Below are 72,089 nucleotides of genomic sequence, written 5' to 3' on the forward strand. Positions count from 1 at the left end.
GATGGTTGCCTAGCCAACAAATACAGTTGCTCATCAATATTGTCATCGCCTTGACATTCTTTTCGCAACCAACCACTGAAACTTTCCATGTGCTGACGCCTAATTCAAGCTTCAGTCTTCCCTAGAAACTTGGATCAGTAAGAACTCCTTATGTATCTCGATGTACGGATGCACCAATGACGAGTTCTGAAGAACTGTGTAGTGTGCTTTATTGAAATAATCGTCTTCCATGCCAATATATGTTTTCTTTCCCTAAAGTTCCTTTACCACTAAGTCTCCCCTCGTGTCGTGATTCAGGAACACCAATCAGGGTAAGGTCAGGAATAAAGTCAACACAAAATTCAATGACCTCCTCTGTTCCATAGCCCTAGGCGATGCTTCCTTCAGGCTTAGAACGGACTTTCACATATTTCTTCAAGACTCCCATAAACCTCTCAAAGGGGAACATGTTATGTAAGAACACAGGTCCAAGAATACTAATCTCCTTCACCAAATGAACTAGGAGGTGTGTCATGATATTAAAGAAGGATGGAGGGAACACCAACTCAAAGCTGACAAGACATTGAACCACATCATTCTGTAGAGTAGCTAGTTCCACTGGATTGATTGCCTTCTGAGAAATTGCATTGAGGAATGCACATAGCTTCACGGTGGCTAGACGTACATGTGGAGGTAGAATTCCTCTTAAAGCAACTGGAAGCAATTGCGTCATAAGCACATGGCAGTCGTGGGACTTTAAGTTTAGGAATTTCTTCTCTAGCACATTTATTATACCCTTTATATTGGAGGAGAATCCCGATGGGACCTTGATGCTGCTTAGACATTCGAACATGATGTCCCTCTCTTCTTTGCTAAGCGTGTAGCTAGCAGGACTTAAGTAATGACGTCCATCATCTGTCTTCTCTGGATGAAGGTTGTCTCGTTCTTTCATGCCCTGCAAGTCCTGGCGTGCTTCAAGTGAATCCTTTGGCTTCCCGTACACACCCATGAATCCTAACAGGTTCACACAAAGATTCTTTGTCAGGTGCATCACGTCGATTGCTGTTGCGGACCTCTAGGACTTGCCAATAGGGTAGCTCCCAAAAGATGGACTTCTTCTTCCACATGGGTGCGTGTCCCTTAGCATCTTTGGGAACAGATTCACTGCCTTGTCCCTTTCCAAATACTACTTTCACATCCTTGACCATTGCGAGTACATCTTCCCCGGTTCGGTTATGAGGCTTCTTCCGGTGGTCTGGCTTACCTTTAAAATGCTTACCTTTCTTTCTTACTTGGTGATTCAAAGGAAGGAATCGACGATGGCCAAGGTACACGACCTTTCGACATCTTTTCAAATATATACTGTCAAGGTCATCAAAACAATGTGTGCATGCATTATATCCTTTGTTTGTCTGACCTGAAAGATTACTTAAAGCAGGCCAATCATTGATTGTTATGAACAACATTGCTCGTAGGTCAAAGTGTTCTTGTTTGTACTCATCCCAGACACGTACACCTGGTTTATTCCATAAAACTAGAAGTTCTTCAACTAATGGCTTCAGATAGACATCAATGTCGTTGTCAGGTTGCCTCGGACCTTGGATGAGGATCGGCATCATAATGAACTTCCGCTTCATGCATAACCATAGAGGAAGGTTGTAGATACATAGAGTAACTGGCCAAGTGCTATGACTAGTGCTCTGCTCCCCAAAAGGATTCATACCATCTATACTTAAGGCGAACCTTAAGTTTCTAGCCTCATTTGCAAACTCTAGAAATTCCCTGTCTATCGCTCTCCACTGGGACCCATCAGCTGTGTGTCTCAGCATATTGTCTACCTTACGGTCTTCTTTATGCCACCGCAACTAACTTTGCATGGTCTTTATTTCTGAACAAACTGTTTTAAGCGTGGTATTATAGGAGCATACCATATAACCTTGTAGAGATTTTCTTTCTAGGACATTGTTCACCCTCGACGTCACCAGGATCATCGCACCTGATCTTATACCGCGCTGCTTTACATACCGGGCATTCATCCAAATTCTCGTATTCATTGCCATGGTAGAGGATGCAGTCATTAGGACATGCATGTATCTTCTGGATTTTTAATCCCAAAGGGCAGACAACCTTTTTTGCTTCGTACGTAGTGGTGGGCAATTCATTTAGGCTTCGGAAGCATCTTCTTTATGAGGTTCAATAAATTCCCAAATACCTTGTCGGATACACCATTCTTTGCCTTCCACTGTAGCAATTCCAGTGTTGTACCCAACTTTTTTTGCCCCTCTTTGGCCGTCAGGGTATAAGCAACTTCCTATGATCCTCAAGCATGCGCTCGAACTTAACTTTCTCTTTTTCACTTTCGCATTCTTGTTGTGCATCACGAATGGCATCGCCAAGAGCATCACCGAGATCATCTTCTGCCGCTACCTCTTCTTCATCTCCCCCCATTGTAGTATCATCAAAGGCACCATACTGAGCAATAATGTCATCAATGTCTAAATCTTCTCCTTCACCTTCTTCCATCATGACCCCGCTTTCTCCATGCTTAGTCCAACATATATAGTTTGACATAAAACCTGACTTAAGCAAATGTGAATGAAGACTCATTGAGCTTGAATATTCCTTTAAATTCTTACATATGGCACATGGACAGCACATGAAACCATCCCGCTTATTTGCCTCGGCCACACCTAAGAAATAGTGCATGCCCTCAATAAAGTCTTGGGAGCGGCGATCGGCATTGTACATCCAATGGCGTGACATAATCTGCATTACACGACAAATTATGAAAACCTTGAACATAATTAAGTATTTTATTACACAACATAGATGACACACATAGTTGATTAATTAACTAAGCCTGACTACAACGTAAGCAATCCCAACTATCACTAAACAAACTAAAACTACAATGCACTTCAAGTAACATAATTATTTCGTGACTGTACACAACTAAAACAGACAAATCATTCTTCTGTTGAATATCAATAAGCTTCTCCTGCTGGCTCACTGCCTCATCATCAGCAGCCGCTACCTCAAGCGCACCCGAATTCTGTACGTATGTAGCATAATCTTCCTCCCAGTACCAACCATCGCATCCATTGCCCTTCCACTAAAATTAAAGCTAAAAAATATTCAAGAAAAGCAGGTCAATTAGCCATAATAATCAAATACGTAAGAAACTCACATCGTGATCTAGGCACTTGTAGAAAACACGACCCTTGTTGGGTCCCTGTCTCTTGACTCGGTACTTCATCACAATCTTCTGCTTACACTTGCCACAGATAATGAGAGGGAGTTCTGACCTCAGTCGTTTCGCAACCGAACGAGTGGCCGAGGATCCGGTATCAGTTGTCATCTACTTTCTATACTTATTTTTGCAAAGTAGTGTAAATTTCATATTTTCTAAAATAATATATTTAAACAAAACTAAAATTATTTATTTATCTAACTAAACCATGAAATATATACTATGTATAATAGTAAAATACCAAACTATCAAGTGATTTTACTATTGTAAATCATCATGTGATTTTGAGCTAAAAATGACATAGAAATCACATAGCTCAAAAACATGTTTCAATAAATAACCATCCGTACTAGTTGACCTTGCTTACGTGATCATCTCGGCGAGCATTTCTCCACCGGACAGCACCGTACTTGGCCAAGGAAGAGCTCCGATTCTACGAGGAAGGGAACACGGTCTTCCACGACCGTTGCCGCTCTCCCTCGTAGAATCAAAGCTCCTCTGTGACGTCCGTTACCGCTCGGCAGAGAACATGCTCGCCGAGATGAACACGGTCCGCAAGTTCAACTAGTACGGATTTTCTATAATTTTCTAACTATTTTCTAAGTTTTTCATTTCATGGAAAATTTGATTCTAAAAAATAAAAGGCATGATTTCTAAGTATTTCATTTTATGGAAAAAATAATTCTAAGTGACATGCTCGATATCGGCGAGCTCGCGGGCGTTTAGGTTGCCGAGGATAGTAACATTTGTAGATGACATTTGTAGGTCTGAAGTTATCAAATATCCATTAAATTATAGCTCAAAAACATGTTTCAATAAATAACCATCCGTACTAGTTGACCTTGCTTACGTGATCATCTCGGCGAGCATTTCTCCACCAGACGGCACCGTACTTGGCCAAGGAAGAGCTCCGATTCTACGAGGAAGGGAACACGGTCTTTCACGACCGTTGCCGCTCTCTCTCGTAAAATCAAAGCTCCTCCTTGACGTCCGTTACCGCTCGGCAGAGAACATGCTCGCCGAGCTGAACACGGTCCGCAAGTTCAACTAGTACGGATTTTCTACAATTTTCTAACTATTTTCTAAGTTTTTCATTTCATGGAAAAATTAATTCTAAGATCACGTAAGCCGTCGGGGACGAGGAATGGCGCGTGCTTCCAGCGAGGACGAGCGAGGCGTGATTTTGATGAACTAATTTAACTTTTGTTTATCCAAACATATATGCAAATCATCATGTGATTTTGAGCTAAAAATGACATATAAAATCATAATAAAGTCCAACATATAAAGTTACACATGCATCTACATCGCAAAATGAGATAAGCTACTGATAAAACATAAGAAGATTAAGTTTGTTACCTCCAAAATCGAAGAGCAACACCAATGGAGGGGGAGAGAGCAAGAACAACAGCAAGCTGAAGAACAGAGGCAGTGAGTTTGAATGGAATGGCTCGGGCTCGGGGAGAAAGAAATGAGCTGGTCTATAGGGGGCCAAACCGGGACTAAAGATTAATCTTTATTCCCGGGGCATCACCCAAACCGGGACTAAAAGCTTTAGTTCCGGCTTTTAGTCTCGGTTGTTATTACCAACCGGGACTAAAAGATCTTTTAGTCCCGGGGGCAAAAAAATGTCGAAGCTAATGTCAAATTGGGACATCGTTCTAAAATCTGTTATCTAGTAGTGATTCCAGGGAAACAACTAAACCCTGGGCTGTTTATGATGTGAGGTTGTGGGCATATTCCTATTCCACAAAATGGTACGGTTGTTGTATTCCGATTAGCGGTGCCCAGGAAAGAACGGGTACTTAACGGCTGCTATAAACCATGATTTCATTAAATGTTACCTTCATTCAATATCTTATATTAGGTATAGAATCGATCATAGTAACTCTTATTTTAAATTTCATGCCACATGAGCAGAATGTGTTACATGGCACTGAGGCTAGCCTAACCATGGAATCATTGAGGTCAGCCGGGGTTACTGTTGAAGTCAGTCAAGGCCGCGGGGCTAGGACGTTTGTGCGCTCTCTCGATTCAGCCGGATTGATTCCCCCTGTTCTGTTATGGTCAAACAACGCGGCGGCCCCGGATTATTTCCGCCTTTTCGTTGATGGCAACTGCATGCGAACGCACCGAATCCATTCATATGCAACTTGTTCCGGCAGGCGGCAGCGGATCCTTGTTCGTGACCGGATCCTGGACCTTATCTTGGCAGCTCCTCCGTCCTGCTCTGCAGCGATTCAACCGCAGGTGCTCGAAGATATTTGTTTTCTCTGTAGACCAAGGATGACCACACGAATAGCAGATATCAGTAGAGGAGTACAGGACACGCTCCAATCAGCCAAATCAGGCTCGGGGACTGCTGATTGCTGAACCCTGAAAACCTACCCTAACGAGCAGTGGGGACTGCTGAAACCTGAAGAAACCTACCCCAACGAGCAGGGATTTTCCGATCTTGTTCCCACCGAGGTAGCTGTTAGTTTCCTAAAATTTTTCAAGATTTTCCATCATATGCAATCTTTGGACGCATGCATAAAGCATTAAATATAAATAAAAAATAAAACTAATTACATAGTTTAGACAAAATTCACGAGATAAATCTTTTAAGCCTAATTAGACTTATGATTGAACAATAATTGTCAAATAACAACAAAGTGCTACAGTACTATTTCGTCAGAAAATTTCAGCCAACTAAGCCCCGAATGTGGCTAATCAACTGCACAGAACTAGTATGATGAAATCTCCATCCATCAGGCAACGGGGATGCAAACTAGAGTTATCCTCTGCCAAACTAAGCCGATCCGGGCAACAACGGTAAACAAATGGTATCTACATCCAACAAATCGGTGTGAAACAAAACGGCGGCGGCGGGAGTAGCCGCAGGATTGCAGGAACTCGCTACAAAATTGCTGGCCGTGTAGGCACAGCCGTACTAGACGGACTGAACAACATCAGCGCAAAATATTTACACAGCCACAGCACAGGAACACAGGGCCTCTCTCTACAGCAGCGTCTAGTGGTCAGACTCAAGCCATCTCCTCAGCTTGCAGAGTGCCTCCGGCGACAAGCTCTTGCAGCACCTGATCCTTCCAGCCTCTGAAGGCACAGCTGCGGTTGAGGCCCCCGCGAGGTCAGGGACAAAGCACACGATGATCACAGTGAGGTTGTCAAAGGTCTCGAGCCTCTTCGCCTCCATGGTGAGCTCCCGAGCACACCGCTCGGGGTCGTCGTGCCTCCGCAGCCCCTTGCGGACCAGTGCTCACCGCATGCTGGCTGCTCATCACGTCCCATATCCCGTCACAGCCGATGATGAGGAACTCATCGTCTTCCGTCAGGGTGGTCCAGTGGATCTCTGGCTCCGCGATGAGAGGCGACGGAGAGCCTTGGGGCAGTTTCATGTCCCAGTCCCCTAAAGCCCGGGTCACAGAGAGTACACCGTTGAGGTAGCCATCTTCAATGTATCCACCACACTCGATAACCCTTTGACGCTCCGCATCGTATGTCGGCCTGTGATCTTTTGACATTTCCACCGCTATTCCTTTCCTACACAGGACTGCGCGGCAATCCCCAACATTTGCTACTAACAATTGCCTGCAAGATAGGAACCAAATATTAGAATGGGTTACCACATCACAGCACGAAAACAACCATTAAGGTCTGTAGAGGCTTGGGTTCCATTTCTCAACTTACCTCCCAAGAACCAATGCTGTCAGCGCTGTGGTGCCAGAAGAACGGTTGATGACTGAATCATCAGCCAGAGCAAGGTCAGCCCGCAAGAAAGCTTTGCGGACTGACTCCTCAACCGATTCAGCAAATATTTCATCTTCTTGTGATGCTTGAGGGAAGTCAGCATCTTCAAAGAACAACCTCATTGCATGTGTTTTCATGTAGGCTGCTGCATCTGAACCCCCATGACCGTCAAACACCTAAATTAATGTTAAAAGAACAATCAATTCAATAGGGTTCAGAAATTCAGATTATAAATTTTATGATTATAATTAGCCTAACATCATTCACAGTACATACCCCATAGAAGGCGCTAGGCGCAGAGACCATCAACAGTGAGCCAAGATGACCAGAAAGATCATCAATTCTAATATGTTCGTCTTCCATGAACCGCCTAGGTCCAATATCAGCAAAGCTACCAGATCGAATGCTAGGGACAAATTGCAGTTGTTCTGCAGATACACTACTCCCAGCATTAGAAGCCCTCTTGAACTCCTGCATCAAGCACAAAACTGTTAGCTATGCTGGCGTCTTTGTAGTCACATATAATGTGATATAAACCTAGAATTTGCTTCTCTGATATGTTTAATTAACACAAAACACATCATGAAGTTTTGTTATGGTTCTAATTAAGAGCCATCAACTATGACGTATTGAATTGACCAAACAACTATTCTTTTTTGTTCTGCACGATAACAATCAATTGATTAAGTAGCACAACCAATTACAAAGACCAAGCCAGCAATGCGTCACAAGCTGGCAGAATCTCATATAACTTCAGCAACCAATTTAGGAGGCGGCTACACATTTCAAATATACAACTTATCAATATATATCCTACACAAATCGATATGAACAAACAGAAACAGCAACCAACAAATAAAAAAGGAAAGAAAGCCCTGCTCTAATTTAAGCAATTAATTCCTGCAATTCACCATATTATCAGTACTCAAGAAAACATAATCGAAATCAGAGCAATACTACACGAAATACAATTTCCTTCGGTGATCCAAGTAAAATTTGACCAAACCACAGCACTAATTAATAAACAGAAGAAAAAAAACCGAAACTTCTGCTTAGCTGAAATCGAAAACTCACCAGATCGGGCACCTCTACGGAAACCTCCACCACGGCCTTCGGCGACGTCGCTGGCTGCACCTGCCCAGGCGCCACGGCGACCACCTCCTCCATGACATCGACGCTCTTAACGACGCACCGGTGGAACGGCGGCTCCAGCAGCGGCACGACCTGATGCATGACCTCAGCCCCGGCTCCCATCTCCGCCTCTAATCCGCTCAACAAACCGATTTTCCCCCAAAAAAAAAAATCCTCCCAAAAATCCCTCGCTTTTTTTCCGCACCCTCGGACAACAAGAACTCCCGATCCGATTCCGACTCTCTTCTTGGCCTCAAAATTCCTCCACCCCAAACAGCTCGATCCGAACACCGGTCGACTAATCTCGACGAGAAGCGCGCAAATCTCCTAAAGGAGCGGCCTTTCGACAATCCGAGAGAAGGACGACCCGAACGAAACTCTCTCTCTCTCTCTCTGTTCTTGTTCTTACAGGAGACGCAACACACTGACCAGACCCGATCCGAACAGGAAAGAAATGGCGGAGAAGCAGAGAGGTGTTCGCTATTTATCCGCGCGTGAGGTAAGACGCGAGAGGACGGCGGCTGCCAGGTGGGCGACGCGGGTCTGTGACCGGCAGGTGGCCGTTGCGGGGCCGGAGCCTGGGTACCGTGCGCGGGCAGGAGTGCTGGGCTACCGCCACGCGTGCGCAGTGGGAGGCTGGTCGCTGACCTCGTTTTGGGTAGGGGCAGATTAAGCGATGATGCTTCAGGTTTCACACCTTTGGCGTGTGGGAAACGGAGACGGGAGCGCCTGTTTTGGTATCTGAATTTTACACGGATATATATTTGCGATTGCGATACAAGTGGACATTGTTTTTTTATAGTAGTTATAAAGTGTATCGCAATTCAGCTACCAATTATATATCGCTATGTGTCAATACCTAAATTTAGTCCTCTTGTCTCTAGTGATCCACGTTTTAGGTTTTAAAGCGAACCAATTTAACATACATTCAATTCAAATTGACGACAAGCAATACTTTTGCTACGTGAAATGGAACCAGCGTCCGGACGTCCATCCGCAGGAGGCCTCCGCTTCCCGTTCGAACGCATCGTGCCCACCGCGCTCACATAACACGGGCGTAACATACTGGAGCGTGCCCCGTCTCACCCGTATGTGGATGCGCGCCACGAAGACGTCTGCCTCCCTCAGGCGTCCGGACGGTGACCCACGGCAGCGTCTCCAGCAACAGTAGTAGGCGGCTGCGGCGCAGGCCGCTATCCCCTGGCCACTGGGGCTATTGCAACATGTGCTCCCCCAGATCTACTTAATTTTGAAACATTGAGTTGAAACACTTGCAACATATATATGATCGAAAACAGATGAAATACTTGAAACATGCGTGTATAGCCATAGCAACATACGCAACATCTAGATGAAAAACACTTGCAACATACGTATAAAACACCTGAAAACACTTAAAACATGCACTAACTTGAAACATGCAACATCTAGATATACTTCTGCAACATGCCGATGAAACACTTGAAATATACGTCCGAAAAACAACTGAAACACGTGAAACATAAGCTTGCAACAAGCGTATATTATCATTGCAACATATGCAACATCCCAGGATCTACTTTTGCAACATCCAGATGAAACGCTTGAAACATGAGTCTGAAACACCTAAAACACTTGAAACACAGCGTCGCCATCCTATCTGGTGGGAAACTGCGGTAGCCAGCAAGCTCGTTGTCCCTCCTCCCTTAACCTCCGCCGCCCCTAAAGCCCCTCCTCATTCTCCTCCTCCTCCTCCTTACTCTCGTACTGAAGGCGAGTACCACGCGATCACCACGAGCCTCACCAGCGGCGCCCGCGCTCATGGCCTAGCCAAAAACTGCACCCACGAGGAGGGGCACCGGGCGTACAGTGGAAGGTGGCGCCGGGTCGGAAAGACACGCGGGACATTGCAGGCGTGAGCGCGAAGCTTGCGGTGACTGCTGACCATGACCGGCGGTGGTCAGACATAGGCACGACAGCCGGCCTTATCTGCTTCGAAACGAACAAGTGGAGTGGAGAGATGACTCTAAGTGGGGGAACAAGTGGAGTGGAGAGATGACTCTAAGTGGGGAGTGGGAGAGATATTTTTGAGAGAGCAGGGGTTGTTGGACCGGTAGTGTGCAGGCCCAAAAAGTGCGACATCCGAATGGATGGACACATGAGGAGAGGATTGCCGTATAAAAAATATTATTTTTATGGAGACTATATAGGAGTCTAAAACTAATTAATGTGCTCAACTGAGCTTCTTGCGTGTGGCTTCGGGAGCGATAAGAAAGCACAGCCAAACGGGGCTATGTTTGTAACGAAAAATTTCAAGTGCAACCATAACTTTGAAGATTGACTAAGGTCCCATTTGGATAGCTACAACTTATAAAAACTGCTTAAAAAGTTCTAGCTGATCAAAATAGTTTAACTTAGATCCTGTTTAGCACATCTTCACCACCAGCTTCATGAGTTGTTCCAAGTTTTTTTTTTGCCAAACATGTCTTTTAAAAATAGCTTCACTCATGAAACTCCTTAAATTAATCATGCTCTCACATGAAAATGGGATAAGATAAAGTTGAAAATAGTAGTTTTTTCACATCCTCATCTCACGCTGGTGGGTCCCAGCATGCAACAAAAGTGGTAGGAGTGAAATCAGTAATACTGTTTTCATAATTCATCAAAACATGAAAGTCGTTATTTTATGATTTCATCACATTTTTATCTTTTTCATTAGTTATTTTGATTAAAACTCAAAGACCATGAATCGTCCATTTTTTGTTTTCCTATTTATAGTACTGTGTTTGACTGTTTTCACCCATACTACAAAGTAGAGAAGGATAGTAGGTTGGCATCTCAATATATATGGCCCGTTCGGTTTACCTCATATCCGTTTTGTTCGGCTTATTTTTTTAGCCGGAACAGTGTTTTTCTCCCACAACATTTTAGCTAGAACAGTGTTTTTCAGTCAAGTTTCAGCAACCGAACGAGGCCATAGACTCATGTAGCCTTGGGGTTCAAGATCAACGGTCCAAAGAAACTCTTGTGATTGTAAAATGAAATAAAGCTCAACTATGATGTAAAATGAAACTCTTGTAATTTCAGAAACTGAAATATATACAGGTGGCAACCAGAGTGAAACTCAAAGAGAGGAAACTGTGATCCGATGCAATGCAACAAGATTCACGCGCGACTTGCCATCGTGGAACTTCCGACTGGCCTGCTATTCCTACATGAGAGACGCAGGGAGAAAGAGAGAAACGCCGCTGACGCTGAGCTGACCCAACAGACAACGTGATCTGTGGCTGGCAATTGACGTTGGCGAAGCCGTCATTGGAGCTGGAGAGCCGGAAGCGGGAAAAAGGAGGTCAAAGTGGCAAGTGGCCCAGCTGCCTGTGGCGGGGGAACAGCGCGTGGCCACCACGCCACCGGCCCGCGACGCCGCCGCCTTTTGGTTTGGCCCGTGGGGAAAAAGTCAGCGCGGGGGCAGCACGAAGCAGGCAGCGTTCCCGTGGCTTCCCGCGGGTTCCCGAGCGAATCGAGCGGCGGGGCATCGGGCAAGGCAGGGCGAATTCCGCGTTGCCTTCCTTCCCGGGGTCCCGTTAGTTTAGCCCACCGCGACGCGACTGCCAAGCAGAGGGGGCGGGTCGTTTCTCGTTGGTCACCGCCGCGGGCGTGAACCGTGACGCCTACAGTACGTGCGGCACCCGCTGCTGCCCACCGAAAAAAGCATCAGGCATCCAGCCGGCCGCGCGGTCCATCGGCAGCGGCGCACCGTCCTGCGCGGCTGCGCTATACCTCTCGCTACAAGCCTGCAGCAACAACTACAACATCCTCGCCTGGCACCAAAAAAAAAACATCCTCGCCTGGTCCACCTCACGAAGGTGCGATCCAAAGTACTAGTTCGCGGGCAGTGTACGCAGACTTTGCAGGATGCCTAGCCTAGCCACGTGTCTAGAACCTGACGACCTCCTCGTTGCACCTTTCGTTTTGGGCTGCCAGATTTTATTCATTCATGCTTGCCAGGTCCAGGTGTCTTCTGGTTTCCGGGGACACGCGTACGGCGTACGTGCTCCTTGCACAACGCGCCCATTCGCTGGACAAGCACACTCAAGTTTCAAGAAATCAACCAATTTTATGTTTGTTTAAATCTAAAATAATCATGAAATATATTTTTTATAATAATTACCTTTGGAGACTAAATGTCGATAGTATTCTTTTATAGATTTGATCAAAATTGAAATCGGAAATTATCTGGTGAGGGCGTCCGTCAAGGCATATCCGTCCGGACAGCCCATTCTCGGGCCTACGTAGCCATCGGCATAGATGGCCATTCGGGCCGCCCGGGGCGGGCCCGGTGGTCACAGGCCGGCACGGCCTGTCAGGTGCATCGGGCCGTGCCGCACCAACGGCCCAAGCACAGCCCTAAAGGCCTCGTGCCATGCCGTGCCGGCCTAATGGGCCAACTGGCCCAGCGTGCCTGAGCCGGCCCAGGCTGTGAGCTACTATGCCGCGCGCCGCCAGGTGCTGGTCGTCGAACGCGGAAGAGGGCGAAGCCGCCGTGGAGGAGCTGTTGCACCGCCGTTAGGCACTTGCCGTCGAGCGCAGAGGAGGAGAAAAAAGCGAGGAAGAGAGAGGGAGGTTTGGGCGGAGTCGTATGAGAGCGAGGAGGTCAGGGTTGCGAGCCCCTCGTCGCTGCTGCCTGGTGGGAGTCAAAGATGGGAGTCGAAGGAGAAAGGAGCGGTATTTGTGAGATGCAGAGCGCGTGCATGGGAGTAGCGGCTGTCGACTGAGGATGGGAATTGGGAATTGAGTTAGGGTTTCTGATTCATATATATATGAGATGCAGATGTCGGGCTGGGGCCGGCACACTGTGCCGAGGGTGAGGCCCAAGCACGGCCCTAGGGGCGGGCCGGGCCAGCCCGAGCCCGTCAGCCACCGTGCCGTGCTGTGCCTGGGCGGGGCCAAAACACCGGGCTGTTGGCGGGCCATCAAGCCTCAGGCCATATGGCCAAGTATAGCTATCAGGCCCAATAGGCCTGCTCCGCTCCACCTTAAGTGTTTCACGGTTTCTCGAAAAGACAACGATATTTCCTTTTCCTACTGACGCATGCGACCGCCGCTGGCGCATCCACCGCGTCGCTCGTGCGCGCCACTCGCCTTGTCCAGCCACCGCAACCATCTCCAGCGTGGGTGCGCTGCACCCGGCCACCATCCTGCGCTCCTCTGCGCCCCCATCCACCTCACGCCACCGCAGCCATGGTGTGCATAGCGACCGGTCGAAGACACCGTGCCAGGAAGAGGAGGCTTGTGCCTACGCCTAGGTGTACGCTGGGCAGCTCTCGACGTCCCCCTAACCCGAGCTTGCTGGCTACCGCAGTTGCCTACTAGGTAGGCCGTGGTCACCGACGATGCTGTGTTTCAAGTGTTTCAGGCATTTTAGATATATATTTTAAGTGTTTTTATCTGGATGTTGCAAAAGTAGATATGAAATGTTGCATATGTTGCAATGATAATATATGCATGTTGCAAACCTATGTTTTAAGTATTTCATGTGTTTTCCGATGTATATTTCAAGTGTTCCATTTGAATATTGCATATGTTGCTATGGCTCTAGCCGCGTGTTTCAAGTGTTTCATATGCTTCATACTTATTGTTGGGGACGAATACTAGGGTACTCGAAGAGGAGGAGCTAATGGTCATTGTCGATGTTTGACCACCGATAGCCTACCACGGGGGTACCCGGGGCAATATGTTCGGGCTCTAGCGTATGCTGAACTCGATGGTTAACGTAAGAGACAGTCGATTTATCCTGGTTCAGGCCCTCGATCGTAGATTGAGTAATATCCCTACGTCTAGTCGGCGTTAGCCTTTGCGTTGGATTGATTATGAAGTGTTGTGTTGTACAATTGCTCTGTTGAACCCCCGATCTAAGGAGCCCTGCCCTCCTTTATATAGTCAGGAGGTCAGAGTCCTAGTCGGTTTACAATGAGAGTTCCTAGTAGGATTACAGAGTAATACTACTACTAAGATTACAGGAGGAGGGTCCTAATTGGACTAGGTCTTCTTCCTTTCTTGCGGGGTATCCTGTGGGTCCATACCGACAAGCCCCCGAGCACTTCATGGTTGAGTTCTGGAAGCCCATTTTGTTCCTTCAGGTCTTGTCGAGTAGGAACAAGCATCGTCCGAGTGCTTTCTTGAGTGAAACCATGTAGCGCTTCTTGAGATCTTCAAGTGGTGCATGCTTTTTGAAGGAAAAATACATCCATCTGGGTGTAGCCCCTGAGCCTCTTGCTGTTTGGAACAAGGAGCTGGAGGGTCTTGTCTTAAAAAAGTCTTCTTGGTGACATGCGCTTTTTTTGAAAAAAGTGCACTTACTGAGTGTAGCCCCTGAGCCTCTTGCTATTTAGAACAAGGAGCTGGAGGGTCTTGAATCTGAGTTGTTTGATAGAACCGTATACCTCTCCTTTTGCAGCCCCTGAGCATATATCCAGGTTATTTTGTTCAGGAAGAACTCAGAAGTAGTGTTTTGGCATTTTCTCTGGTAGTCTGCTGTTGTCAGATGTAGTTGTATGGTGGTGGTTGAGTTTGAATGCCTTTTGTTCACGAGTTGTACTGTATCGGTATATTCTTCCGAATATGCTTGTCCTCGAGTACTGTTCCCTCTCGCCTGAGTCTTCCATTATTGAGTCCTGTCTTTTTGTTGTGTCCTTTGTTAGTCTTATTTTGTTGGTACTCCTAGTCCATGTGCGTCGCTCCTTTGGTCTATAAATACCCTCCCGGAGTGCTTGCTTTCATTCATTGAACATTCTGTTGAAGCTTTTATGATCACTAATCATGGTAGTTTGTGAAGTAGAGCAGCCCCTAGGCCGGTTCCATAGTTCCTGTGTACCTTGTTGTAGTTGGAGGAGGTCTTGTGATAGGGATTAGAGGTAGGCTAATCCCGCGGCAACAATGTACTAGGATGTGCGTGGCGGTAGTTGGAGGAGGTCTTGTGATGTGGACTTTGTTCCTTCATCTGGCAATTCTAGGTTGATCTTCGTCGCCTGTCTTGAGACTGTCCGGTGCAGATCAACACCATATCCAGCATCACATCGGTCTTGGGTAGACAGATGCCTGCCGGCCTTCTCTGCTCCATGTTGTCCTGCCGTGCTGCTGATTTCCGCCTTGGATGCACTACGTCAGTCCTTTGAAGAAAATAGTGTATCCGATGGCGGTTTGTCCTTCCGAGTAGCAATTTGGGGCACGTAGTCGTTCCAGAGCCCAGCCGTGTCCGTGTTCTTCTTTGCTACTTTGCTTTTCGTGGTACTGAGTACGTTGGGTCTTGTAAGACTTGTAATCTTCTATTTTTGAAGTCACTTGTAATGGAAAGAATCTTTGTCTTCTGAGTTGTTATTTACTTTTCTGCTGTAGTTCCAGTTCCTCATGATATTCTCGAGTTTTTTTCGTAAGAACCGAGTTCTTATGTTCCTTGTGAAGTTGCCTTTCTTTTCTTTTTTGTTGACGGGTTGTTCTTGCAGTTATCTGATAACTCCGTAGCATCGCTGGATGGATAAGTCTAAAATCTGCCCGTTGAATCGTACCGTTGTGTGGATTTGTGCCCTCCGTCATTTTAGCTGTGTCGGTAAATAGACCGTTGCGTTCTCACATGGTGCTTTAACGGGCCTGGTGGGCCATTTTTAACGCTGTAAAATTTATTTAAAGACCCTTCGTCTTCTTTTTCTTTACTGCCTTCAAACCCTAGCTCTCAGTCATCCGCCGTCGCCATTGCCGCTGCCGTCTTTAGCGCCGCTGTCAAGTCTTTCTCTTCCCCAAGTCACTTTTTTCCTTTGTTAGTATATGGGTAAGAAGAAAGCCGCAAGCAAGTCCCAATCTTCCTTCATGGATGAGGAATCTTCACTCCTCGTGATTGAGAATCAAGAATTTGTTGCCATGAGGGCCGCCCAGAAGTCTTGGTCGACTCCGACGACCACCGAGGAGCAGCTCCGTGAGCTTGTCAGTGACGGTTTGATCCAGAGCAAGGCCATTGCTGAATGGAGAGTTCCAGGCGAGCATTGGGTCCCTGTCCTAGGTCCTGGTGAGATTGTCCTTTTTGTCTCTTTCATTTGTGCTGGACTCTGCCTTCCTGCCTCTGCTTTTCTTCATCAGTTTCTCAGCTACTTTGGGATTTGCTTGAACCATCTTGCTCCTAATGCAGTCCTTCACCTTTCTATCTTTGTTCATCTTTGTGAAGCTTTCCTCAGAATTCCCCCTTCTCTTTCTCTGTTCCGTTACTTCTTTCGCCTGAAACCCCAACCCCACCGTGAAGAAACCAGTGTTCTTGGTGGTTGTGGGATTCAATTTCGCCAGGGTCTTAAGAGCAAGTTCTTTGACTATGACCTGGTTGATTCTGTAAGGGATTGGCATGCCGACTGGTTTTATGTCGCCAATCTGATCCCTTCCCTGCTGTCCACTCTGGATCTGGTCCCATGGTTAATGACCGATGGGATAAGAACCCTGTGTCGCCCACTGAGGTCCAGGCAATCCAGCCACTCCTTAATAGGATTAGTATGCTAAAACAGCAGGGTTTAACCGGTTTCGGTATTGTTTCGAGTTTTCTTCGTCGCCGAGTTTAGCCTTTGAAGAAGCGAGAGCACCTTGGCTTCGAGTACTCGGGTGTTGAGGATCCTTCTCGCATGGTCCCAGCTCTTGAGCTGACTAATGAGGAGGTACTCGAGCGTCTCTAGAAGATGCTGAAGGGAGCAAGTGTTGTCCCGCCTACCATCTCTGAGTTCTCCGCCAACAACCCGCCTCCAGCTGTAAGTTATTTTCTCCTTGTTTGGGTACTTTATGTATTCTTGCTGTATCTTTCTTTGTTTAACTTTTCCTTGTCTTGTTGTCTTATTCTTTTTCGTATGAATTTGGGCGCAACTTTGTTGACCCGATCCCTTCTCTTGCTGTTCCTCCTGTCGTGGCGAAAACCGGGAAGGAACTCACCGTAGCTTCTACAACCAGTAAGTCCCCAATCTCCATAACGTTTCCTGAAGTTTCTTCTGGATTTGTTGATGTATATGAAGAATATGTTCCTCGTCTAGTCCCCCGCGGTCCTCGTAGTGTCTCAAAGAGGGGGCGAACGGATGGGTCTTCATCTGGCCTGCCTGCTTCCAAGAAATCTCGCAAGCCAAGTACTCCTCCAGGTACTCTAGTTGTAGCTAGCATGCTCTTAGGTGAGCATATTTATACTCTTTGTCCCTTTGTTTTCTTGTTATTGTCTTGAACCGAGTGCTTTTATTCTTTTTTCAGCGGGTGCCTTGGTGGCCTTGGTCGAGACCGAGGGGGAAGAGGATGATGAAGTACCCCTTATCATGCGGCGGTGAGTTGTTTTCATATTCCCCTTCTATTGAATTTGTCCTCTTTGTTTTGACTTTTAGTCTTGATCTTTTTTGAAGTAACCAGACGTCGGGTACAAGTTCTTCTGAGGCTCCCGCGCCGGCTTCTTCTGAAGTCTAGTGTTGAGTTCCTTGGTGTTGAGCTCTCCCGCACCTCCGATGCCGAGTTCTACTGTGGCTCTGGCCCCGGCTTCTTCTGTGGCTCTAGTACCGGCTATACCGCTCTTGTCGCCAAGTGGCGGGGACGTTTTTTCCACCGTGGTCCCCCCTGTGAGGTCTTCTTTTGGCTTTGCGAGGAAGAAGGTGGCCGGGTGAGTAGATTCTAGCTCCATCCTTTTGCTTCTGTTCTCCTTTTTCCTGGTTCTCATCGGTGATTTCTTTTATCAAATTTTAGTCCTCCACCTTCTCTCGCTTCTTCATCGACTTCTTCTCAGCCCTCCACCGTGCCACCAAGTACCGAGCTTCAGCATTCGTAGCGTACTGTTGGTGAAGTGGCTGGCAATGGCGCTGCTGTAGACTTGGTCGCCCCGGAGGTGACCATGGCCATTGCGTCGGGTCCTTCTGAGGGATTGACCTCGGCTTCCCGAGAGGTCGCTCTGGTTATCCCTTCTTCACCTCGGCCGGGCTCTCCTTCTCCTTCTCTTGCTTCTGGCGGTCCTCCTTTTGCCGATAATGTGGTGCAGTAGTTTGATGCCACTCATCGGCTATCGGAATTAACTGCTTCCTGGGGAGACTTGTCATCCCTTGCGACTTCTTTTAGAGAAAAGCTCTAGGTAAGCTTTTTCATCGTTCCTTCTTTGGATGTTTGCTTTTCTTTGGTCCTTATTCTTTGTTCTTCTTTGTATCTTTTTGCTCAGTCCTTCTCTCATGATCACATCGGCTTCTTTTTCTCATCTAAAAACGAGAAAAAATTATCTTCAGAAGTGAGCACCCTGAAAGCTAATCTTGATCTCCTCCGAGCTAAGCTGGAGGCTGAGCGTCAAACGCATCAGAATGAAGAAAAATCCCTTCGTGCCTGAGTTGTTGAGACTGAGAAGCAGAGGGATGCTGCTCTTTAGGAGGCCCAAAAGAACTCGGAGGTCGTGAAAGGCTTTGAGGCCGTGAAGAAAGAGTGCAATGGTATTGAGGGTTATTTTTGTTTCTTTTTGTATTCAAACTTGTGCGGTAGTTCAAGGGAGTCCCAAAGGTAATTGGTAGAGTGATTTATCCAAGTGGCATTGCTGCCTTGCTGGGTACTATGCCATAAAAAGGTGTGCTTGTTGGTGTGATCATCCCAGCGAGTTATAGTCCCATCTTCCTTAGAGTTTTTGAAAAGATGATGTTGAGTCCTGCTCCTCTGTCAATTAGTACTTTCATGATAGTCATGTCGGCAATGGTTGGATCTAGAACCAATGGATAATGGCCTGCGTTTCCTACGCTGGTCCACTGGTCTTCTCTTAAGAATTGGATTGGGTATTCTGACCAGTTGAGATATCTTGGAGTAGCGGGTTCTGCGGCCATAATTGTTCGTAGCGCTAGCTTTTCCTAATGTTTGCTTCTGGAGTTTGGAATCCCAGCAAAGATTACCGCTACTGTCCCTCTGGATTTTTGGAATCCCTTGTCATCATGGTTGTCTTCTTCTTTTTTCTGATTGTCTTCTTTATTGTTTCCCTTGCTATCTTTTCTAGTGTACCTTTCGTTGAAGGTGTAGCAATTTCCGATGGTGTGCCTCCTATTAGGGTGCAAAGGGCAATGCATGTTCTCGATGTCGTCATATCTTCTAGGCTTGGTAAATTTCTTTGATTTGTTAGCCATTGCTACTGTGTTGTCTGGACCTCGCTTTCTCTCCTGATGCCTGTTGTTTTGAGGATTTTGCCTATCCGGGTTGTCTCTGTTGTTCCTTTCTGGGAATCTTTCCTTTGTTTTTTCTTCCATAGTAATCATCTTTTCTACTGTTTTTCTGAATTCTTCGTTATTTCTTGGGTTTTCTTTGCAGAAGTCTTGGAATTGCCACCTAGCCACGATTCCGTGAGAGAAGGCTTCGATTACTTCTCGTTGTGTGATGTCATGTACTTGAGCTCATAGTTCGCCAAATCGTCGATAGTAATTTCTGAGACTTTCACCTCCTTTCTGCTTGAGTCCTTTTAATTATGCATGGGTGATTGGATGTGTAATAATTCCCGCAAAATTTTCACAGAAAGCTCTTTGTAAGTCTTCCCAATTTCTGATTGATCTGGGATTTAATTTGTCAAACCATTGAAGCGGCATGGTTTCTAGGGCCATGGGGAAGAACAAGGTTTTGATGTCATTGTCTCCTCCGGCTAGTTTAATCGATTGTGAGTAAATCCTGAGCCAATGCTTAGGTTCGGTCTTGCCATCGTACTTGGAGTGGTTGGACGACTTGAATTTGTGAGGTAGTCGAATCAACGCAAGTATGTTTGCAAAATAGGGAAATCTATCGTGTGTTCTGGCTTCTGTATATTCTGATTCTGCACCCCCTTCTTGCCAGCTGTCGTCTTGGTAAGAGTAGTTTTGTGTGGCCGTCCGAGTAGGTGCTCTGCTCCTGTCCTTTCTTGGTTGTTCGACTCGGTTATTTTGACTGTGATTTCTTCGGCTTCCTCCGTTGTGACTTCCACTTGGTCCTAGTCTTTCGAAAGCAGACTTTCTTTGATTTTAGTCTTCTTTTTCATAAGATGTTGCCTTTCCGTCATTCGTTTTAAAGATTGTTGATCAGAGGAAATCTCAAAGCTATTCTTGTTTCTCATTGGGGTGTGAGGTCGCCCTGAGTTCTTCTAGTGCTTCTCGGATCTTATCGTAGGGAGTACTCGCTGCTCGTCCTTCTTCGATTTCTCGTTCTGATTTTCTTCTATTGTACTCGGCTAGGTCTGATTCATATTTGTTCCAAGTGTCTTTCCACTGTTTTGCACGGCGTTGCCGTCCTTGTTTCAATTTGTTCTTTCTTTCTCTTGCTTGCTTCTGGCTCTTAGTCTCACCATCGTATCCCTGGATAAATGGTGATATATTGGACTCAGATTCATCTGAAGACCTTACGTCGAGTGCTTCTAGGGGGATCAATGGTGATCGAGGACAGCGAATCATGAGTACTTCTCTAGCGTGAGTTGTTTCGTCATCATTGTTGATTTCTATACTGGCAGAGCTGTTGATGACTTCAGTAGAGGTTTCAAAGTCATAGATGGAATCTCCTTCTTGGTAGGGTAGAATTACTGTTGCTGTGTTGTTGACTAGTTGGGCGTCGTCATCCTCAGGAACGGTATTTGGCTAGTGAATGATGTAGTCCTGAGATGTTATGGTTAAAACGAGACCTTCCTGGGCTCCCTTCAGTGGCATTCTAAGCATAGAATAAGTGGATCCTTCGTGCCATGTCTGATAGGATGTTGCCATGCTGTAGAGTCCAAACGGAAAAAGATCCGACTTCTTTGAAGTATTCTGGGTGTGCTCCGAGTAGTACTCCTGACAGGTTGGCATCATGTCTTGGGGCTTTGTTAGAAAAGAACTCGGTCTTCCGAAAGAACTCGGATAAGACTTCATTTTGGAAGCGGAACTTGAGTTTGAATCGGATATGTGATCTTGCGAGAACTTAGTCGAATTGAGCTGTGTGAATCTTCTGGCGAGCTGATCTGTCGTTATCGTCGAAATAGGATGATCCTGATGATGATCTGATTCTTCAAGGAGACGTCCTTGGAGCTTGCCATCGTTGCCTGCCTTGCAGATCCATGAACCAAAGACGAAGATTGATCCCTTCGAGAAGATCATTTTGTCGAGGTCCATCGAGCTCTCGGATGCAAAGTCGTCGAAAGCCCCTACCTAGCACGCTAGCTGTCGATGTTTAACCACCGATAGCCTACCACGGGGGTACCCGGGGCAGTATGTTCGGGCTTTGGCATATGCTGAACTTGATGGTTAACGCAAGAGATAGTCGATTTATCCTGGTTTAGGCCCTCGATCGTAGATCGAGTAATAGCCATACGTCCAGTCGGCGTTAACCTTTGCGTTGGATTAATTATGAAGTGTTGTCTTGTACAATTGCTCTGTTGAACCCCCGATCTAAGGAGCCCTGCCCTCCTTTATATAGTCAGGAGGTCAGAGTCCTAGTCGGTTTATAATGAGAGTTCCTAGTAGGATTACAGAGTAATACTACTACTAAGATTACAGGAGGAGAGTCCTAATTGGACTAGGTCTTCTTTCTTCCTTGCGGGGTATCCTGTGGGTCCGTACCGACAGTCATCAACATTGATTCAACCGAGCAGTCAAGAGCGCGCCTACAGCTCCAATCGACCCCTAGGTGTGTGGGCGCCACCTCGCCCAACCCCGAGGCCACGATCTCCGCCTCGCCCGACACCGAGGCCACAGGCTCCGCCTCGTCCGACCCCAAGACCGTGGGCTCCGCCTCGCTAGACCCCTTGGGTGTGGGCTCCGTCTCGCCCAACGGGGACCCATACTGCCGCCAACCACTACAGGTCCAAGCGTATGGCCCTGGATCAAAACTCTGACACCAAGGAAGAGACCGACATGTCCCGATGTAACCCGTGGCCACGACGGGCCATATCTAAGAATTCATATCAAGAACAGTGTTGGACGTACTGTGTTGTTCTGCCTAACCCTCGTACGAACACTGACAGGCGTGTCAGTTCACCACGATGTCCACCAGGACAGAGTGGAGCTCTATGACTGGCGGATGATGCCTATGCATGGCGCCAGTGACGGACGGGACCGCGACGTGGAGCCGTCCCTGTTGACATCTATAGGGTCGGCGGGACCCTCATGAAGGAGAAGAAGCACCCGACGATCCTAGAGGCCTTCCTCTCTCTCGTTCTTCTCCTTTTCCTCCGCTATAACCCGTACTTTCCCTTGGCCTATAAAAGAGAAAGCAGGGCACCTCATGAAGGGGGTCCCGAACCGACCGACCCATCAAGATCCGATATAGATCCGCACAAGAGCACGACACGAACGCACAGCCGAGCAGCGATCGAGCTCTCAGCACCCACTCACTCTTTTTCACTAGAGACTTGGGATCATTTCCCTCTCTCGCTCGTTTGTAACCCCTACTACAAACTTTCAGTGCTAGTAACACGAGCAGCAGCGACGAACTGAACGTAGGGGCTTTCTGTCTGAACCAGTATAAACCTCGTGTCCTCTAAGCACACTATCCGAGCCAGACGCGCAATACTAGAAATTTACTCGTCGGTGGTAACTCGAAACACCGACATTTATGTTGCAAGTGTTTTCATTTGGATGTTGCAAAAGTAGATATAGATGTTTGCATATGTTGCTATGCATGTACACGCATGTTTCAAGCGTAGGTTTCAAGTATTTCATCTGTTTCATATATATGTTGCAAATGTTTCACTTGGATGTTTCAAAAGTAAATCGAGGTGTTGCATGGTGCAGGTGGCTGGCGGACAGCGGTTGCGCAACTGCCTGTTGCTACTGCTGGGCGCAGTCGTGGGTCAACTCACGTGGGTTCCCCATGCGGGCAAGGTCCTATGACGGACACGGGCACTGGTGCTGGGCAGGATGCAGACACGGGGTGTGGGGCGGGATGCGGACGTGGGGCGTGGGACGGGATGCGGGCGGGGGAGCTGCGCCTTGACACGACATCCCGTCCGGACGTCCGGGCGCTAGCCCTTCCAAATTGAAATTGGTGAAGTTCTTAAAAAAACAAGAAGTGTGTTTTTTTTGAAGCAGAGCGAGTAAGTACTCGCTAAAAATCACGTTTCACTTATCATACTATTCCATGTAACCAATAATAATTTAGTTTGATTATTATTTCTTAAAAAATCTTAGTTTCTAAGAAGTAAAAGAATCTTAAATTTGATTAAATATATAGAAAACTAATATTAATGATGTGTAATAAATTATAAAAAATAATTGTGACATATATTTTTATAATAAAAATATATGAATACAAATTTAGTTGAGTTTTAAAATTGGTTGACTTTTTGAAAATCAAGATTTTTAATTCTTTTATTAGGTACGGAGGGAGTAGTAGTGTAGTACCTCCACCGCCGTGATCATACGTGGACATGACCGCACGAATCCTAGCACCTTGCAGTCTTTGCATACCAGATATCAATAACAGGCAGGTACTAACCTACTACTATGTCTACTGTACCAAACACCACCCATATACACGATTGTACGCATTCAAAGCATTTTCAGCAGCTCCCCTATCTCCAATATAATTATCTTATCGGGGGAGTTGAACCAAATTTCTTACTCCAGATCTCCTTTCTCATCCTTTTTATGGTGGTCACTGATGTTTCACCCTAACTCATCCCGTGCCTGTTTAGTTACCAAAATTATATAAAATTTTTCTCTCGTTACATCGAATCTTTGGACGCATGCATGAAGCATTAAATATAAATAAAAAATAAAATTAATTACACAGTTTAGACGAAATTCACGAGACGAATCTTTTAAGCCTAATTAGATTATGATTGAACACTAATTACCAAATAACAACGAACGTGCTACAGTACCATTTTCCAAAAAAAATTCACCAACTAAACAAGACCAGATATACCTCCCCTCCAATGCTCCACATCAATTGTCGAATTTCTCACTCCCGCGCAGGCTGGACATGCCCCTATAAGTCACCGTAGCTGGCAGTCCGCCGCTGCCTAAAGCACGCAACGCTCGCATTAGGCCCAACCATGGCAACTGGGATCCATTTGCACCACATTGAGCTTGCAGAGACGACGTTGTCCTTGGAGATTGCGGAGTGGGAGAAGGGATGAAGAGGTGCGTCACAAGCGAGGAAGGGAGCGGTGCTCCACAACGGAGAGGTGAACCGGCGTTGGTGTCGGGGAGGAGGAAGGCGAGCAATAGCGCTAGTGGTAGGAAAGCTGGCCGAAAGCAGATTGGGATGGGTTAGGGAACTGCAGCGGTGGAGGGGCCGGATAGGAGTCATAGTGGAGGACTGTGCAGATGTGGAGTGATCGGAGAGGGGCATCGCGACAGTGGAGAGGACAGGAAGGGGTGATAGAGAGCAGTGTGAGGGAGAGAACACCATGCTCGAGAGAAAAGAGATAAAGAAGAAAACGAGAATTGACTAGTGGGGGTCTATGTATTGGTGAATGGTGATTGGTATTGGTAATACGTAAAACTATCTCCCCCAACAAATTAAAAAAATAATATTGGTGCTAACCAATATTATTTTATTAGAGATAGATTTTCGGTGAGCCGCTGGTATGGAGATGCTCTGAAAACTATCTTTACATACTGTTATGCCAAGTACTAAGTATATATTTGTTTTAAAAAAAATATTAAGTATAGACCCTCTACTCGGTGAAATCATGAAAACTCTTTCAAAAAATATACTTACAAGTTTTTAACAATTTTGAAACTATGCACATCCATAGTGCATCTATAGATGTATACTGTAGCAAAATTTGATATTCAAATTCAATCTAGAAAATTTCATATGCATAAAAAATTTGTTATTTTCGTATGTTTTTTTACAGAGTAGGTATGAATATCAAATGTTGCCATAATTTACACCTATAGATACACTATGAATGTGCGTAGTTTTATTTTTTAAAACACTCTTAAGTATATTTTTCTAAAAGAATTTTCACGATTTCACCAAGCAGAGAGTTTTGCACCGAATATATATATATATATATATATATATATATATATATATATATATATATATATATATATATTTAATAACGAACAACTACCAGCTACATTGCCACAGAACAAACTTATCCACCTTACAAGAGTTCATTCATCCACTGCAAGTGGAATTGCTTTCTGGGGCGATAAGAACAAACCTGTGCTACCAGGACACTTTGCCGCGGCAGTTTGCTTGCTCTCTCTCTCTCTCGCTCGTGCCCTTTTCTCCCCATTTCTCTAGGGGACACCTGTTGGTCTTCTGCGACGGCAGGCTGCATACGTGACGAGTGACGAGTGACGACACGTAACTTGAAGGGCAGCGACACACGGCAACGCAGCGATATAGATAGAAAAAAGAAATACCAATTCATGGATGCAGCAACTTTCTCTGAACCCTTAGATTGAACTGTAACCTGTTTGGCTGCTTTAGGAAAAACAAATACTGATACTAACGTAACGTGGTTTCTTTGTTAGACCAGTATCAAAAGAAATGCATTATCAAGTATATGTCCTATACAAGGTATCGTGCAAGTTAGTCTTCCCGTTTTAAGAAAAAAAAAATCTTGAGAGGCCATGGTTACGTAGAAAGTTAGGTAAATCCAAATCTTGGTAATTGTTCCTGTGAAAATTTTATTGGTCTTTTTGGCCTTTGTCTGAACCAATTGGAACTTGGCAACAAGTCGCCCATTATAAAAAAGAACAAAAAAAAATTCGCCCCATAGTATAGTCATTAAAATCTGTCATACCATTTTACGTCATGACAATCTTAGCCAAGAAATCTGATTCTACGATCCTCTTCAGTAAAGTGTACAATTTCATGTTTAAAGAAAACAGGTAGAAGTAATCGACCTTTTGAAACTTAGGTTGCCGGTATGAACGCCAAAATCAACCTTTGGGGCATTGCAAAATCAACTTTGGTTGTTCGGATGAAAGGCCTCAACCCTCAAGGAACAAGGAATATACACCACATTCAAAATACGGGGGTCCTGATACAGCCAGCCTTCATGGTAAAAACAAATGGAGTATAAGCATCTTCTGATATAGATGAATTGGATCTGTATATTGCCTCATATGTACAATTAAACAACCAGTTCAGCCCATTTGTAGCTTTTGTTACTCCAATTCAGCGAATGCAAATAACGGTTAGCTAGATTGTGATGTGTGAACCGAAAACTAGAAGAAGATGGGGAACTCAGCTGCATAAAGCAGCTGACCAATAAAGCGTTCTCTCGGACGTCTTAATAGTAGCATTACCGATTGAAAATCTATAATTATGATAACCTTGCCCCATAAGACCATAGTGGAAGGAAAAAAACACTATTGCTGGAGCTGCTTTTCAGTTGGCCCTTGTGTGGCGTCCTCTTTTGCAGGTCCTGGTCTCCTGGAGAATCGAATTAGCACGGGGTAGGATGCGATTGCTCTTTCAGCACTCAGACTGGAACTGTTCTCAATTCGTGTCTAAAGGATACACAGGTAGAGGTAATCGACACTTCAAAACTTCGGTTGCCGGTATGAACGCCGCAATCAACCTTTGTGGCATTGGCATTGCAAAGGAATGATAAAGGATATGTTGGGATGAAATGCCTCAGGGAACAAGGAATATACACCACATTCAAAATACAGCCAGCCTTATATATTGCCTCATGGTACAGCCAGTCTTCATGGTAAAACAAATGCTGGAGTAAGCATCTTCTGATATATATGAACTGGATCTGTATATTGCCTCATATGTACAATTAAACAACCAGTTCAGCCCATTTGTAGCTTTTGTTACTCCAATTAAGCGATTAAGCGAATACAAATCGCGGTTAGCCAGATTGTGATTTGTGAACCGAAAACTAGAAGACGGGGAACTCAACTGCATAAAGCAGCTGAGACCAATAATTGGTTCCAACTTCCAACTCAACTACTTTTGAAGAGAGCCCTGTATCATAGACGTTAGTGATGGATGGACTCGAGCGGTCTTCAATGATCGTGCAACACTTCTTCCTTCTGAATATTCCTCACCAAGAGGCCATCTTGGGCGCAGCTCATACTGTACCACGCAAGAATTGATCAGGCGAAGAAAATAGGGAAGTAGTTCGTGAAAATTGTGAACGCAGTTTGAGATTCTCCAGTTAGTAGACACCTGGAATAGGCCTGATTCAAGAGTCAAAACAGTCCGGCATGGTGCCATTTTAATTAAAGAAATTAGATGTCATGGTTTTGATTGTTGACAGTGCTGATCTACATTACATTGGATTATCAAACTTCAACAGTAAAACAAATGCAATTATTTTAGGATTAGAAAAGTAAATCTGGAAGTGTAATTGGATTCAACCTTAAAAACCAACATCACGAACTACGTCCCACTTAAATGACAATTGGATTGCTGTTTATTTGTCACTTGCCTTTTTCCCCCTTTGCCACACCAAAGTTTTTGACTTTTTGTGGTATGAGCATTCTTTGGTTTCAACAAAGTTTTGGTTAGTAACTAAGTTGACAAAATGTTCCAGTTATTTATGAGTAATAATTCAGAGCAGCTAAAGGTAACACGACAAGAATCATGTCGTGTGGTTGCAATTCATTATTTCGGCAGTCACGCCAGACCTTCAAACAGTGAGAAATAAACATAAAAGAAGAAACATAAGAGCCTGCTCAAGCCAGCCACTATAAATGATTGAAGAGAACGAAGTGCATACTAGTTTAACTTAAGAAGTGACCACACAAACTTTTGCAAGAAATAAATGCAAGCCAAGCTGCAGACAGCAGACCTGCATGTCATCAGGCTCATCATCAGCAGGTGGATCCTCAAATCTCCCCACAACGAAGTGCTCAATCCCAGTCCAAGCAATCATGACGCCTATGCAAATGCAGCAACATAGTATAACTGATTGTTACTGATTACTCAGAATTATACAAAGAATGAAGACTATTGTAATGGCAGCTAGAATAATTAGGTCACATACTTCAATTTGACAAACAAATAAAAAAGGAAAAAATAATAGCATGGCCTAAGGTCTATAGTGAAAAACAAAGAACTGCAATGGGTTGTATGATAGTTGACTTTGAATACAAGAAAATTTGGTTGACAGCATAATTGTATTTTAGTATATAAGTTACTAAGACTCTTCAATTAACTTATTACCATTGTCAGTACAAAGGCTTGGAGGAGGAGATACAAGTTGCAAGCCATTATTCTCAGCAACTTGATTCAAGCGAGTCCTGACATACTTGTTTGATGCGACACCTCCTGAAACAACCTTTTTATAACTGGATAAGTCAACACTGGATGAGTTGAGTGATTTGAATTTAGCCAAACATCAAGATATCTGAGTTACAAAGTATTTGATGGAAGATTCCATCTTCAATGCCCATTCAACTGCTCGCTGGCATCTTTCTTCCAAATGTAACACAGCAACTCGCTGCATATGTCAAAATTATCAGAAAAAGTATCGAAAATCCTCAGTAAACATCGAGTACATTATCCATTGTGTACAACCTGAAAAGAGGCAGCAATGTTCGCCCTTGATTGTCTGTCTTCCTCCAATGCAGACGAAATGGGAACATCCTCTGTACATCTACCAGTGTAAATGATAGGCCAGTTAACGAAACTAATCATATTATCATGACTACAAAGCCCTCCCTGTGAACATGTTCTCTAAAAGAGGAAAAAAGAACTTTCATGTTTTAAGATAAAGTCACAAAACTTCGTATATGATCACTTGCACAGGTTTTGATAAGTCCTACTTAAAATAAATATTTTCTAAGCGTAAATGAGAACTTAAACATGTTCATTTAGGCATTTCAAATGAAGTAGTTATCTGTCAATTTAGAACTTTGAACTTGAGGTAAATAGAAAGTGCCAAATACTACTGTCTCAAAGGATACTAATCGATGATTCTACTAGAAACACCAGAAAACCTGTTCATATTTATGAAAAGGATTAAGTCCACTTTTAGCCCCTCAACTATTGGGTTCGTCTAATTTTGACCCTCAACTACAAAACCGTCTAACATTGGTACCTCAACTGTCAAAACCGTTCACTTTTAGCACCCGGGCACGAGCGAGGCTGTTTTGTCTAACGTGGAGCGGGTTTGACCACGCCACGCTGGCGTTGACCGCCACATAGGACGCCAACCTTCATCTCAGCGACATGTGGGGCCCACGCGTCACCCACTCATCCCCTCCCTCTCCATCCTCCAGCTCCGGCGCTGAGGGACCGCGGCTCGGGCCGGTGGCGCTGCGGAGACCGTGGTGTCCGTGCTACGGAGCGCGGACATGGAGGCGGTCGTGCGGGTGCTGGCGGCAATCACGGCGTCCGGCTGCATCGAGGAGTATAGCAAGAGGCGCGTGGCCGCGGCGCTCGCCACCGACGCGCCGTCCGCGGCCGCGTTCGTGGCATGCGTGCGGCGGAGCGGGACCTCGCTGGAGGCGCGGGTGGATGTGACGAGGTTGGTGGAGTCGCTGCTTCGCAATGCGGCAGCGGTCCCAGGCGCGCGGGCGGCGATGGACGAGTCCGAGGAGCTGGTCGGTGAGGTGAGCTGACCCGCCTCGTGTGCCCTACGGACGACGAGAAGAGGGGTGGCAGGCCTGGACAGGAAGGCTGTGGTAGCAGAGCTGACGTGCCTGGCGACCATTACGACGACGTGGCACGCTCACGCCGAGATGGTCCAGTTGGGCGCCGTGCCCGCGGCTGTGCGCGTCCTAGAAGCCGATGCCGGGTCCTCGAGCCAGGCGCTCCACGTGCTGGAGGCCGCGGTGGGGTGCGCCGAGGGCGCCGCGGTGGGGAGCACTGAGGGTCGCGCTGGGGTGTGCAAGTCCGCCAGGATGGGTGGCGCCGAGGCGGCGGTGCCACCCACCCTGTCCGCGCTCGGCAGCACGGACGCCACGACCTCTACGCTCCAATTCCCCTCTGAAATTTGCGATGTATCCAATCTCTCTCTCCAATTCCTCACGGCCATAGTAGCCTTGGGTCCTGAGCTCACTGTTGGGCATGGTCCCGTCATGGATCATCCTCTATTAAGCTTACTCGAGTCATTCTCGTCGCCGGCGGCCGCCATTGGCACCGAGCTCAAGCTCCGCCGCAACCAACCCCATCTCGCCCACAGCTCCGTCTGCTTTCGAGACAACAAGAGCCTTCTACAGAACAGTGGTGAGCCCTAGTCCGTCCTCCCCCCTCGCTTAGCCCGGTGTAGCCGCCGCCTCGTCTGAACGCGATAGTGTCACCGCTGCTTCCACAGACCTGCGCACGGACGCCCCATGCCAGGCCGCCGGGGCTGCTACCGTCGGTGCCCTAGGGCCGCGCGATCCCCTCTACAGCCACCACGCATGCTCCGGCCACCTCGTCCGACGCTGGTGCGGACCTACCCCGTCCGCAGCGGGGCCGAGCTCGCCTGTCCGGATGCTGGTGGAGCTAGAGGAAGGAGAGGAAGGGGTTGGGTGGTTGACGCATGAGCCCCACATGTCACTGAGATGGAGGCAGACGTCCTACGTGGCTGTCAACGCCAGCGTGGCGTGGTCAAATCCGCTCCACGTTGGACAAAACAGCTCCGCTTGTGCCTAGGTGCTAAAAGTGAACGGTTTTGACAGTTGAGGTACCAACATTAGACGGTTTTGTAGTTGAGGGTCAAAATTAGACGAACCCAATAGTTGAGGGGCTAAAAGTGGACTTAATCCTTATGGAAAAGGAGAGGACACAGGGACTAAGACCAGAAGGGATAGTATGTCCATACAAGTTCTTAGATTCAATTGCCAATCGAACTTGAGTCTTCAGGCCAGCATAAGAAAAATTGCAATCTTTGTATTGCCGCATTGGAACCTGAAAGTATATAAAAAATTATAAACAATAACATCATGCAGCATAATCATAAGAAAAATAAATGGATAACAACATATAGATACATCTTAATTTTGAAAAAAAAATATCAGCAGACTCACTTTGAACTTAACAGCATTTGGATCACCTTCTAGAGCAAGCTCTTCAAGAGCAGGGCCACCACCTTTCCGTATATCAAGGCCCAACCATCTTGCTGATTTGTCATATGCCTCACCAATCGCATCATCTATAGTAGTCCCCAGTTGAATGTATTGCCCAAGGCCACGAGCAAGAACAAGAAGATTGTGTCCTCCTGAACATATTAACTTGTTAAGACACCTTAAAGCCAAAAGAATATTTCTTCTGGCCGGATTATTACACAACTTTGCTGTCAAATTAGCAAATATGGTTAAGGAACTTAGGCTGAGGTAGTTCTCCATTGACTTACATGCATTTGTAAACTGGAACTACATTTATTTTGTAAACAACTGAAATCAGCTGCCACACATTTCATTTTAAATAATTTCAACAGGATATAGGGCAAAATGTGGTAATCACTTTAATAGCTTATGCATTGGAATAAGAAGGAAACATTTAAGCGGAGGACAACTAGACACAGTGCAAATAAAGCAGCTAAGTGTGGCAAGTTAAAAGGCAATAAAAATCAACATACTCTATGATCATGGAACAATGTCAGAATGATCATCCAAGTAGAAAGGCACAGAAGAGTTATAAAATGTGATAATTATTTTGCGTTGTAACAGATGTGGAAAATGCAATTATGTTTCTGGTGTGTTGAATACTGTGTGCCATGGGCTTCTATCATTGGAAACCACAGCTTACGACAATTCTCATAGGCAAGTTAGACTAAGTTTGGCACATCTTAGTTTAGTAAATATGTATTCTAGATGCTCTAAATGTTTGTTTTTTTCAGGTGGATCCAGGCACAATACCCTCGAGGGCTGATCCCAATTTCAAAGTTGATGAGAATCATATTAAGACATATTCATCCATAGAAAAGTTAAGCAAATAGTATTGTATCCTATAATACTGAGACATAATAATGTAGTTAGCACATACCTGAAATTAGAAGAGCCAGAAATGGGAAATCAAGGTCCTTATTCACTAGCCTGACAAGGATCAAACAACATCAACTGCGAGTACAGTGCATGCATAAAGTTAGAAATATAGTGAAGCACTTATGCAATCTTTTGTTTAAGTTCATATAACATTGTCCTTAGGTTTAACAAGTTTGGCATGCTCTAACTAATGTTTTTTCTCGAACATGCAGGAGAGCTACGTGCCATTATATTAAGAAGAAAAAAGGGGAAGAACCCTTACGAAACACATACTCACACCAAAGACTTAAACGATATACACGCCTTTTCTAGAACAATGCACAACCTTGACCCCAGTCTAACAAAACTATGACAAAAAGGCCGAGAGGTGCGAAACAACTCGAGCCCTGACCAAAACCCAGAGGTACACTCCTCACTCGTGAGTAAAAGAGCTCTAGCCAAGTTTGGAGTCACACCATCAAACACGCACTTGTTGCGATGGTTCCCTAGAGACCAGGCTCCAACGATAACAAGGGAATTAAGGCCCTTTCTAATTTGATCATTAGAGCTAGCAGTAATTCTCTCCCACCAGTCCTCAAAACATAGATTCGAGTTTCATTTCTTTTGTTCAATATAAGACAGCCATTAGTTATTAGGTGATTGATGTGGTATCGAGAATCAGATACTTATAGGACCAATTTCTCTCCTACATTAAACAAAAGTTAATGTTTTTACTTTTCACAATGGGCTGAAAATTGGTTGAAGACTGAAACTTAAAACTTAAAAGTTCGTTTGTTCGCAGCATATGTTACTACACCAGCTTAGTTTAATATCCACATAAACTTTTAGATACTATAGAAGGATGCCAAGAAGTAGTAATGTCTAAACTAAAGTCTAAACAGATGTGCAAATTCTGATGTAAAAATTGATAAAAAAAAGTAATAACAACAAAAACACAAAATTTGCAACAAGTGACTTTGAACAAACCAATCCTTTTTTCTTGAAAATAAAAACTACTAGATCTTATTCTATTTGATGATGAATTAACAAAAATAACTTGTGCAGCATATACCAAAAAAAGACTTCAAAGTCCATACAATTTAAGATCATGGTTGATTGAACAGCAAAGGGTCCTGAGTTAAATACCTGGAAACTAATGCGTGCGCTTCCATATGATGAACTCCAACAATAGGCAAGCCAAATGCTTTCGCTACCTGTCTAGCTTTGTGAACACCAACTGCAGTTCAGACAGGCAAATGCACAACATTAGGGGAAAAAGAGATATGGTAATAATGGAAATACAAAATAGTAACAAAAAAAAAAAGAATTATGATCCCTGATACATGATAGCACTTATCCCAAAGTTTGCCAAAGCACTAGTCATATAAAATGAGGATATAATTTATATAAAAAGCAAGTCAACAGCAATATTCTCCAGGACAGCAGAACCAAAGCAGTCTTGTTTCTTAATTTGGCAATGGGTTTCTAGTCTGATTGAATTCAACTCATCTGAGCCATATACATACTACTATACTAGTATCAAGTTGGTAAAAGGCTCATGTGCAAACTAACAAAGGCAAGTCATGAACAGAACAGACAATTCATCATCTCAATGAATGAAGGGGAGGTAAAAAAAAAACACCTCTAAGGCATAGACTAAGTCCTGGTCCAATGGTCACAGCGACTGCAGAAAGATCACTTTCTGACAATTTTGCATCGTAAAGGGCCTTTTGAACAACCTGGGCAGCAAATGAGAACATGCAATTAGCATAGACGTCAGCACCGCAAAAGGCTGCAGAACCTTTGTTGATCTAAGAAGCCACACCTGGTCAATCACAAGGGCATGTGCTTCCTCGGCCATCTTAGGAGCAACGCCACCATACCTCGCAAGCAAATCCACCTTGCAAATGTTGGCCAACGAAAAGCCACAGAAAAGCATAACCGGTCAGCAATGAACAAAGGTTTCCCAAATATATGCTACCAACTGCCATGTTGCATAACAAATGATAAGAAGCCAGCTCAAATTTACAGCCGGAATAAGAGGTCAGAATGAACTGCAGAAATAAAATTGTGCGGGAAATGGCTTACTTGGGAAGATACCACTTGGCTAAGGATCTCGCCGTCACCTCTCACCTGCAACCAATCAGAGCCAGACAGCAGAGAGAAGCAGCTCAGCACAAAAACTTGACGCCTCCGCCGCAGGTAAATTCGACAGGAGAATCGATGAAGAAAGCACTAGTACCACAGCAGCCGCAGTGTCGTCGCAGCTGGTCTCGATGCCTAGCATGAGGAGGTCGCGGCGGGCCGGAACGGCTCGAGCGGCGGTGGTGGACGGCATGGTGGAGAGGGGGCATAGGGCGATGGAAGGGGTTGCTGGATAGGAGGAGGAGGAGAGTAAGCGGCGGAGAGTGGGGGGTGGGTGCAGATAATGGGAGGGCTTCAGTGGGGCTCGTCGGAGGAGGAAAGCGGCGGCGGCGCGCGAGACGGGCGGCGATAAGGTCGGGAGAAGAGTGGCCGCCATTCTCTCCGGACTCCGGCTCCCCGCTCGCTCTGCCCGGTGGCCAACTCCACCAAAGGCCCAGGGGATTTGAATGAACCGGTCGCCAACGCGGCCACAAAGCCCATAAACTGACTGTGCCGCAAGCTAGAACGGCCTGTAAGATTACCCAGCAAGCAATACGTTCAAAACGGCATATGAACCTTCTTCATACTACAAGGCAATCATATGAAACAAATCACAAAGCTACACGCATTTATTCATCAATTTTCTCCTCTACACAGCATGTCACCTCACACTCACAGTACATCATACATACACCATTGTGCAGGAAAATAACCAAGCTGACCATGAAAGAGCCAAACTCCATCGCTGAATCTCAAACCCACAGCCACATAACCTTGCTCTTTCTTAAGTGCATCCATGCAAATGGGTTCGAGTATCCATGAGGTCAGCACGAAGGTAATCAACATCATCGGTTATCGGCGCTGCAGAGAGCTTCTTGATTGCAGACTGCATTGTCGGACGGTTCGCTGGGTTGGGATCCAAGCACTGGAGAGCCACCTTGAGGAGCCACAAAGATTTCGCTTGCAGCCTCAGCTTCAGGGAGCGGGAGCCGGGTGTCCAACAGATCCTCCAGCGATGTGCTTTTCTTGTCTGTGCAGAAGAGAGCGGAAAGAATATCACCAGGATGGGATCCCATGAACAGCTCAAGAACAACCACGCCAAAGCTGTAGACGTCACATTTAGTGGTCACCCTCGTCATGTATGCAAGTTCTGCACTATCAAAGAATTCAGTCAAGATGTAGTAAACGTCCATACAACTGTGTTTCTCACTGAATACTATCATTACTGATAAAATATGTTTCGACAGGTAACCATTGGATTCAATATATAGAAGCTAATCTACTTTGTAAAAGAACTTTTTATAAAAAAAACAAGACTAGCCCATCTTTCAGGATTGCAAATCTCTACTTAGTCAAACAACACTTTAGATAAATCACGAGCGAGATAATGAGGCAACATGATACAGAAAGAATAATAAGTTGAACACTGAACCAAATTTGTTTACCAGGTGCAAGATACCCAGTTGTCCCAGCAAGCCTGCTTGTACAGTTTGATGCATCATAGCTCAATATTTTAGCTAAGCCAAAGTCTGATACACAGGCCCTGAAATCCATAGCAATCAAAATGTTATTGCCTGTTATATCTCGGTGGACTATTGGAGTTGAACAATCATAGTGCAAGTAAGACAGAGCATGAGCCACATCCTTAGCGATATCTAGCCTCTTGCTCCAATCCAGCTCAACAGCACTTCCGTTGGACATGAGAATAGTTGACAAGCTTCCTCTCTCCATATATTCATATACAAGAAACTTATCTTGATCAGTGGAGCAATATCCATAAAGCTTCACACTGTTCCGGTGCCGTATCTGCACCAAGGCCTCTATTTCATGACTGAATATTTCATCTTTCAAACTTTCATCTTCTGTTATCCGTATCTTCTTTACTGCAAAAATTTCGCCTGTTGGTAGTGCAGCTTCATAGACAGACCCATGGCCCCCTCTTGTAATGCAATATTTTTCATCAAAGTTCTCCGTTGCTTCCACAATCTGCTTGTAGACATCTCCACCATCAAAGTTCCAGATAGAGAATAAATCCCCCTGTAATCTTAAAGCTTCATTTGAATTATTATGTGCCGTGGAATTCTTCCTTTGACATAGGCATATCAACAGTGTTGCGACACAAACTGCAGGGATGTGCAGCAAGTTAGGAAGTTGTAACCCAAGACCATTAGGAGCAACCTTTTACAGAAGAAAAAAGGATAACAAACATACCAAACAGCAAGACAGAAAACACTGCCATGATGCCACCAGCAAGGACCGCCTGCCTCTTGTGGGATTTGGACTGTTGGGTATCGACAACACTCTTCTTGCACAGTGGGAGTGGGAACCCACACAAACCAGAGTTGTTCTCAAACTGACTTGCAGGGAACGTGGCAAGCGACCCAAGTTGTGGAACCATCCCACTCAATCTGTTGTTCGATAAATTAATCTCTGACAATGATAGTGATTCTAATGAGCTGGGTATTTGCCCCTCCAGCATGCTGTGTGAAAGGTCAAGTACTGCGAGAGACTTGGCGCCAGCAAGTGCAGCGGGGATCACACCTGATAGACTATTGTATCCAAGATTCAAGATCATGAGGTAATACATGTTCCCAAGCTCCTTTGGGATATCTGAGTCAAGCTGATTAAATGACAAATCCAGAAATATCATTGAAAAGTTGTTGATCATGCCAAAACTGCCAAAGTACACTGTTGTGAAGTTGCAGGCCATCTTACTTGGCATTAGACTCAAATCGCTATGCCGAATGCCTGTGAGGTCAACCAAACTTCCTTTGTCATGGCATTGATAATTATGCAAGTTCATCATTGCGAAGGTACCCAAGCTGACGTGTAGAAGTGAGGGGTTCCATCATCCCAGATTGCTTTGCAAGTTCAGATGGTATATGCCCTTTTAGTTGGTTACCACTCAGGTCAAGCCATAACACACTCCTGCAGTCACCCAGCTCCGGTGGTATCGGACCAGTGAAGGAGTTATTTCCTAGGCCCAAGATTTGGAGCTTAACAAGTTGGCCGAGTGATGTAGGTAGTGGACCAGAAAGCCGGTTGCTGGCAAGTGACATCTACCTCAACTCTGTGCAGTTTGCCAAACCTGGAGGGATGCTGCCAGCAAGAGCATTGTAATCAAGAAGAAGATTCTTGAGTGCAAGCATTCTGAACAGAGAGGCAGGTATCTCACCCTCTAGGGCGTTCTGCCACAAGATCAGGTCAAAGAGGCCGGTGAGCATGCCATGGGTTGAGGGAATGTGCCCATTGATATAGTTAAGGCTGAGGTCAAGCGAAACGAGACCATTGCAGTTGGAGATGGCCTCCGGGATGCCCCCAGTGAGATGGTTGTTCTTCAGGTAAAGAAGTTGCAACTTCCTGGTGGTATTTGAGGAGCAGAGAGTGGCTGGAATGGTGCCGGAGAGCAAGTTGGAGCTGAGGTCGAGTATCTCAAGCTCCGGAAGGATGGTGACCGCTTCTGGAATGGAGCCATTGAAATAGTTTAAGGAGAGGAAAAGTGTACTGAGCTTAGCTAGATTGATGAAAGCTTGCCCTGGAATCTCGCCAGAGAAATTGTTACTTGATAGGTTGAGTCCAGTAAGGGACATGAGGTGTGCGATATCTGTTGGGAACGAACCAACAAGATGGTTGCCTGAAAGGTTTAGCGAGCTCAGGCTGCTGCAACTGGACAAGACTCCTGCTGCCACGCTGCCAGATATGAGGTTGCCAAAGAGATCAAGGTACTCCAATCGGAAGCAATTGATGAACGCTGGAACTTCCCGAGAGATATAATTCCCAGAGAGGTCCAGCAAAGACTGTTAGGTTGATCTCCACCAAGTTAGGCTCAACTGGTCAATTAGGCCTTTGATCCGTGCTCTGATCGGGAGCGCTCAGCCGTACTCCTGGCTGATGGGCCCCGTCGCGCTAGCACTATAAATAGGAGGTGGGGGCTGGGGCTCGATACACGAGGTTGACCGCAGCCGCCAGCGCCCCACCGACGACCTAACCCTAGACCGATCCCGAGGGTGTGCTGTGAGCGACGCGAAGCGCCATCGCAGTCGCCGCCGCCACTGACCGTGTCTCCACGTCGTTGCTTCCTCTACTTCGAGCATCACTGCGGCACTATGGCCACGACATCGGTCCGGCGAGGTACATCACCGAAGTCTTCTATCTAAGCCAAGAATTTACCCACTAAATCAACATCTAGAGGTTCTATCAGCGCTATCAATGGTATCAGAGCCATGTTTCTAGTATGTAAATCTAGACTGGAGTAGAAAAGTGAAAAGAAATCAAGAAGGAGATGAATCGGATTGAACCCCAACCCTAACCCAAACCCTAGATGGATGGACGGAGAAAGGGGAGGACCTACCTGGTTCCTCGCCACCGTCGCTACCGCCGCGCGTGGGAAAAAGCAGCCAAGCCGTGCTCGTCGCCATGCGCGCGAGCCCCGGCCGAGGGCAGCGTCACAGGACCACTCGACGGTGGCGCGCTCACCACTGGGGAGCGCACGCTCCGGCGAGGGGACCCATGGCAGCGCCGCCCTTCTTCTTCCACGTCTGCTGCTTTGAGGGCTGACAAAGGAGAAAGGGATCTAGGGTTTAGGGAAGAGTGCGTGTGGGGGCGCAAAGAGCACCACCGCGGTGCCGCTCGACGCTACCGCGAGCGGCTCCGGCCTCACGTGTGCACCTGCGAAGGGCGCCACGACAGCGCCATCACTCTTCTCTCCGGCCACCGTGTTTCAGGTGAGAAGGGGGACAGCAAGCCGACGGACTGCGACGAAGAGAGAGAAGGCGAGGGATGAAATGAGGTTAGGGTTTCGGGAGCGCGGCCGCGGACGCCGTTTTTATTCCGAGCGAAACCCGCAGACGACCGTCGATCTCCATCCAACGGTCGGTAGAACTCGGCTCGGATTCGGCCCGTGCGGGTGTGGAGAATCCCGGCCCAGGACCTAGGTTGCGGCCTGGGCATGGGGACAACACGACGCGCGTGGCTGAATGGGCCGCGGACTGTTTCATCAGGCCGGGCCGAATGAACAGTAAAGACTGAGTTTTGGTTTTATTATTTTCAGAAGCAAATTTTGATGATTTTTGTCAAATTTAAATCGCTTGTCAAAATTTGAACCATCGGGATATTTTTTCAGAGAGTAAATAAGTACAGTAAAATGCTTCTGAAAAGTAGATAAATAATTTTCACATGTTTCCGCTGCAAAGTTTAATGTTGATTATCTTCCAATTAAATTTGAACCAACGAGAGAATTTAATTCGAAGAGCAGTTACATTTAGTAAATTATGATTATGTTTATTTTCTAATTAAATTGGAACCAATGGAAAAATTTAAATTATAGGAGTAGTCCGATTTGTTTATGTTAGATTATGGTATTGTTATTTTCTAACCAACGTTGATGATAACAATATTATAATGAATTTAAGTTTGAAGTTTAAATCTCTGATAAATTTTACACCAACGTGGTCAATTTTTTCAGAGAGTAGATAAGGACAAGAAATGCTCCTGAACTAAAAGAATGCATTTTATTATCAAGTTTCCGCTGCAATGATGTTGATTATCTTCTAATTAAATTCGAACCAATAGAAGAATTTAATTTTGAAGAGTAGTTATATGTCTTTCAAGTTAATTTATGAGTTTTATGCATTAATTATATTTCCTGCCCAACGGTGATGTAGAATTGATGCAGAAGCATCTTGTAAGTTTATTTTTTAACCGACGATATCACTCGGTTGCATGCCAACTGGACTGCAATGCTGGGGTATGTGAATGAAAAGGTTTGAGTCAAGCCAATCCAGGACAGTTGTTTATTAGTTTACTAATTTTCTGATTACATTGGAACCAACGGAAAGATTTAATTAAAAAATGAAGTATAAGTGAATGTTTTAGTAATCATGACTAAATTTTTCGTTATGGTAATTTGTATATAGATTTATCCCACATGGGGAGAAGTTTGGTATAGTATTTATGCTAGTCAATCCTGCATGACGGAAGAAATTTTGTGATGACTTATATGATTTTGTATCCCGCATAGTGAGAGAAGCTTGGGTAGCTCTTATGCTATCCTAGTATTGATCATGGCACAATAAAAATACACCATCATGGTCAATACTAATCAAAGGACTAAAAAAAAGATACAAGCGTGACTTGCAAAAGTATAGTTAATAAAAGACCTCGTCGAATTCTTGAAGTGGAAAGTGTACTCCTATACAGATCAAGAAATAACTTTATTTACATGGCATAATTATGTGAATGAAGTAAGTCATAAGTGTCTCCTCGTTCACAGTTTTCTGAATAGTTCTCGAAATTATGACAGTATAGTTCATGTCATATTTCAAGAGAGAGAATTGTAAGATGAATTAAGAGTAAGAATTAAGATCACTTAAGAAACCTTCATTAAGAGTGAGATAAAGATGTTAATGAATGTGTACTCTTCAATAAGAGTGATACAGATTTTGATAAGAAACCGAGTGAGATAAAGTTTTTAATGAATGTGACCGTCGGTCATAACAATGATACCCCTAAGCAGAGAAACAACTAAATTCCTAGATTTTTTAAAGTTTCGAGAGGAAGATAGCGTAGTCACCATCAAAGATATTAAGACGGTGCTTAAAGTGCCATATAAGGTTTTAATAGTTTAAACCCAATTAAAAATTTAGAAGATACATTATCTTTATAAAAGATGGGATGATCTGGGGAAGCACTGGTATATAGAGACCTATGACTTGAAGAGAAGCGGGACTGAGTGCCCACTTCAGTGATTCAAAACAACGAACTTCTCGATACCTATTGATGTTGTATGACTTATACAACACCCATTGTTGGCTCTTCGAAGAAGATGAATAATATAAACAAGGATTTTGTAATACAGGAGCCTCTAGAATCAATTGTCTCTTGGCAATGAAGAGCAACAACAGCCCCACATGAAAGTGCCAGTAGATGAGGCCCCAATAAGGTCTCAAAGAATTAGTAAACCAGTTTTCTGATGACTATGAAGTCTATGTTAGTGAAGAAATTCAAATGAAGGGTGATCCCACCTCATTTAAAGAAGCCATGATAGTGTTTACTCGTCTAAATGGCAAGAAACTATGGAAGTTGAAATGAATTCGATGAATACCAACGATGTTTGGGAACTTAGAAGAAATTCCTAATAGAGCCAAAACAGCAGGCTGTGAATGGGTCTACAAGACAAAATGTGACTCCAAAGAGAATGTGCAAAGATATAAGGTATGAATTGTAGCAAAAGGCTTTACACAAATAGAATGAATAGATTACAATGAGAGTTTTCTCTCTAGTCTCATGTAAGGATTCTTTAGAATTATAATAGTGTTATTGGCACATTACGATTTAGAGTTACATCAGATTAATGTAAAGACAGACATTTCTCAACGGGGATTTGTATGAAAACGTTTACATGGACAACCAAAAAGTTTTGTCGTGGAAGCAAAAAGAACGTATGGGATGCCGCCTGTATAAATCCATTTATGAGTTAAAACAACTCTATACACAATAGTATTTGAAGTTGATGAAACAATAAGAAAGTTTGGGTTTAAAGAAAATGAGAAGGACAATAACGTTTATGCGAAGTTCTAGAATGGAAAATTCTTTTTCCACATCCTATGTATAGATGATATTCTATTCACTAGTAGTAATGTTAATCTGTCATTGAAGAAGAAGAAGTCTTTGTCCTCAAGTTTCAGTGTGATTAATCTTGATGAAGCCTCATTGGTTCTAGGAATTAAAATTCACCAAGATAGATGAAAAGGGGATATTAGGACTATCGCAAAGGCATACTTAGAAAAAATTCTAAAGAAATAAAGTATGCATGCGAGTAAACCTACGCCTGCTCCTATAGTTAAGGGTAATAGATTTGAGAACTTTCAGTGTTTTAGGAACGGATATGAGATCGATCGAATGAACATGGTTCCATATGCTTCAACTGTTGGAAGCTTAATGAATGTACAAGTAATGACTTACCTTGACTGTAGCTTACGTATCCGGGATATTTTAGTAGAAGTCTAGTCCAGATATAGATCACTGGAATGAAGTTAAGAATGTCTTGCAATTTTTGCAAAGTATCATAGGCCTCATGCTGAGTAAGAAAGAACAAGTACTCTCAAATAGTTGTGGGTACAAATGTTAAGTTTTGACGAGATATGTAGTGAAATCTATAGTAGTTGCTAACACTCGTAATTGGAGTATTATTATGGAAAAGCTCCAATGAAACAGTTGTGGTGTCATTAATGATGCATACCATAGTATAGCTTATCATGAGGCCTCAGGAATAGGCAAAAGTGGTAAAGGGAATATGTATCTAGATTTAACAATGATATTCAACAGCAATAACCATTTAAAATAGTTAACTCCTAAGACTAGCAGGTAAATGTGCTGCCAAACACATTGACATTAAGTTATATGTTGTAAAGGAGAGAATCCAGAATCATTTTGAAATCATTGAGCATATTAGTACCAAGCAAGTACTTGTGGATCCGCTTACCAAAGGCTAATCACCCTAGTGCATTTATAAAACACACAGTCGACATGGGTTTACGGAAAAGCCTATAATTTCTAGATACTAAGGGCTTAGTTGAGAATCTGTTTCAAAATAGAGAGGTGTATTGTAGCTGTTAAATCTAATAGCAGCTGACCGTGATGATGAGACACGTTCTATGCACTGATCTGTGATGAAATGGGAAAAAGATAAAGTAAGTTGAGTTTAAGTCATAAGGTGAGATCAAGGGGGAGAATGTTAGGTTGATCTCCACCAAATTGGCCCAACGGCCTATTGAGCCCTTGATCCGCATCCTGATCGGGGGCGTTCAGCCATACTCCTGACTTATGAGCTCCCGTCGTGCAACACTATAAATAGCAGGTAGGGGCTGGGGCTCGATACATGAGGTTAACCGCAGCTGCCAGCGCCCTATCGACGACCTAACCCTAGACCGATCCCGAGGGTGTGCTGTGAGCGACGGGAAGCGTCATCACAGTCACCGCCGTCACTGACCACGCCTCCACGTCGCTGCTTCCTCTGCTCCGAGCATCGCTACGACACCATGGCCACGACATCGGTTCGGCGAGGTACATCACCGAAGTCTTCTATCTAAGCCAAGAATTTACCCACTAGATCAACACCTAGAGGTTCTATCAGCGCTATCAAAGACAACTTCTCCCCTCACTCCACCACCCTCAGCACGGCAGAAATGTTGGCATCATGGATTGTTATCGACTCCACGCTCCTCAGCAGCAGCAGGGTACTTGCCACAGCACTAAAATTGGTGTTGAGCATGACACCAGCGAGGGACACTGACGCGACCCTATCGTTCTTGCAGTGGACATCGAGGAAGCTACAAGCACCGCGGCTGCTGTTCCAACCAGTGAGTGTGTCAGCAGACGCCCTGCTGTTACTACGGAGAAGAGGACCGAGGATAGGGAAGGCCCGTAAGTCTAGCCCAGATCACCAAGGCAAAGGAAGCCCAATCCCAGATTCATCGGAGAGCAATGGGCCTGAGGCAAACGCTTGCTAGCGTGAAAGGGGCAAGTCCCCTGTAATATAAAGAGGGGAGAGAGCACTCGTGAGGGTATACGGATGTAAACAGAACTCAAATTACTCTACTAAGATTCATCATCGCTATCCCTGTTCTTCTTCCTCCTCAACTTCTCCTCCACGCCTCCACGCCTCCTTTTCCTCCTTCTCCCTGACCTCTGCCTCTCACAATTGGTATCAGAGACAACGCTCCTTGGCCTTCGATTCAGTTTCCTAACCCACTATTCCCCATCGATCACTTGAATTCCACCATGGATTTTGGTTGGTCTAACCCTGAATCGAGGCCTGTGGACTGCAGCTTGATTCGGGGATTCCGTAATTCCGATCCAAGGAATCAGTGATTTGTGGTGTGCGTCGATCTAGGATCGAGCCTCCCTCTCTTCACACGAACACTATACCCACCGCCAGAAGAAACTCGAGGCCATGGATCCGAACCAGAAGCTCCTCCTAGATGAAATCGACAAGCGCATCGCCGCCCGCTTCGACTGGTCTTGAGCGCCGGCTCGACGCCTCCTGCCGATTCCTCCTCATCCAGACTTAATGCCTTGGAAAGCGCTGCCCGCTCGTTCGATGAGTGGCGCCCCAGGCGTCGATGGCTTCATCGACGACCTGCGCGTGGAGGTCAAGCGCCTCTCCTCCCTAAAGCTTGAGGTCGGGAAGATCTCAAAGTACATGGAGCGCTCCATGGTGGATGGGCCATCTCTGACTCTAGGTGTGCACGGGTCTGTTCCTAACGTGCTTGCCCCCAAGCCCCTGTCGGCTCCGCCCTCGCCAGTGGCTCTGCTCCCCACCGTCAAGTCCTCCCCGCGCACTCCGTCGAACAGGTCCCCTGCACCGTCACCAACACACAAGTTGGCCGCGCATGGGGAATTCGAGGCTGCCCCGCGCACATCTGCGGGAACATCAGCCAACAGGCCCGACGGGCACCGCTTCGATTTTGGGACCCGGGATGGTGCTTTCGGAGTGCCCACCACTCTGATTCCACCGCCTGGCAAGGGTATGTTTCCTGGCTGACCTCCTTCCATGTTTCCTCTTCCATGTCCTCCGCCTCGCCCACCACATCCACACCCACAGCACCATTACGAGTCCGGTCATCAGGGGGATTCTAGAGGGGGATCACATAGGGAAATTGCCTAAGTTTGATTTTCCTAAATTCGACTGGTGACCACCCAAAACTGTGGATTAAGCAGGCAGTTCATTACTTCAAACTCTGCCGTGTCGAGTCCACTATGTGGCTATCTGCTGCCACTATGCATTTCTAGGGACCAGCCAAGCGCTGGCTCTCTTAGTTGAGGAAGAGCTTGAAAATCAGGGGTGGGATGAGTTCTGTGCACAATTGTTGTCACGCTTTGCACGCGACGAACATGAACTCCTTCTTCGTCGTTTGTTCCAAATCCGGCAAACTGGTCCTGTTTCTGAGTATATCGAGAAGTTCGTAGGGCTGGTAGATGAACTCAAAGCTTATGCTAAACATCCAGACCCTCTTTACTATGTTCAACGTTTCATTGACTGGCTTGCGTGATGAAATTAAAGCTGTTCTTATGGTTCACAAGTCAGCTACTCTGGATACTGCTTGCGTGTTGGCTGAATTGCAGGAGGAAGCAGTTGGGGCTCACCAAACGGCCATACCAGCGCTTCGATCAAGCCAGCAACTCCAAGCCCGGGTGGGGGCCTCCCTTGGCCTTGCCGCCACCGCCTCCACAAGCTCCTGGTGTGGTCAGGCGCCCAGTGAATGTCGCCGCAACGACGACTGATGACAAGATGCAAGCCCTTCGTGCTGCTCGTCGTGCTCAGGGGCTCTGTTATCGCTGCGGCGCCAAGTGGAGTCGGGATCATCGATGCTTTGAGATGGTACAACTTCACCTCGTTCAGGAACTTTGGGATATTGTGCCAATCTCTGATGATGCAGATGAGGAGGGCCCGGCGTCCCCGACGATGTCCCATATCATGATGCACCTATTGGTGTCAGCAATGGTAGGCTCAACTGCACCGGGCACTCTATGTTTGTCGGGATCTCTTCAGGGCATAGCTATCTCCATCTTGGTTGACTCTGGCAGCTCACACTCATTTCTGAATGCATCCCTCGCTCAGTTGTTGGTGGGTGTTCAAAATCTGGCTCAACCTATCAGTGTTCAGGTAGCTAATGGCGATGTCACTCAGTGTTCAGCCCATATTCCTATAGCTCATTGGGAGGTCCAGGATTACTCATTCTCTATTGATTTGAAGTTGTTCCCATTGTCTGCTTATGATATGATTTTGGGACTGGATTGGTTGGGCAGTTCAGCCCTATGCACGTTCACTAGTCTCATCAATGGATGGCCATACCTTATCAGGGCTCTACTGCAGTTTTACTAGGCAAGTCTACGATAGTGCCATCAGGTTCAGTCATTCAGTTATGTTTGGTGCAGGATTCAGTAGAACCTCATTTAGCTACTGCTCATTTGCCAGTTGAAGTTTAGGATTTACTCTCAGAGTTTGCACAGTTGTTTGAGCCGGTTTCTGGTCTACCACCACGCCGTGACTGTGACCACGCTATTCCGTTGATTCCCGGTGCTCATCTAGTGGCTGTCAGGCCTTACCGTTATGCTCCCATGTTGAAATTAGAAATCGAGCGACAGGTTACTGACATGTTGCAGCAAGGCATCATTCAGAAAAGCTCTAGCTCTTTCGCTTCTCTGGTGCTACTTGTCAAGAAGAAAGATCAAACCTGGCATTTTTGCGTTGACTACCGCTAGTTGAACGCAATCACTGCGAAGGCCAAATACCCGGTTCCTGTCATCGAAGAACTGTTGGATGAGTTAGCTGGTGCCAGTGTGTTTTCAACTCTAGACTTACAATCTGGTTTCCACCAGATCCGGCTGAAAGATGGGGAAGAACATAAGACAGCGTTCTAGACACACTTTGGGCAATTTGAGTTTTGTGTGATGTCCTTTGGCTTGACTGGTGCTCCTGGCACATTTCAGGACGCCATGAACATGACTTTGCAACCATGTCTGTGACAGTTTGCTCTAGTATTCTTCGATGATATATTGGTGTACAGTCGGTCTATGGAAGAGCACCTGACACATTTGAGAATGGTCTTTGAACTCTTGGCTCGCGATCATTGGCAGCTCAAACATTCCAAGTGCACCTTTGCACAAAGTTGGATCGCTGACCTGGGTCACTGTCATCAGCACTGATGGTGTGGAGACTGATCCATCCAAGTTGGACGCAATTGCAGCATGGCCGACCCCTATGTCGACCAAGGAACTCCGATCCTTCTTGGGATTGGACGGCTACTACCGCTGTTTCGTTCGTCACTTTGGCATCATTTCAAAGCCTCTATCAAATTTGTTGAAGAAGCATACCCTGTTCATCTGGACACTGAACCACGAGTCTGCATTCCAGGCTTTGAAAGCAGCGCTGTGCCAGTCTCCCGTCCTGGCCTTACCGAACTTCGCACGACCTTTCACCATCGAGACCGACGCCTCGGATGCAGGGGTCAGGGCTGTGCTCATGCAAGACGGTCACCCGCTCGCATATCTTAGCAAGGCTCTGGGAACTAAGTCCAAGGGGCTATCCATGTACGAGAAAGAATTCTTGGCTACCCTTCTCACAGTCCAAGCTTGGCGTTCCTACCTGCAATTTCAGGAATTCATCATTCTCACTAACCAAAAGAGCCTTACTCAACTGACGGATCAACGACTGCATACCTATTGGCAGCAACGAGTCTTCTCCAAACTGATTGGACTCCAATATCGGATTGTTTACAGGGCTGGTTTAGCAAATCACGCGGCTGACGCTGTTGTCTCGACACCCTCAGCCACTGGCTAGTTTGCAATGTTGTTTCCTCTAGCGGTGCCATCCTGGACAGCGGCGATCAACGCTAGTTACCATAATGATCCTTTCACGACTGAGCTGATCACCAAACTCACACTGGATCCTGCTTCTGTTCCCAAGTACTCCTTTCAATCCGGCATCCTTCGTTACTGCTCCCTGCGTGTGGGTAGGCGCTGATTTTGGGCTACAGCAGTCCCTCATTACATAGTTTCACTCCAGCTCTTGGGGTGGACATTCCGGCGTGCCTGTTACTTATGCTCGACTCAAGCAATGTTTTGCCTGGCGTGGCATGAAGACTGCTGTCAGAGAGTTTGTCCAAGCTTGTGTCACTTGTCAACAATCCAAATATGATCGAGCTAAACTGCCAGGGCTTCTGCAACCACTGCCACTACCTGACTCGGCATGGCAAGTTCTTTCTCTTGACTTTATTGAAGGACTTCCAACCTCCCAATCGTACAATTGCATCCTGGTGGTCGTTGATCTCCTCACTAAGTATGGACATTTCATCCCTCTCCGCCATCCTTTTACTGCAGCGGGCGTGACTAAGGCATTCTTCGCCAATGTGTACCAGCACCATGGACTGCCTCACTCCATCATCTCTGACCGAGACCGTATCTTCACAAGCCATTTTTGGTCGGAGCTGTTCCAGTTGGCCAATGTCGAGTTATGCCGAAGCACGGCCTACCATCCACAATTGGACGGCCAAACTGAGCGTCTCAACCAATGCCTGGAGACGTATCTGCGCTATTTTGTTCATGCCACACCAACCAAATGGAGTAAGTGGCTCACCTCTGCTGAGTTCTGGTACAACATGAGCTCCCACTCGGCCATCGGCCGTTCTCCATTCGAGGCATTGTATGGCTACCCACCTCGTCTGCTTGCTGTTAACCCCAATTCGATAACCAATCAAGAAGTGTTCAACTGGGCTTCTGGGCGTCAGTTCATGGATGAGTTACTGCAGCAGCACCTCAATCGGGCTAAGAGTCGCATGAAAAAGCAAGCCGACCAGCACCGATCTGAACGTCACTTCAACATGGGCGAGATGGTCTTCCTTAAACTGCAACCGTATGTCCAAACTTCCTTGCCACCCCGTTCACACCAAAAGCTCAGTTTCCGCTTCTTTGGTCCATACCGTGTTATGGCTCGAGTTGGCACGGTGGCTTACAAGCTTGATCTTCCAGCACACTCTGCTATACATCCTGTTTTCACGTTTCATAGCTCAAACGTGTCGTGGGGACATCTCATCAGGTAATTCCAATACTTCCTACTGATTTTGCCCTGCATCTGGCTCGAGAAGATTCTGTACAGACTCGCTCCACTAGCTCACGGCGATAAGCAAGTGTCTTAGGTGCTGGTCAAATGGAAGCAATCTGCCGCTGGAGCTCGCTACCTAGGAAGACTACGAAGCCCTGCGCCAAGAATTTCCTCGTGCCACTGCTTGGGGTCAAGCCGTGTCCAAAGGAGGAGGAGATGTCAGCAGACGCCATGCTGTTACTACGGAGAAGAGGACCGAGGATGGGGAAGGCCCGCAAGTCTGGCCCAGATCGCCAAGGCAAAGGAAGCCCAATCCCAGATTCATCGGAGAGCAATGGGCCTGAGGCAAACGCTTGCTAGCGTGAAAGGGGCAAGTCCCCTGTAATATAAAGAGGGGAGAGAGCACTCGTGAGGGTACACTGGATGTAAACAGTGTCAAACTTCTGTGGATCGACTAGGGTAGATCTAGGCCGGTTTGCTATTAAACATTGATGAACTAGAACTAAGCAGAGAGTGAGAGAAAGGAGAGGAGTGCTGGTGATGAACCTTGATCCTTCGGAGGAAGTCGCGGTTGAGCTGACCATCGCTGGTTCAGTTGATGGAGGCAGCACATAGGCATCGACGGGTGGAGTAGAGGTTGCACGGACATCGATGCAGTGCAGACAGATGGCGTAGCAGTGACGACGGTGAAGTCAGCCGAGCTTCCCGTCGCTGGCTACGAGCCCTCTTAGATCGGTCTAGGGTTTGTCGGTGGGATTTGCGGCTCACGGCGAACCTTATGCTTTGAGCTGCCGACCCCCACCTCTTTATATAGCACAGTGCGACAGGGGGCCCACCAACCATGTAGGGTTGGGCTGCCCTCGATCAGGGCGCGTGACCAAGGCCCAATAGGCCATTGGGCTTATTGGTTGGGAGATCAATCTAACATTCTCCCCCTTGATCTCACTATTACTTTTATCTTTAAACTTTAAACTTCAATCCTTTTATCCTTACTCATTTCTTCATAGATGATGCATAGAGCATGTCTCATCGTCAAGGTCAATCGCCGATAGATTTAACAGCTACAATGCATGTCTCTGATCTAAAATAATTACTTTAACTTTTGGGCCCTTTATAGTCCAGGAATCATAGACTTTCCCTTAAACCCATGCCGGCTACATGTTCTCTGAACACGTTGGGTGGTAAGCCTTTTGTAAGCGGATGCGCGAGCATCTTTTTGGTACTTATATGCTCAAGACTTATCATTTGATCCCAAACTTTATCCTTCACAACATAATACTTTATGTCAATGTGTTTGGCAGCACCACTTGACCTATTGTTGTGAGCATACTGTACTGCTGGATTATTATCGCAGTATAACTTCAGTGGTCTATTGATGTCGTCAACCACCTTCAAACCAGGGTATGAACTTCTTTAGCCAGTTCACCTGCCCCGTTGCCTCATAACACGCTACAAACTCGGCATACATTGTGGACTGATGTAGTGACGGTTTGCTTTGAGCTTTTCCATAAAATAGCTCCCCCTGCGAGAGTAAACACATATCCAGACGTGGATTTTCTATTATCTCCCGCATAATCAGAATCTGAATATCCCACTATATGGAGTGAATCAGATCTTCTATACGTCATCATGAGGCCTTTCGTTCCTTGCAAATAACGCAAGACTTTCTTTACCAATTTCCAGTGTTCTATTCCAGGATTGCTCTAGGAATCTGCCAAGTAACCCGGTAACAAATGCCAAGTTAGGGCGCGTACACACTTGAGCATATTGCAAGCTTCCGACAGCTGAAGCATATGAAATCACTTTCATTTGATCGATCTCATATTGGTTCCTGGGGCATTGAAAATCCCCATATCTGTCGCCCTTGACTATAGGAGCAGGTGAGGGACTACATTTGTGCATATTGAATTTCTTTAAGACTTTTTCTATGTATGCCTTTTGTGACAGTCCTAATACCCCTTTACTTCTATCTCGGTGAATCTCGATCCCTAGAACGAACGAAGCTTCACCAAGATCTTTCATATCAAACTTTGAGGACAAAAACTTCTTTGTTTTCAGTAATAGACTGATATCACTACTAGCAAGTAAGATATCATCCTACATACAGGACAAGGAAGATAAACTTTCCATTCTTAAACTTTGCGTAGACACAATTGTCCTCAATATTATCTTTAAACCCAAAATTCTTTATTGTCTGATTAAACTTCAAGTACCACTGTCTTGAAGCTTGTTTTAATCCATAAATGGATTTCTTTAGGCGGCATCCCAAATGTTCTTTTCCTTCCATGACAAAACCTTTCGGTTGTGCCATGTAAACATTTTCTTCTAAGTCTCCGTTGAGAAATGCCGTCTTTACATCCATCTGATGTAATTCCAAATCGTAATGTGCCACTAATGCCATTATAATTCTGAAGAATCCTTACATGAGACTGGAGAAAATGTCTCATTGTAATCAATCATTTCTCTTTGTGTAAAGTCTTTTGCCACAAGTCAGGCTTTATATCTTTCTATATTCCCTTAAGAGTCAAGTTTTGTTTTGTAGACCCATTTACAGCCTACTGTTTTGGCTCGTTTAGGAATTATCTCCAAATCCCAAACTTTATTTGCATTCATTGATCTCATCTCATCTTCCATGGCCTCAAGCCACTTTGATGAATGATCACTTTTCATGACTTCTTCAAATGAGGTGGGATCATCCTCCATTTGAAATTCTTCAGTGTTGTACACTTCATAATCAGCAGGAATAGCTGATTTTCTAACTCTTTGAGACCTTCTAGGGGCCTCCTCAATTGGCACATTTTCTGTTTGAGGCTGTTGTTGCTCCCCCTCATGTGTGGCAATAGGTTCTATAGGATCCTGAGGCACAGGTTCCTCATCATCATTCATTATTGCCACATGCAGGATAACAACAGGTGCTGGCACCACACTGTCTTGTACTAGTCGGTGCAACAACAGTAGGTAGTGAGAAAAATGGCTCATGAATGATCGGAGTGGGTGCATACACCCGCTTCTCTTCAAGGTCAATTTCTCGAGCTACCATGTTCCCCCTAATCATTTCATCATCTAGGAAGACAGCGTGTCTCGTTTCCACAAACTTTGTATGTCTGTTAGGACAGTAGAAACGGAAACCTTTTGACTTTTCTGAGTAGCCAATGAAATGGCAACTCACTGTTTTGGGATCTAGCTTCCCAATGTTTGGGTTAAAAACTTTAGCCTCAGCAGGGCTCCCCCACACACGCAAGTGGTTAAGTGAGGGTACTCTTCCTGTCCACAACTCATACGGTGTTTTGGGCACCGACTTTACTTGGTACTCTATTGAGAATATGAATGGCGGTTTTTAACGCCTCCATCCATAGACTCATCGGTAAAGTGGAGTAACTTATCATACTACGCACCATATCCATCAGGGTACGGTTACGCCTTTCAGCTACTCCATTCTACTGAGGTTCGCCCGGTGTTGAATACTGGGCGACTATACCATTCTCCTGTAAGAACCTTGCAAAAGGTCTAGGAACTTGTCCATATGGGGTATGCCGACCGTAGTACTCTCCCCTACGGTCAGACCTAACTATCTTAATCTTTAAATCATGCTGATTTTCAACTTTTGCTTTAAATATTTTGAATTTATCCAACGCTTCTGTTCTTTCTTTAATTGGATAAATGTAGCCAAACCTAGAGTAATCGTCTGTGAATGTTATGAATGAATCATAACCATCCACACTTTTCACAGGAAAAGGATCACATATGTCTGTGTGAATAATCTGTAGAATTTATGCGCTTCGTTTGGCATCTTTCTTAATTTTTTTTACATACTTTCCTTTTATGCAATCCCTACATTGTTCTAAATCTGAGAGCTCTAATGGAGGAAGAATATCATTCTTAACTAGTTTTTCTATTCTCCTCCTCAAAATATAGCCTAAACGACAGTGCCATAATTTCGACAACGCATCGTGAGCTCTCTTTCGTTTTTTGTTTTCATTGTTCGATGAGGATACATTCTCATTCACATCACATACGGAATTCACATTTTCACGAAGTGATAACAAATAAAGCTCGTCTTGTCGGAAGGACAAGACCAATACATTTATTATTAAACAATATCTGACATTTGCCATTTCCAAAATGGCAATCATAACCATCATGGTCCAACTTTGATACACTAATCAAGTTTCTTTGCAAAGAAGGTACATAAAGAACATCTCTAAGAATAAGTATGAAGCCATCAGCAAGCTCTAGCGGAAGATCACCAACGGCCTCAACATCTGCTTGTTCTCCATTAGCGACTTTAATGAAACTTTCGCTTCTTTACAAAGTTCTCATCGAACGAAATCCCTGTAATGAATTAGCAACATGAATAGTTGCACCTGAATCAATCCACCAAGTAGATTTTGAAAACTTTACATACAAGGATTCATTTACAAATGTAATGATGTTCTCACCTTTATTTTTCATAATCATCTTTAAGAAATCGGGACAATTCTTTTTATAATGTCCCGTCTTCTTGTAGTAGAGACACTGGTCTTTATCCACTGGGAATTGCTTGTTCTGAGACTGTTGCATGGGACCTTTTCCAGATGACTTGGAGGAAGAGTTGTTATTATAGTTCTTTTTCTTATCTTTTAGGTAGTTGACAGAACCACCTTGTGAAACTTTTATTCTTTCCTCCTCCTGCACACACATAGCTATGAGCTTTTCTAAATCCCATTTTTCATGCTGTATGTTGTAATTAACAACAAAGGTGTCAAATTCTTTAGGCAAGGAAGCAAAAATCAAATGAATAAGAAACTCATCCTTGAATGCCAAATCCATTGGTTTGAGCTTAGATGCCAGATTGCTCATTCTCAGTATGTGCTCTCTAATGCCACTGCCGCCACTAGAGTACCTTTCTGTAACCAGCTGCTTGATCAGCTGGGTTGCATATGTCTTTGAAGAGCCAGTGAACTGACTCTTTATTCTTTCTAGGTACTCTGTGACCGTGTCACAGTCTGGAATTGAGCCCACAATAGAAGGCTCAATCGTGTTCTTTATCACTACCAAACACTTCTTGTTGGCAGTGATCCATTTCCTATGCTCAAGGTCATAGGACATCTTTACGGGAGCAAAATCCCGCTCTCTGTTCTGCCATGCAGCATCAGTCTCATCTGTCTCCCTCACCGGTGCCACAGGTTCTCTGGGGCACGGTGTGGTGACAACCCAGTCCACCTCAGCGAGGATGAAAGCCAGGTCTATCTTTTTCTTCCACTCAATATAGTTATCACCTTTTAGAGTGGGGATCTCTTTGATACAACTCATCAAGTTGTATCCTCCTGAAAACACAATTCAAATAGTGTGAGAACAGAAATAACAACAATAATTGCATGCCTTAGTTTAACGTTGGTCAAAATTAAAACATACAATTATTTTATACATTAAATCTACATCACCGTTGGGCAGAAATAGAAATAATGCATAATCATTAAAATTATAATATTGCTATTAACAACGTTGGTCAGAAAATAACAATATCATAATAAAATCAACTCATATTTATCTCTTGGCTCTTAAAATCAAATTCTCCCGTTGGTTCGAATTTAATTAAAAGTCCATAATTACTTTAAATACGCAGCGGAAACTTTAACATTCAATAATCATTTTCCTATTTTCTAGAAGCAACTTTACTATTTACTGAACAAAAAATATCGTTGGATAAATTTTGTACAGAAAATTATCATAAAAATTCAATTCAAATTGATCAAACTGTTTTCTGAAAATCAGAAAAAAATGTGACTGTACTATTTGTTTGGCCATTTCGGCCCAGAGCAGCGCAACCAGCCCAGCTGCCCGCGGCCCAGCCGCGTGGCGCGCGCTCCCCCGCTTTCGGCCCAAAACCGCAGAAACAGCTCGGCCCTTTTCTTTTCGCGCGCACAGGCCGCACCCAAGCCGCAACCTGGGCCTGGACCGGCAATGTACCGCGCGTCCGCGCGCCCGCCTGGGCCGCGACTTGGCCCACTCGCTCGTGGCCGTCCGTCTCCATCCGACGGCTGCCCGTGCGCATCGCAGGATCAAAACCTCGGCGACCGTCGCGGCGCCCTTGACCTAGCGCCATTCGGCCTTCGCTCTCTCTCTCTCTCTTCGCAGTCCCGCCGCAGCAGACACCGAGCGAGAAGCTTAGACGGCGAGAGCGAGCAGCGAGCCCGGCGCCGTCTCTGGCCCCCTCGCGGCGTGCGCGCTCCCCAGCGGGTGAGCGCGCCGCCGTCAAGCGGCCTGGCCGCGGCGCCCTAGTGGCCGTTCCGGCGAGCAGTTCACCCCCGACCGGCCCTTTATTTTCCCCTTCCTTTTCCCCCGCGCGCCAGGCGTGCTCGACGGCAAGGTGAGCCGAGCCACCCTCTTCCCCTTCTTTCCCCTTTCGGTTTCTTTGATTCGGATTTTGCACGATTTCCCGATTAGGGTTAGGGTTAGGGTTGGGGACGACACTGTTTTTTTCCCCCCAAATCGCCTTCGGGTTTTAGGGTTCGATCTTTGCATGAAAACCGAGCCCTTCTTCTTCTTTAACCTCATTAGGGTTAGGGTTCATCCGAACCATATCTTTTCTCAGATCCGACGGATCGAGTTTAGGGTTCAACCGAACGTCGGCCGACCCTTTTCTGCTTAGATCCGCACTGGATCTAATCAACTTTTCCTTTTCTAATCGGTACCCGTTCTAGATCAAAACCCTATAATCCAAGATCTATACTTAAACCTTGGCTCTAGTACCATTGTTAAACTTCTAGTGGATCGACTAGGGTAGATCTAGGCCGGTTTGCTGTTGAACATGATGAACTAGAACAAGCAGAGAGTGGGAGAAAGGAGAGGAGTGCTGGTGATGAACCTGATCCTTCGGAGGAAGTCGCGGTTGAGCTGGCCATCGCTGGTTCGTTGATGGAGGCAGCACACAGGGCAGCGACGGGTGGAGTAGAGGTTGCACGGACGTCGATGCAGTGCAGACGGATGGCGTAGCAGTGACGACGGCGAAGTCAGCGAGCTTCCCGTCGCTGGCTGCGCGCCCTCTTAGATCGGTCTAGGGTTTGTCGGTGGGGTTTGCGGCTCACGGCGAACCTCGTGCTTTGAGCCGTCCGGCCCCCACCTCTTTATATAGCACAGTGCGACGGGGGCCCACCAACCATGTAGGGTTGGGCGCCCCCCGATCAGGGCGCGTGACCAAGGCCCAATAGGCCGTTGGGCTTATTGGTTGGGAGATCAATCTAACAAACAGAACTCAAATTACTCTACTAAGATTCATCATCGCTATCCCTGTTCTTCTTCCTCCTCAACTTCTCCTCCACGCCTCCTTTTCCCCCTTCTCCTGACCTCTGCCTCTCACAGAGTGCCGTGACGTTTGGCACGGCCGCCTTGAACTGCTCCAGCAGCTTCAAGTCGTCCAGGTCCAGCACCGCCCCCGTGGCAGCCACTGAGAAGAAGAGCATTACCATCAGAATCAGAGACCGTGAAACCATGATGAGGCAATGGGACTACTACACGACGCAGGGCTGACTGCGCTGGGAGACAGCGTGGGAGGGTGAGTCCGCATTCCACACGCAGTTGGAACTGGGAGGGGGAGATGAGAGAGGCTGGCATACCGTGAATGTCATCTTCGACCTTCAGTGCCCTGCGAAAGCACGCCAGATATGACCCGATCCCAATTATCTGCACGGGATGACATGACTTGGAAGCCGAAGGGGACCCTGCGTCCCTGCGTGTCTCACTCCTCACCAAGTGAATAAGTGACCAGGGATTTTTTTCCCCTGCAAGTACTCTCTCTTTGAGAGGTCCCTGCAAGTACTCTCTCTCTCTCTGTCTTGGACTCTGACAGTCAGACCTGCACACCTGGACAAGTATCGTTGAATAAGACCGGGGATTTTTCTATGGTATTGGAAGTTGGAACGGGTCCAAACAGATTAAAGAGGTGAGTTGTTAGAGACTAAGAATTAAGTTAAGCCGATCCATAAAGGAAAGGAGGTTCATAGCCAAGGGCAAATATGTTATTAGAATACAGTTATCTTGGAATGTATTAGTTGAGTAATTGTGTTCGAAAGAGTACCAATAAAGAATTTTGGAATGTCTTAGACTCTTAGGCCCCGTTCGGCTTACCCAGAAATTAGTTTGTTCAGCTTGTTTTTTCAACCGGAACAGTATTTTCTCTCTCACAACAATTCAGCCAATTTCAACAAGCCGAACGGGTACTTGTTCGAAAGGGTACCAAAGGAACCGACAGGCTTTCTAGATATAGTACTCAAAAGAATTGCCACAAGACACCCAGACAATTAGAATGAAGTGGTGGGCTGTCTTTCATGTCATTGATCACCTAGGTCGCCTAGTCGCACACACAGAACAACAACAAAAAAAGATCACCTAGGTGGCCTCTAAACTTGAGTTCTTGATCCTTCCTTTTTTTTTTAATTGGGCACAATGAAAGCTTTTCTTTCAATCTATAACCTCGGTGGATTATTATAGTTTGGTACCAGTACCACTACTAGAATGCTTGAATTGTCAACCATGTGCCGGTCAGTTGGCTGAGGCTGACACGGGTACTGCATCTCCCCTGACCCGCTCCCAGACCTCAATGTCAATGGTTGGCAAATTGGCAGCTTTCCATTTGAAAGTTTGAAACCGAGGATATCAATTTGCAAAATCAAGATGGAATCCAGAATTCTAGTGAAACCGAGAATTCAAGAAATCAGAAAACAGAGAAGGCCAAATGAAATTATGGGGTTACAGAGAACTGAGGAAGAAAAGGACAGGCAAACAGACGAGCACCTCCCGAACAGGCAAAAAGGCGAGCACCTTGTGTGCAATGCAATTGGAAGTATGGAACTGAGTAGTAGAGTTTCGCACCTTAACCTGAGTCTGCGACGCTGCGGGAGGGTAGTGATAGAGCTGCGCGACGTCGCTGGATACAAGCAACAAGAGCAATGCGTCTGCGGCTCGGTGCCCACGGCCCACTCAGGTGCGCACAAACGATGCGGGGGGCGAGGGGGATACCAGGGATGGGATCGTTCCCCTAAAAAAAAAAACCAGGGATGGGATCGGCATTGCTCCAAGACTGGGGAGGGGGGCAGCGAGGAGGATCGGTGGAGGTAGTAGTAGAGTTGCCGGGGCCCGGGGGTGATGGCGACCGGCGGCGAGCGGAGTTTTTTTTTTTTTTTTTTTTTTTTTTTTTTTTTTTTTTTTTTTTTTAAGAAGAGGAGATTCTGTGGTGCGCGTGGACCTCCAAAACCCCTGGCCTGGGACTGGGACAGTTCGCCTCGTCCGCAGCCCGGGATACTTGGGCCCGGTCCAGCCAATCGAAGCGGCCCGCGAAAGGGCTCGATCCACGCCGCAACGGCAAGTCGGCAACTTTGCAGAGAGACATGCACATGCTAGAAAGAGAGAGACGGGCTGCACTGAACCGTTGTGGCCGCAATTCGAAACCGAATCCGTTTAGAGAAGTTGAGATATGTCTGTATCTGAGTCCGGATATCTAATATCCGATACCGTATCCGTATCCGAATACTCAAATCGCATATTTATGATGTCGATATCCAATCGTATCCTATCCGACATAGTTGACACTATCCATATTCGAATCCGAATCTGGACAGAAATATGAAAACAAATATAATATCGGTGATATCCGTCCGTATTCAATCCGTTTTCATCCCTAGCTGTCGCTAATGCACCGCGAAAATCATTTTTCCGTTATTCATTTGAGAAATTATTTACAAGATTGCATCCATTGTGCAAAACGTTGTACCTTCGTAAGTATAGTGGTTAAAGGGCTCTATTATTGTTGCTTAACTGTCATTCCTTTATAAGTATAGTGGTGAAAAGTAAATGCCAATACAATGTATTACATCACATTCCATGAGAAATCATTATTTATTAAATTAATATGCCAAATCAATTTCTTTCTTCTTAAAATAAGGCCCTCGTCTGTCGTAAGGTCGCCTAGAATCCGAATTATAGTATAGATAATACCTCGCGCGTTGCTGCGGGGATATTATAGAGTGATGATGAGGGAGATTTAGTCATTTTAAACAACGGTTAGAATGAGCATCACACCTCTCTTCACGTAGAGCAAAATGCCACAGTCGGAATATCTGTTAGCTTAGTTCATGATTTTTTTGAATGAACGAAATTAGTTCATGATTGTAGCTCAGAGATTTTAATGAAAGACAATGATCCACCTTGAATAACGGAGAAGCCTGACAAAACACATATATCAACCAAACAGTGCATATCTCCTGATAAAAAAATGAATATATATTATAAAAAGACAAAGGAATCATATCCTGTTCCCAACACCTTTTTTTTTTGGATAACGGAAGTTGAGAAAAAAGGAATGGAAAAAGAAAAGAAAAGAGGAATGATTGAACTGGCCCCGTGCCCCTGTCTTATCTACGGCGTACTCAATGTCACCCTCTTCATCACGTACTGACATACCTGAATCCCCTTATGAGAACTGATACGGAAGTGAGGGAGAACCATGGTGCTGGTGTAGAACTGTAGACCGCCGCGGCGCATGCGGAGCTTGGAAAAAGCACGCGACGCGCCAGCTCACGCCGGACGGGCCTATCTCCATACATCGTGATTCTATCTCTGCTTGGAACTCGGAAGCGATGCAAGTGCGCCAGCAGCAGCAGCTACGGCCATTTGAAAGATTTTGTTTGGTTTTGGTAATTGCCGTGAAGGTGAAAATGGTTGTAATATGTTGTAAGGTTTACACATGTGATAAAGAAGCTCGTTGCATATGAGACATGATATGAAATCATGTGACTAAGATGGAGAAGATCAAGACAAGACTAGGCTTGATGGGCCGTTTACAAGTGTGAAGGGCAAGTTGAGTGATGACTTAGCGCCGATGGACCGGGCAACGGTGAAGAGCAAGTGAGGTCAAGATCGATGAACCAATATGATCACATGATGATATGAAGTGAATCATATCATTTGTGATATGGTTGGTGCATGTGTTGCATCAATATTGGAAGGAGATAGAATGTAATGCGCAAGGCAAAGGTATAACCTATAGGGCATTTCATTTCACCGGTCATATGTGTATAGAAAAATTTATGGCCGGGTTTAGGATAGATGGTTGTACTATCAAGAGGGATAAACTTATTTGTATATCGGTCATCTAGTGTCACTTGAGCGATCTAACTTTGCGTTGTTGGTAGGATCGAGTGGCGTGGTGAATTAAGTGACTAATCCTTTGAAAAATATTTATAAAAATGCTAATACACATTCACATGGTGGTGTACACTTGATGGTGTTGGCACATTTGCAAAGGTGATGATAATGGAGAAGAAAATTGTGCTAAAGTGAATGAAGGAGAGCACACTTGCATTGCAAAAAGAGAGAGGGAGCCTTGTGTGCCCTCGGCTTCTCTTTCATTGCATACACTTTGAGAAGGGTAAAAATAGACAAGCAATGCATGCACTCTAAGCCAAAGAGAGGGAGTGCGTGGCTGTATGCTTGCTTTGTTGACCAAGTGAAAGGATGCACCACATGAAGTGAAAGAAATGAGTGGTCATGGTGACCGGACGCTGGGTCCGGGATGACCGGACGTGTCCGATCAAGTGACTTGAGGCGAAAGCAACTGGCTGCATGCGATCGGACGCTGGCTTGGCTACGCGACCGGACGCGCGCCTAACAATGTTCATGGGACGGCACAGAGCGCGCAGTGGTGAGTGGACGCGGTGGTGCGTCCGATCATGGGTGACCGGACGCGTCCGATCGTGTCTAGGAGCTCTCGGTGTAGTTTTGGACCACGATCGGACTCTAACTGTCACGAGTCTGGTCATGACTTGCATGTGCATTCAATCAGGTGTGCGAGCACGCGCTAAGAGAGCCGTTGGGCGACAATGGCTATTTTTAAATGGTTGTGACACGTGGCGGCGTTGGAGCGACCGGACGTGTCCGGTCTCTGCGCATGTGCGTCCAATCGATGCACAGAAAAGGGGTAACGGCTATATTTGGCCTTTGGCCTATAAATAGAGAGGTGTCTCGGCCATGGCTGAGGTTGAGCATCTAGGGGGACTTTGTGTCCATGCTTGAGAGTGCTTGGGAGCCCTCCAACTCAGTTGTGCTTGCTAGATTACGAATCAAGAGCTAGTGAGTGATTCTAGTGTGATTGCATTCTGAGATTGCATCGAGTGTCACTAGGTGATCAAGTTGCAAGCTAGTGATGCTTATTACTCTTAGAGGTTGCCACCTCCTAGACGGCTTAGTGGTGGTCTCCATCGAAGCACGCAAAGAAGATTGTGCGGTGCTCCATAGAAGTGATTATGAGGGGGATTGTACTCAGTCCACGGGAGCCGCGAAAAGCAACTTTAGTAGAGCGTGTCATTGAGCTATCCTCACTTATAGATAGGTTCTTGCGACGCCCAACGTGTGGGCTTGGTGTGGTGCCAATTAGCCGCTGAACCAACACGTGAACGGTCGACACAATGGGGACTAGCGTGTTGGCAAGCACGTGAACCTCAGGATAAAAATCACCGTATCATCCTTTTCTTCCCGTTGGTTTGCATCCTTATTACACAAGCTTGTATTTACTTCCTTTTATATTGTGCTTGTGTATTTGCTCTTGTAACTAGTTAGCTTGTGTAGCTTGCTAGTTATCTTTTGCTTGTGTAGCATAGAAGTAGCTCCTTACGTGACTAATTCGGTTTGAGTAACCTTGTTAGTCACATTACTTAGTTTGTGCAGCTAAGTAATTTGCGCTCTATATTTTGACTTATCTAGCCTTGTTATTGAGCATTGCTAGTAAGCTTAGGTGGCTTTATGCTTTTGCTTACTAGAATTGTGTAGCAGCTCCCCCAGTTGTTGGAGTACTAGTTGCATAGGTTTGTGTAACCTTGCTACTAGAATTGATTAGGTGAGCTCTAGCTAGTCCAGCACCTTTGTTGCCTAATTATGATCTTTATAAGGTGCTTGAGAACTTAGATAGAGGGGGTGTATTCTTGGCTAGACCAATAGTTTTAATTCTGCTTTTGTTTCGGTTAGCCGGTGCAATTATTTTTTAGAAAGAACTATTCACCCCCCTCTAATCTGTCATTTCGACCCTACAAGTGGCATCGAAGCTAGGTCTCTCATTTGTGGTCTTCACCGATCCGAGAGGATGGCGACTTATGGGCTAGATGATTGTGACTCACACATTTTTATGGCATAAACTTTGCACGTCGGAAAAAATCACATGCTTGATCATTTTCATGCAAAGGGACCTAAGTTTTGGTGGATTGTCACTAGTGGTCTCACTCAAGTCTTGGACCATAGAAATCTAACCAAAGCTCAAAAGGTTCTCTTTGAACTCGATGCACATGCTTATTGTTTTCTAATGGATGCTTTGAGTTTGGAGATTTATTATAGGGTGGATTGCAAAGGAACCGCCTGTGAGTTGTGGGAGACAATCAACCGCCTCTACGGTGACTCCTCCACAAGTGATGATGACAAAGTCAAGGAGGATGATCCCAAGGAGGAGGCGCATGAGTGTGTTGAGCATAACCACAATTTGGTGATTGTGAAAAATTGCTCCACCTCATGGTCAAGTGATGATGATGATCGATCCACTACAAGTTCACTTGACAAGATTGATGGTGATGCCTCAAGTATTGCACATGATGATCCTACCCCATGCACACTTGATGATGATGATGATGGTTCATGCTCAGGCTATGAGAGTGATACTTCTACAAGCTCTCCAACATCACCACATTGCTTCATATCACAAGGTGACACTAAGGTATCTAATGCTAATGTGGCTGATCATGTTGATTCATATGATGAACTTGTTACTAGACTTGCTAGCATGACCATGTCTTTAGAAAATGATAAAGCTAAAATAATGAAATTGAAAAATAAAAACTCATTTCTAAAGAATTCATGTGAAGAACATAAGCACTTACTTGATGTTCTTAAATCTTCACATGATGAGCTAAAATTGACTCATGAGAAGCTTATTGTGTCTCATGAAGAATTATTAGAACAACATACTTTTCTTATTAAAGTATTTTTAAAGAAACTTAAAAAGATTGAGAGCTCATTACATGAGTCAACTGATCAATTGCAACATGTGACTAACTCTTGTAATGTAGGGAAGAAGCATGTATCCACCTCTTGTGATGATTTATTAGAAATGCCATGCTCTTCACATATAGATGCTTGTTCTTCTTTTATATCTTGTGAGACTAATATTTTGAAGGAGAATAATGAGCTCAAAAGAGAAGTAAAGAAGTTGAGCAACAAGTTAGAGATGTGCTACAACACCAAAGTCACCTTCGAGCACATGTAAATCAAAGAAAGTATGGTGATAAGTGTGGCCTTGGTTTCAATAAGAAGATGACAAAGGACGAAAGAAGAAGAGAAAGGAAGATGAAGAAGGAGGCTCATGAGAAGCTCTCTTATTTCATGTGCTACCTGATGCCATGAAGTGGGTCATCTTCATGTTTAATGTTCGAACATAGAGAAGCTCAAGTTGAAGAAGGAAGAAGAGAGGCTAAAGCATGTCATATGCTTCAAGTGTTACACATGGGGTCATCTCACCTTAATGTGCCCAACCAAGCAATTGATGAAGCAAAAAGAAGAGCCTCAACCAAAGCAACAAGTTGAGCAAGAAAAGAAGCTCCAAGTACAAGACAAGACCAACCATGAAGATGGTGATGGTTCAGGGATGATGAAGAAGAAAACAAGAAGGGGTGGAAAGGCAATGCATCAAAAGCTAGATCAAGATGCCAAGATGATGAGCAATATTCAAGATAAGAAGGTGTATGCTCACATCAAGTGATTCAAGTGTGATGATATGTGACACTTTGCCTCGAGATGTCCTACCAAGTTTGAGAAGAAGGGTCAAGCAACTCATGAGAGGCAAGGCAATGAGAAGCACCACATGAGCAAGGAAGAGAAGGCTCAATCAAAGAGAAAGTGCTACTCATGCTAGGAAAGGGGACACAGGGCATATTCATGTCCCCTAGGTAACACTCCTAAGCCCATTTCAATTAATAATGATTCTATGCTTAGGAAGGATGGTGATGGTACCACAATGGTTGCTATTGCAAAACATCCCGCTACCCATACTAAGGTTTTACGTAAGTATGTTGCACCTAACTTAAGAGGACCCAAACTAGTTTGGATACCTATCAAAAAGTGGATGAATGTGTGTAGGTACCTATCGACATTGGAGACCTAGTTCAAGTGGTATTCATTTTGTTGATCATATGATTGAGTCAAGTATTGAAAAGCAATGATCATTATCCCAATGCCATGACAAGTTAGTGAAGTCTAAGTGTGCTACAACATACAAGTGTCATATTCAAGATTATGGTGATTTATTGGATATATTTGGAGGCTTGTAAATATTGAGAGTTGAAGCTTGCTAATTGGATGATCATGAGTTAACCAAGGTATATCTCTTGTTGATCATTTTATTTAGGTGCATATGAGTTGATTGAATTGGATATATATATATATATATATATATATATATATATATATATATATATATATATATATATATATATATATATATATGCATTTGTTGCTTGCTATGAGATGTTTGAATGGATTAAATGCTTAGTAATCAAGTTTGGATTGATTTGAGTTTGATAAGTTCATGAGATGACTTTTAGTAAATGGATTGAATGGATTTATGTCTTGTGGAAGTATTCAAACAAGTTAGTTTCAACTTTGATTCACATTTGATGAAGTTTAGCTCAAGTATTAAAATCTGTCATAAATTGAAAATCTAAGCTAGCTGAGATCAAGTCTGAGTTTGAGTGATAAAATCTATTTGGATTAGCTTTAAACTTGGTCATGCTCTAGACTTATGGTATAAGTTTCTATATAAATTTCATGAGAATTGGTTAAGAATTGCTTTGGTTTTGGAGTAGAACTTGTCAGCTATAGTGCAGCAGTTTTCAGCATGTAGCAGTGGTGGAAGAATTAAAATATGGTAGAAATCTAGAAGTCAAATGAATCTCAAATTTTTACAGATGCTATATAACTTAATGAAGTACATATCCACCAAATTTCGTGGTATTTGGATCTGTATATTAGGAGATATAGATATTTCTTTGAAGGGTACAGAATCTGCCAGAAAAATAATAATTATTGGATTGATCAATAGTCACTTTGATTGAAAGGTCCTCAAGATAGAATCGTGTTTATAAGTATTTAAGGCACCTAAGTTTGGTTTTAAATGGATCTAGAAGTATGACAAGCAAAGAGTACAAGGCCATTTGATTATGGAGTGTACTTGGCACACATTTAAGTACTCAAATTGAAATCAAGATCAAGTTCAAGATAGAGATGAAGTTTAAGTTCTAATGATAATTGGAAATCATTTGGTAGAAAGAAAAGGACTTAAACAAGTATAAAGAAAAGGACTTAAAGAAGGATTCTAGGTTACACATCTAGTTAAGTCCATCACTTGGATCAATCAATCAAGTCACATTTTAAGTCAGGAGCGGACCCATATGGTATGCTGGGTGGGCCATGGCATACCCTGGGGTCCAGTAGTCATACATACATAATATAAATTTTATATGTAAAAAAGAAGTGAAGTAAACTCGTTCGGTTTCACTTCGGACGCACGTGTACCGTGGACGGAGTAACTGCGCCGGCCTAGATCTCAATTAACGGAGGGAGAAACTACATTAGCACGTGGTCGAATGGAAGAAGTCTAGTCGTCTATCATTCAGGGGACTGCTATTGTCATCTGCTCATCTTCGTCAGCATGTCTACGCTGTCTACGGCCATGGCGGCGCTTTGGCAGTTCGCCAGTTCAGACTCGACGCGGGACGGCGACTACGCGAGACGTGCAGATCGCGTCGCTCGTCGTCGATGTAGCATGGGCCAGGACACACGACGCTGATAGCTGGTCGCTGGTTCATCCACGCTCCAGGCCCCATGGTCCATTGTTAGTACTCGAGTGCCCAGCCTCGATGGCCAAGGTCTAAGGAGACGACGAGCCAACGAGACTCCGACAGGCCTTACTTGCAGGTATTGATCTTATTATTTGTAGAAAACTTGTGTACTCATATTTTTATCTATTTATTTATGAGTGATTTGTTTAATAATCGGTTTGATGAGATCAATATGGAGCTACTTTCTTGTATGTCAGCCTTTAGTCCTTCCAACTCCTTTGCTTCTTTTGATGCATGGATGGTATGTAGATTGGCTGAATTTTATCCTAAGGATTTCTCCAATAATGATTTGCTAAAACTTGAATTGCAACTTGATAATTATATTGATGACATGCAATGAGGTGATCGCTTCCAAGGTCTAGACAACATTATTGATCTCTCGGTTAAGCTTGTTGAAACATAGAGGTATAAAGTGCATGATATGATTTAGTTGCTTTCAAATTGATATTGCTTTTACCGGTGACAACTGCTAGTGTTGAAAGGGTATTTTCTGCATTGGTTATAATAAAAACAAAGTCAATTAATAAAGCTAGGTGATAGTGTTTTGGATGATTGTCTAGTCACATTCATTGAGCGGGATATTTTCTTCCAAGTTGATGAAGATGATATAATCGAGACATTAATGACATTCAGAAAGCGGCGGATAAACAAGTAATATTGTAAGTCTCTTCTATGGCTATATTTCGAATTATTTGTATTTCATTTCAACAATTTATATCGAGATTTGTCATCAGTTTGTAGTTTAATCTTTGAATTTAAGGCTTATCATGTTATTTAATGTATTTGGTTTTATCGAATTGTATGAGAACTTTTTTTTGCGGCATACCTTGTGCTAAAATCCTAGGTCCGCCACTGTTTTAAGCAAGTGTCAAGAATGGTTCTTTAGAGACAGATCACTTCTCCCTATGTGTAGGGGCTTGGTGCCTTTTGTAGGTAAACCAAGTGTGGTATTTATAAGGCTAACATAGAAGTGGTGATCTAAGGGACATTTGAGATGCTTAGTTGAAGCAATCAAAAGGGTTGATCTAGCAAGCAAGCAACACCCAAAAGATAACAAATCATTGAAATTCAAATGGTTTCTCACATTTGAAGCTCTCATGCAAGCATTTATCAAAAGAGAAAGTAAGCCAACTACAACAAGAAGTGCACTTGATCACTAGTGGTTCACAAATCATATGTGTGAAGGAATGGAATTCAAATGCAAATATTGGTCTTCATCAAGCTTATAATTGGACTTCATATTGCTATTGGAGAAACGTATTAGAATCTATGTGACTATAACATAGCAAAGGTATCATTGTAATGTGCATGATCATTTTATCCCTTACTAGTATGCTGTTAGTGCATATAGTACATGATTATTAGGATCATGCATAACAAATGAAAAAATTAAAATTCATAGCCTACCACTATTGCTTGAATGATTAGTTGAATCTAGTGGTAGTGTATGAGTTTGTTCATGAGCTAGTGAACCCAAGTACTTGATTTAATTTGGATTGCCAACAAGTGACAAGTACAACCTCAATAAGATAACCTCCAAATGAGTGAGAAGAAGCTTAGAGAGGGTTCAAACCGGACTTGGAAGCTTAGGCAAATAAATTTGGTTCAAGTCAACATTAGAAGCTCATGATAGTGATAACAGTACAAGAACAAGACAACAATACAAATTGAAATCTAGTTTATTTGTTTTAAGTAACATCTAGACTCAAATGATTCTTCAAGTGAGATTTACAAGTGGTGTCTAGATCAACATACAAGTGATATCTTATAAGTGGTACTCTTGAAGATGACAAGTGTTCAAGAAAATGTTATAATTGACAAATCCTATGAATGGTTCCATGATTGTTCTTACACATGGCATATCTAGATTATCACTTTGCTACAAATAGTATTCATACAAGTGGTATCTAGCACATCAAATGGTGGTTCCACAAGTAATCCTCAACTTTAAGTGATCATGAAATGAAGAAAGTTCCCTCATATTCAAGAGCTCAAGATTATTAAGTGGATGACCCATGCTTGGACATAGGGGCAGGAGCCCCACTACAATTGGTATCAAGGTCACAAGATCCTACATATGGTGTCTAAAGGGCTATAGTGGTGTCATTCCAATATATATAGTGGTGTCCATAAAAAATGCAATAATTCAAGTGTCAACCATCTATCCCCAAGTGCAACCCTTTGTATCAAAAGAGGCATACCTTTTATGGAAATTGATGACAAATGGGAAGAGATTAGTACAAAGAAATCATGGGAAGTTGGATTTGGATATGAACATGGACAAAGAGGGAGTAACACCGAAGAATAGAGAAGGATCAAAATTCTTGGATAAGAGAAGCACACAAGTAGGGGGAGCAAGCCCATGAATTTGATTGATTGCATTTGATATGTGCATGTTCTTGTGCTTGCTTGCATTGCATAAATTTTTAAATTTGATATGCATGCATGTGTGGTGTATGATAGTTGTAGAACTTGATTGATGATTTGATAACTAGAAATGATAGGATGTGTCATAGAACCGACCAATTTATAAGAGCACAAGTACAAAAACAATCACCGAAGCGATAAAATTCTCGAACTTGAGCCCATATAAACCCGGTAGTCAACTGAAATCTCGAAGGATTTCAAACCAACTTGCATACAACCAAGATCACGGTAATTCAACATAACATATCATACTGTTACAATATTTCACAGACGTTCACAAATAGATTACATCATCACAGAGTCATCAGTTATTACAAAACAAGTCTTGTAAAACATGCGGAAGCAAATAGTTTAACTTACACACCCGAGTTCAAATACACATATTGGTTCGCTGATCACAACCCGCCAAAGCATTAAGATAAGAGAACAGAGATCATGCCCATGATCTAGTCTTCATCACCCGCCGGGTGGAGATAATACTTACAGAATCCCTGATATAGGAGGTCATCTGCAACAAGAGGGAATAAACCCTGAGTACGAGAATGTACTTAGCTAGACTTACTCAGTCGAAAATCAAAACTAAACGACACCAAGGATTATGCATAGCTTAGTGTAGTGGATCTGGCTGACACTTTCTTTTTGCAAAAAAACATAAGTAATAATGATCAACTCTTAACCTGAACTAGCAGTGACTTTTAGCCATTAACCTGTGTAGCACCCTGATTTTAAAGACAAAACCAGATACACACTATTGTGAGCCTAGGAAGTCAAATCTCACATATAGCCACAAATCAGGGTAATATCAAGAGACAATACTTATTACATAACATATTAGTAAAAAGAAAATAACCTCAGAGTAAAGACAGCAGAAAGTTGACTCTAATCTTCTGGCGAAGACTCCGAATCCATAGGGACGACTGACTAGTTGACCACAAGCCTAACTCCTCCAAACCTAGCAATCTGGTACCCATCCGAGATTTTTATCCAAAGTATAGAAAAATAAAGCAAGTGTAAGTACATATCGTACTTAACAATTATATCATGGGGTTCATGAAGCTCAAAAGGCTGACACTGACACTGGTTTACTGCGATTAGCTTTAATAGGTCATCTTTTTAAGCAATTGAGTGGCAAAGAATTTATCATTCTCATAAACACATGATCAGGTAATCATGAATAATGTATAGCATAAACAATTGATCATTAGTATAATTATCCATTAGTGATCATCTCTATTCCACAAGGGTCCAAGGCCGCTCGTGTCCGTGAGCACGACTGTTATAATAGTTTTACACTCTGCAGAGGTTGTACACGTTCACTAGTGAGTCATGATTGACCCTTTCGCTCGGGGTGATCAGCCCCTTGACCCACTACCAAGGAAGGTCGGCAGGGTTCACTATGAAGCCTTTCAAAGGATTTTGTCTAACAAGTTAGGGCTGCTAGGCGTATGTGGCCCCTCTCTAGGAGTGGCACGCGTGGGCATCGCAGCACGGTACACACTTCCTAGCAGCAAAGGAAACATACCTTGTACCTTAAAGGTAACCACTAACAAGCTAGAAAAGATCCTCATACTGAGCTAAAGCCAGAGCCATATAGCCCTCACAGCTGTACTGTAAGTCCTAGATGATCGCTTACAGATAAGTCCTTAGGGAGAGGAATCTGAAGCATATAAACACTCCAGCCCCCTGTTTCCATGTTACTAAAAAGTCATATTTTAATATTTATTGCATATACCATTAGTCAAGTTACAAGATCATGGTTTTGATTAAGCACTAGCAAAAACTACCCAATGCAATATCCCAAAGGTTTCAAGGTGCAAGATATCAAATATCTAGGATATCCTTAATGGTAACAAGGTAGACACATGCAATATGAATTTAGTGATTAAATGTGAATAGGTAACAAGGATGGTCCCATGCTATACTTGCCTTAACTTGCTTTTCCCCCAAAGCAATACGCTCAAGAGCCTTTAGTATTCAACTTTCAATCTTCTACTTCCAATTCTCAGCTTCTAGTCTTCAGAGAACAGCTTCTTAATCACCACGTAAACCTCACCGATTGACTGAACCATATATCACCACACAAACATCCATACATGTCATACAAACAAGAATATATGAGAACAGTACACCAACCAATAAAATAAGCAAAACGGCGTATCACTACGAACACACAAACGCAAAAGACACGCTATATGCGATTCAACGAAAAAGCGACTATCGAAGGATTTTCGGTGCAACGAAAAATAAAACCTATCCATTTAACTTATTTTAACTGTAGAAACATATGTGAATATTTTCATTAATCAACTTGATTCATTGCTTAAGAAAGAGCATAGTATAAAACCTATATTGACTTTATATTCCGAAAACGATGCAAGTGATAGTATTAATACAATTAACTTTTTAACTGCCAAAACATATTTGAGTAACATGAGAACCACTAACGCCACTACATAGAACACGCCGATAACGAAACTATCATTAAGGAGAAACAACTACCGAACAGTTTTATATATATTACAAAAGAAACATTTACGAGCTTGATTCATGTTAACTAAGAAAAACTATGTGAGTAGTACCCACTCAGGTTACTCAGAACAGTATTCAATTTGAAAAGTTGAGTTAACAAAAGCCATATGAAAGCATCATGTGTTGAAGTTGAACTAAGTATGCTATAAATTAAAAATGTATTGATGTCGATATTAATCATAATGATAGTGATTTATGAAGGACTGATGTATTCACCTAAGTTGCTTTTAATTTTAAACCCAGTTGCATAACCATTAAACAAATTAACATTAAACTTATAAATTTTTGAGATATGAGACATGTTAAATGTCACTACTAACATGTAGCATTAGTCAAATTATATTTTAATTTAGAAACTGAGTTAGAGTAATCATGTTTTATTTATAAATGTTGCCTGGTAGATTAAGCAAGTTAAACTTAAACTTGCAATAGTAAAATGCATGTGAGAGCATCTATACAAGTTTATCATATATACAACGGGTTTAAACTAACCAAACTTATAATTGAAAAGAATATTAATATCAGCAATTAATCATATTAATATTATACACTGAATTGCCGAGATATGAAACATATATTACTTAATTATAAAACTGTTTGCACGCATACTTAATCATTTTAATATTTAATTATAAAAGCATAATAAGGTAACATGGAACACATCGTCATGAACATGTATCACCCATTGCGATGAAACTCGCGCAATCGAATCGAAATCAAAAATCTAAATCGGCTTTAATTAAACAACGATTAATTAATTATAGACTCAATTAATATTTTAATAAAATAAATTCATAAACATGTGACATATAAACTAATAACTCTACTTGCATAGATCTCGACGACACTGAAACTAACTGCAACTAGAACAAACTGAAACGGAATTAAAACGATTAAACTGGCGGAATTAACAGTAGGATGGCAAAATCGTAAATAGTTCATCTTCTACCTCTCTGTTCTTGCAGTAGGTACGTATAGAGCAATGTCCGGTCATGGCCATGAAGGCTTGCTGTTGCTCATGGAATGGGCCGATGCGGGGCAGGGGACTTGGCCGCGGGGCCTGCTGGCTGACCGGTGGCGGCGCAGCGTCGGGACAGGGGTGGCGCAGGGCGCTCCTGCACGGGCCTGAAGGCCGGCGGCGACCTGCTGTAGAGCAGTGCAGAGGCGTGAGGGTGGGCCCGGGAGTGCAGCGCCGTGGGCCAGGTGGGGGTGTGTGCTGGTGGAGGCCGAAGAGGAGGATGCGGGGACTGGCACGGCATGCCCTGAGTTGGTCGAACACGAAGCAAGAAGACCCATCCATGGTGAAGTTCGTCGAAAAACGTCAACGGAAAAGGAAAAATGAAGGGAAACGATCAAACGGTGATGGATTCGATAAAACAGATATACTACGGTGTAGAGAACGATGAGATCTACCTTGTGGCGGTGGTGGTTGATGTTAGAACGAGATGGTTTGGCCGGAAAAGCTCGCCGAAGAGTTCGCCAGGAAACCTAGTTGTGCCAAACTTCGGCGTCCGATCTGTGGGGCTACAAGTGGCAGCTCGAAAAATGGGCTGTACTTCTAGGAATCCTCAGCGTCGAGGGCT

The 72,089-nt window shown here is 44.5% G+C and overlaps 2 protein-coding genes and 2 pseudogenes across 4 annotated transcripts; all 4 read right to left on the reverse strand.

The window, feature by feature from the left end:
* Positions 1-5,961: 5,961 nt before the first annotated feature.
* LOC136458147 (probable protein phosphatase 2C 2) lies at positions 5,962-8,580 on the reverse strand (annotated as a pseudogene).
* Positions 8,581-26,638: 18,058 nt separating this feature from the next.
* On the reverse strand, positions 26,639-34,548 carry LOC136458149 (probable tRNA N6-adenosine threonylcarbamoyltransferase, mitochondrial). Of its 2 annotated transcripts, none has more exons than XM_066458136.1 (13): positions 34,157-34,542; positions 34,003-34,047; positions 33,740-33,814; positions 33,557-33,653; positions 33,061-33,151; positions 31,937-31,986; positions 30,979-31,169; positions 30,774-30,859; positions 28,541-28,619; positions 28,380-28,463; positions 28,187-28,301; positions 27,813-27,901; positions 26,639-27,094 (listed from the first exon to the last, which is right to left on the reverse strand). In XM_066458136.1, the coding sequence occupies exons 1-13, from the start codon at positions 34,433-34,435 to the stop codon at positions 26,966-26,968; spliced, it is 1,410 nt and encodes a 469-aa protein (XP_066314233.1). In that variant the 5' UTR covers positions 34,436-34,542; the 3' UTR covers positions 26,639-26,965. The 2 variants fall into 2 exon arrangements, with proteins under 2 accessions (XP_066314233.1, XP_066314234.1); XM_066458137.1 differs by having other exon boundaries at positions 27,074-27,198; positions 34,157-34,548.
* A 201-nt stretch (positions 34,549-34,749) lies between these two features.
* LOC136458150 (brassinosteroid LRR receptor kinase BRI1-like) lies at positions 34,750-43,309 on the reverse strand (annotated as a pseudogene).
* Positions 43,310-52,747: 9,438 nt separating this feature from the next.
* Positions 52,748-57,764, reverse strand: LOC136458151 (uncharacterized). Of its 2 annotated transcripts, XM_066458138.1 has the most exons (5): positions 57,491-57,764; positions 56,236-56,482; positions 55,488-56,066; positions 53,080-53,946; positions 52,748-52,972 (listed from the first exon to the last, which is right to left on the reverse strand). In XM_066458138.1, exons 3-5 carry the CDS (start codon positions 55,522-55,524, stop codon positions 52,926-52,928), a joined length of 951 nt encoding a protein of 316 aa, XP_066314235.1. In that variant the 5' UTR covers positions 55,525-56,066; positions 56,236-56,482; positions 57,491-57,764; the 3' UTR covers positions 52,748-52,925. The 2 variants fall into 2 exon arrangements, with proteins under 2 accessions (XP_066314235.1, XP_066314236.1); XM_066458139.1 differs by lacking the exon at positions 56,236-56,482.
* Between the last annotated feature and the right edge of the window lie 14,325 nt (positions 57,765-72,089).

The sequence above is a fragment of the Miscanthus floridulus genome, chromosome 6 (genome assembly GCF_019320115.1).
Source record: "Miscanthus floridulus cultivar M001 chromosome 6, ASM1932011v1, whole genome shotgun sequence".
Classification (NCBI taxonomy): domain Eukaryota; kingdom Viridiplantae; phylum Streptophyta; class Magnoliopsida; order Poales; family Poaceae; genus Miscanthus; species Miscanthus floridulus.

Bases quoted from the DNA above. Each gene is read 5' to 3' on its own strand.
- LOC136458149 (XM_066458136.1), bottom strand. From the start codon at position 34,435: ATGGCGGCCACTCTTCTCCCGACCTTATCGCCGCCCGTCTCGCGCGCC. The intron at 33,152-33,556 runs GTGTTTTTTTTT...TCTGAACTGCAG, and splicing joins ACTTAGTCTATGCCTTAGAG to TTGGTGTTCACAAAGCTAGA. The intron at 27,902-28,186 runs GTAATAAGTTAA...GCATTTGCATAG, and splicing joins AAGCCTTTGTACTGACAATG to GCGTCATGATTGCTTGGACT.
- LOC136458151 (XM_066458139.1), bottom strand. From the start codon at position 55,524: ATGGCCAGCTCAACCGCGACTTCCTCCGAAGGATCAG. The intron at 53,947-55,487 runs GTTCATCACCAG...TTGTGTTTTCAG, and splicing joins GACTTCCTCCGAAGGATCAG to GAGGATACAACTTGATGAGT. The intron at 52,973-53,079 runs GTGAGAACATCA...AATTCATTACAG, and splicing joins GATGATTATGAAAAATAAAG to GGATTTCGTTCGATGAGAAC.